Source organism: Salvia miltiorrhiza, chromosome 3 (genome assembly GCF_028751815.1).
Source record: "Salvia miltiorrhiza cultivar Shanhuang (shh) chromosome 3, IMPLAD_Smil_shh, whole genome shotgun sequence".
Classification (NCBI taxonomy): Eukaryota; Viridiplantae; Streptophyta; class Magnoliopsida; order Lamiales; family Lamiaceae; genus Salvia; species Salvia miltiorrhiza.
Genome location: NC_080389.1, coordinates 19,908,133 through 19,980,221, shown reverse-complemented (window position 1 = coordinate 19,980,221; position 72,089 = coordinate 19,908,133). Strand labels below are relative to the sequence as shown.

Here is a 72,089-nt window from a genome sequence, read left to right as displayed (position 1 = left end):
ACTTGCATTTGATCTTAATATGTTCAACGGGCAGCTCTAGAGGAATGTGTGGTGCCCAACATTTCTTCTTGGATAAAGAAGCTCCTTGAGATGAAGTGGAGGGATCAGCTTCAGTGGCTTGGACTGTGGGTCTAGAGGTAGCATCAGTTGGTTTCTTGGAAGATGGATCAGAAGCCATGTTTGCAGAGGCATCCTTGGAGGAGTATGCCTTGGAGGAGTCGGTGGATGCATGATCGGCAGGAATGACCTGCACACCGTCAGTAGAGATGAGAGGAAAGTAAGTGAGTCTATAGATGGGGGTGACTTCCTCTTCTTGATCAGGAGTATCAGAGGATTCTTCAGATGCGTCCTCTACAAATCCTTCAGGAGTGGACAGAACTGTTATATCAACTGTTAGATTTTCCACCTCAGGAGGATTAGTGGAGTTTCCAGTCTGATCAATATCCATCAACTGTGGTTCTTCATCAGTAGGAGAACTGATGGGTTCAGTTATCTGTAAAGCTTGTTGATCTGGAGCTGTAGAAACAGTAGTGTCATCTTCAGTTGGATGACTGATCGATTCAGCCATCTGGTGATCAGGTGCTGTAGACACAGTGGTTTCGTGAAGAGTTGGTTCAGAAACAGGAGTTTCTTGAGGAATGGCTGCAGAACCCAGAGTTTGTTGATCAAGAGCAACAGGATCAAAAGTTTATTGAGGAACAACATCAGTGGGCTCTTTGGCAGCTTTAGAGGTTGAAGTCCCTGCATCTGTGTGAGTGATCAGGGAAACTCTTGTGAAGCCTTGCGACTCAAGATAGTCAAAGGTAAATTGATCAAAGCCATAGATGACATCCCACAACCTGGGGAAGTCAAAAATGCTATACAAGCTGACTTCTTCAAAAGCAAAAGAATCATCAGACTCAACCAGTTGCATTTCATTAACCTGAGAGCAAGATGCAGTTTTGAGGAAGGTGAAGTGAGAAGTCTATGAAGGTTTTTATAGACTTCGAGGGAGGTATTGAAGCCTGCGAGCAAGAGATTCAGGTGGTGAATAGCATCCATTTTGGCTTCTACTCTCAAGGCTGCAACAACCTTCAGTTGTTCTGTAGTGCCAAAACGAGTGGGCACTGGAAAAGAATGTTGTACTTCTTTTCCCTTGAATTTGTGTTTGGGCTGAGGCTTGGAGGTGTGTTTGAAGGTGAGTTTGGAAGTTGACTTTGAGACAGATTTGGAGGAGGTCTTTTTGGGAGTGGATCGAGGGCGGCAAGGTATGTTTGTGATAGTGACAGAGGGAATATTGGAAGGAGTTTGAGTGGGGGTTGAAGAAGATCTGGGACGAAATTCAGTCGGAAACTTATGTAGTTCAGTCTCAACTGATTGAGGTGAAGAGATGACAATGATCTTTATTTTCTTGGAGGTTTTAGATCCTCCCTTTGCCATTTTGAAGAGGCGGATTTGATCAGTTACTGGCAAAGTTTCCGGTCAGTATAATTTGAGATTACTGGTTCCCTCAATGATGTTTTGAGACACTCTATTGCCTTGACGGAGCATATTTGCCGGTTTTGAGTTGTAAGGCTCACTACAAAGCAAATCAAGGTAGGCTTGCTCCCAGTTGAAAGGACCTGGCTTCATCAGAGCAGCCAAAATATTCTTCTGTGACTGTGAAGCTTTGTCTGGAGTGCCTGTAGCGCCGATCCAGCATTTCTGAATAATTTTGGCCAAAATGTGGTGGCCATGATTGAGAAGAGAGATCTTGAGGGTTCCTTCAGTGGAATCACTCGCCTGGATCATTGTTTCCTTTAAGGTTTTGTTTGCCTCCTCATCAGTGATAGACGAGGGTTTTGGGCCATTGTTTGAAAGATTGAACAGTTTACAAACAGCTTTGGTGACATTGATTGGGACTTCTTCTTGTACTTCGAAGTCCGAGGAGGTGTAGAACGAAACTTGGGTGAAGAGTTGTAACACCCCGTACTTTTCCCTATGCTGTGAGATAGTGTCTTAACACTATTGAGAGTACTGAGATGTCGAGATGCGAGACTACTTTTTTTTTATGACCAGATAAGACAGATTGTCTTTTAAATAGAGATACGAGTGACTAAATCGATGATAGAGTTAGAGTGATGAGATACGAGAAATGAGTTGAGCTAGAGATGCTGATTGAATTGAGTTGAGATTTTATTTTATTTTCGACTACCGGGAATAGATTTACCAGATACCGAGTTATCAGAGATTGACTGACCTATTAAGAAAAATAGGAATAATGAGTTGACATAGAGTCGAGGAAGAAAGAGTGAGAACCTTGATGAAAAGAGTCGGACAGAGAGACGTCTAGTTTGTTTATTTTTGCCGACTGCTTTGATGTGACTTTATGTGAATCTACGTGACTAATTGATTATGTGATTTCTGTGACGTGTGTCATTATGACCAAGTTATTATGATTTTTATTTGAGACTTTAGCATTTGGAATTTTGATTAAGTTTCCAAAGCAAGTGTGGTTTATTTTTATCGAGAAATCGAATGATGCCGGTTTATGAAAATTTTTCCAAGCATAATATTTTTTTTAAATTATTTTTCCTACGAAGGGGAAATATTATAATTGAGTGAGTGCACTAATATTAGTGCTATAATTATTATTTTGGTCACATGAATAATTATACTATGGTATTTTATTAATGAGTGACATTTCCATAGTTATTGTGATTTTTATTTAATCACCCTTCTCACACTTTATTTTAATTTCTCTACCATTTGATTAAATGCCTCAAATTGCCAAGTGTAGAGATTGAGAGTGTATTATTGAGAGAGTAGAGATTGAGAGTGTAGAGATTAGAGAGAGAAGTGTAGAGATTAGAGTGAGAGAGATCATGCTTTAATTGCCAAATATTCCCTAAGATATCAAAATCTTCTTTAAGATTCACAAGATCAATTACAATCTTGCAAAGCAAATTCTCTCTCCCTCACTTACGATTTTCGGCCACTCCACCTCTCTCCCTCACTCATCATTTTCGCCCAACACACACTCATCTCCTTCATCTCTCATTTCCACCATTTTCCTCCATTGATGAAAACCTTCGGAGCTTCCAAAAATATTACCAAACACCTCGATCCACTCTAAAATCTTCCATAAACACATTCTAGCCACTTATAATCAAGAGAATCCTTGAAGAAGAACTCCAAAGTTAGAGTGAGAAAGTGTGAACTTTGGTAAGAAACTTGGGTAAGTGACCATGTTTTTCCATAAATCTTGCTTGAAGGATGTTGTGTGTGTATTCTTGAAAGATTGAAGCAAGAAAATCACCCCCTCCCTATTTCTTAAATTTTCGAAAAAGTGGGTCTTCACCCCTTCAAAAAAAATTTCTTTTTCTTTTCTTGATTTGGGGTGAAAAATGAGATTTACATGAGGTATGTTGATGTTTGATGTGTGTTGTGAAGTATGTGACTTGAGATGTGAAAATCCGATGGAATTTAGTTTACCCAAAAATGGGAACTTTTGAGTCAATGAGTTAAATGATGAATTGATGATGTAGATGAGTCCATGAGATGTATATGATGATGATTGATGGAGTAATTTGGGTATATGATGTCAATTGATGATTTGGATGTGAGTTAGTTTAATAAAATTAGGGATATGTGTATACATGCCCTTATTTGTGAATTGATGATTTATATGTGAGATTAATTGGTTAATAATGATAGATCTATGAATGGATCAAAGATTCATAGGTGTTTGTAAAATTTTCAAAGAGTTTAGTTTAATAAAAATTAGGACTTTTTGGTCTATGTGTTATTAAGTGATTTTGGCTTAAGTTATATGTTTTTAAGCATGATAGTAGTGTCTTGGTATCTTTGATTAAGTCTATTGTAGGCTAAATAAAATTTTGACTTAGTTTAGTTTGTATGAGTTTTGAGTTCTTGTATGATGTGAGTTTGATGCTTGATAAAATGAGGTCTAATTGCTCTATGACCATTTTGTGAACATTTGTCATGTTTTATTAAGAGATTTATGTTGATACATGAGTTTTCATTAAAATCTAGTTTACGTGATAAAAAGAGAATAAATATGTGTATAATGAGTTATATGATGTAAAAGATCATGTTTGAGTATTTGAGTAATTTCGAGCATGAAAATGAAAAGAGAATTTGATTGATGCGTTCGTTGAAACGTTTTTCATGAGATTTGAGTTTATGATGAAAGAAAAGAGTCAAGATTGAGTATTATGAGTATTATGTTGTACTTGAATGTTTTTGAGTGCTATAAGTGCTTAAAATGAGCTTTGATGAGTTTGCCTTGATGAAATGTTGAGTTGAGCATGTTTGCTTGTGTGTATGATTTGGAGTCGTTTTTCATGACGCACTGACCTACTGTTTTCGAGGGGTTTTTGATACCCAAACACCATGAAAATTTTATGGTAAGTATATTTGAGAGTCTTGAGCATACCGGTAAAATTTCAAGTCATTTGGATTTCGTTTACTATTTTTATAAAATGTAAAACTAAAACTGCTACGTTCTGCCGAATTGTTCGGTGAGTAGCCAGTAGAGTCATCTTTTCCAGTAGCTTTCCTTAGCATTCTGGAACCCAAATTTTTATAGTTAACGAAAGGTTGAAGGTTGATACTGAAAAACACTTCAGTAAAGATATCAGTTAAAGTCAAGACTTTAACTGATACACTCGTAGAGCTTCAGTCTTGGATAGAACAGAGAAGTGTTATGAATCTTCCGAAGAATTATCAGTGAGACAAATAACACACGCAGCGGAAAACCTTGTCTTTTGAAAAAACCTTTTAGAAACAGGTTGTTAGGTTAATGTTTCACTTTGCGATTAGTCAGTTTCAGTTAAGAACGTTTGTGCACAGATAAGAAAGTAAAACTGAAAGCGATAAATGACAAAGGGATTTTTACGTGGTTTGGAATCCAATTCCTACGTCCACGGTCAGTAGATCACACTAACAAACACTCTGGGCTTATGCTTACGGGTGCACAACAAACCTTGAACTGAAAACACACGTTTCAGCACCAACACACTGGGTTGGATTTCTCATACACACTTAGCGCGCACTGGGCACTAAGATCTCTTGGAGTCAGAACACTGATCTGAACTCCACACAACTACCAACTAGATCACAGAGAACAGGCTCTCTGTAATCAGTAACTTAGGCTTTGGATAAATAATATTTGCCTAAGGTTCTAAGTGAATATATGTAATAAGCAATGGACTAATTTTGGCTTTGAGATTCTCTTCTTCGATTCAAACTTTGGAAGACTTTGATTGGCTGAGTTGCAATTTTGGCAACGTTTCAGCTTGTATATTTGAATCGGTGAAGATTGAAGTGATCCTCGAGCTCTATTCATAGGAGAGGTCTTGAATAGATCCATTGGCGGAGATGGTCTTCAAGAATTCATCCATTGGAGAGAAATTCGAATTTTGCTGATGCTTCAATCTTCGAGGTTTCTTGTTTGGTGAGAAACGACTACTCAGGTATAGGAGGTAAGGCGCCTCTGAAAAGGTAATCACAAAAAAGGAATGCTCTGCAAAGAAAGGACGATCCTCTGTATCTCTGCATTTAATGCGGCTATACTTTGATTTCGTGGCTTCCTTTCAACGTTGGAGTTTCAGTCCGAGGAAGAATGTCAACTGATACTTGACTTTAGTATCAGTCTGCTGATTCCACGTAGCCAATATTAGATGAATCAGTCATAACTGATTCTTCAGTTGAGAAACTCGTTCTAGTCAAATATCAGTATTTGACTCTGCTTTTAATCGCGAGAGTTAGTCGAGTTCTTCAGTCTTCAGTCTTCAGTCATTCCTTCTTCATTCTTCATTCCTTTTGTCTTCAGTCTTCAGAACACTAGCTAAACTAGAAAAAGAACTCCAACACTTGAGTTCAAAAAGTTTTAGTCTATTACAAAGAAAACTTAAGGATTTTGGTATCATCAAAACTAGGGTTAGGATATTTCATTAAGTTCCCAACATATTGAGCTATGCCTTCTTTGTAAATGTTGACGAGAATCCCTATACTTTGACTTTTATAAAGATGTTGACGTTTATATCTTGAGAGTCCGTTTGATTTGCAGTTTAGGATTGATTAGGATTAAAATTATCTTGAAAAATTAGTGTGGATTAGTGTGGATTTATACTATTTCATGGGTGTTTGATATCATGGCTACTTAATCCTATATTGTGTTTGATATCCATAGGATTATGTTGGATTATATTATCTAATACCAAAACTATCCTCATATAATTTTAAAAATACCATGTGTGTCCACCATTACTTGGGTATTTGCATCGATATGCATGAGAAAGGGTAGCAGAATTTTTATCCAACTTCGCAGTATTAAAGTTATCCAAGGGGGGAGGGGCGGATTATTAGTATGGGTTATTCCCACAAAATAGCATGGAGAAGTGGGATTAAGTAGGAGTTGACCATATTAACTGCACATGATATCAAACATCACACTAATCTGTATTAAATTAATTTATCCTACCTATAAACCCATATCAAACAGGCCCTGAAAGGTTATTATGTCGCTCGAGTTAGCATGATTTGTTATTTGCTTCCGCTTGATGTTGTGTTTAGTTTTTCCCCATCTTTATTTCTTCATTTTATTTAGTCGTATCGATACCCGATCTACGCTATCACTGGCTTGACGGCGGGCTGCGACAGAGTGGTATCAGAGCAGGTCGTTTGCTCTGAGTCTATTTCTTGATTGAGTTGAACTTTTGCTTTCACCTATCTTTAAATAGAGTACTAGTCTAAACTTAAATTCTTAGGCTAGTTTGAGAGTCAATTTGAAACAAAACTCCAGCATCTCATCTCCTCCTGCTTATCGAGGTAAGAGTTTATTGATATTTCCTTATTTATGTGGTTCGATCGTAGCCTACTTCTTGGAAGGGTTAGTAGTATTGATTGGAGAAGAAAATTACAAAGTACAAAATCAAACGAGAAAGAAAAAATCTCAAGCTAAATCACATAGCTCAAGCACACCTCTTTTTGTTCTTTATTTTGTCTCTAGTGATAACCCCTCTGCAACAACAAGCATTGATGTATGATAAAATGCTCTACTTATATATTTAGGGGACGTTTACTTTGAAGAATTAGCCTTGATAGATAAACAGAGTAAGATTAATCCGGTCCTTGTTTACTTTGATGGATTGCAATTTTGGTATATCTCAAGACCTTGATTATTTCTATAATTCAAGCTAGTTTTACTTGATTCTTATCCCATGAAAAGGGTGGGATTAAAGATATCCTACTCTTGAGGATAAAATTAGCCAATAATCACATATATATAATCAATTATGCAAAGTAAACGCCCATTTATATGATAAAAAGATCAACAAACTTCAACCTCAATGACTCTGATCTACAGCTAACTGAAACAACATTATTATTAAATTGAGGTTTTATATAAAAAGAAAAAGAGAAAAAACACGTGAAAGAATAAGAACGCAGACAAGGGATCCGAGACTCCAAAAGAAGCTCGTCAAAGAAAGAAAAACGAAAAGGAGCAGGAAGCCTAAAGCTTCAGCTCGCTAAAACTCTAACGCAAAAAACCTAACAATAAGGATAATCTATATTATCGTGGAAATCGTCCATCTCCATTGCATCCGACCAACGTCCTTTGGCGATATTATTCATAACATGCAAGCTAGCACTTCTGCTATTGTCGATAACAAAGTCCCTCGGCTTATAACCCATTTCCTCCGCATTTCGGAGTCGACTTTTTATGCTATCTTCTAGAGGTTGTGGGATGCGCGGACGCTCCATACTTTTTGGAGGACGGCCGCGTCGTTTAGGCGGCGCCTGATGAGCAAGCAATTGCATTCCCTGGTTAACCTGCTCCTCCAATCGACTGATACGACTATCAAAATCTTTTGGCACCCCTTGCGGGCTCACCGCAGTAGCAGTCTCAGCTGCCTTTTCAGCCGACGTCTCCATCACAATTTCCTCGTCCACCTCCTCGTCACTATTAGCCAGCTGATCTGACCCTGACATCTTCTTCTGCCCAACACCGTGATCATCTGACTTCAGGAAGCCCAAATTCACGCTGTTCTCCACTCCCTCTTCCTGAAGGTCCTGCTGCTCCTCTGCAACCAGAGGAGCAAACGAGTTCCTAGAGTGGGAATCTCCTTGCACCACCTCAATTTGCGCCGTTTCGACCGCAGTCGCCTTACCTCTCTCAACCACGTGCCATTCTTTTTCATTCAACACCTTAGGCTGTGATTTAGGTTCTGTTGGCAAAATCTGCAAACCCCCGTCTGCTGGTTTGTCCAGATGAGTTTTCGACGCCTCATGACGATTCTTTCGGCATTTATCTTGAGAATGCCCAGTAATCTTGCAACGACCACAATAAAAAGGAAGATTTTCAAAGACAAATTCCACGTGAAACGAGCTATCTTCACCATCAATTAACAATGTAGAAGGAAGAGTTTGAGACAAATCTATTTCCACAAGAATTCGAGCGAATTGCCCAAAGTCGCGATCAGCCGACGTTCCATCAATCTTTAACGGATGACCCAAAAACCTGCCAATACCATAGATAACCTGAGGATTCCAATATTCGATCGGCAAGTAGTGTATGCGGACCCAAACATTCGCCAGAGGAGAGTTTTCCTTGAAAGGATCGAAATTACGAGTCCACTCCCGCAGCCGGAGAAGTCCCTTAGAAAGCTCCCAGCCAGCCTTCCCCTTCGCTATAGCCTTATCCTCGGCTGAAGTGAAACGGAGCGTGAAGTATCCTTTACCCAAAGGAATTAATTGCCAGACCGAGGCCAAACCCCATAAACTCTGAAGCTCCGTCTTCAGTTCCAACGTAGATCTTGGCTTGTCCCCCTTCCGTAGCATCAAACGGCCTGTCAAAGCATGTTCGAAGGCCTTAACCTCTTTAAGATAAAGTTCTTTTGGGACTTTGAGGGAGAACTTATCGCCCTCCTTAGTAGGCCGCAGATCATGGAAGATATGCGCAGCCAAATCCGGCTTCTTGACTGGCCTCTTTACGGTAGCAGCCGCATAGCAAACCTTAGCTTCATGCTTATATGGCTCGCCGAATTAGTGACGTTATCAGGTGTGGATGAGATCTGTTGAAGATTATTGGTGTGAACACCGGACGGATCTGGTGAAGTACCAGTCGAGCGCGGCCCAACGGCAACCGCGCCGGTAGAGGATCTAGGACCCATGGAAAGCAAGGCCTGAGAAGGGCGAAGGGAATTATCATGAATCGGAGTTCTAACAACTTCAAAATTAGCCGAGACCGAGGGTAGATGTAGTCCCCCCTTGTCTCGAACGGCGACCGGCGGACTCAGAGCCATCGGCCGGGAACTCATGGCAAGAAAGTTGTGACGGCTAGGGTTCGTGGGTTGAGAGGGAAAATCTGCATCGCTCAATCTCGTTAGCTCAAAAAACAACTAACTGAAACAACATAACAAACTTGCATGCATAATAAATTAGGGATTCCTTTCATCATGAACATACGTCCCCACTCCTATATTAATGAAATCATAAAAATGGGAAATGACTTTTATAACGCTATTGAACGAAACTCATAAGTTATAGTGATCGTAAGAAGGAGACATAATCAGGGGTAGATCCAGGATTTGTCGATAGGGGGCTGAACTTGAAGGTATGCACGGGGGTTTGGGGGCGGTAGCCCCCGAACCAAAATTTTCCGATAGTTCGTATAGTTTAATTTTATATTCAAGTAGAATCTTAATGGACTTTAAATTAGAATTTAATCACCGATTATAATAAATAATTGTTCTTTTTTTATTGATTTAATAACAAATATATTGAAAGCATATAAAAAAATTATCTCTTTGTAGGTTTTAAAAAATTAAGAGTGAATTTTGAAAATAGCCACTTTGAAAAAGTAAATTTAAAAAATACCCACTAAGATAAAAAAATTTAAAAAATACCCATAATTACCATTTTACCCTTGCATATAAAAATTAAAAAATTGACAGCGAATTCACAACCAATCGAATTCACAGCTGTCATTAATTTTGGTTGTGAATTCAAGCTTTGAAACTCGAATTAACAATTGAATAGCTAGTATTAATTGATTGTGAATTCAAGTTTAAAATTTGAATTCACAACTAAAAATAGTGTTAGTCGTGAATTCACAACTAACATTATTTATAGTTGTGAATTCGCGTGAATTCACAACTAGAAATAGTGTTGGTTGTGAATTCAAGTTATATTGGTTGTGAATTCACAACTAGAACTAGTGTTGGTTGTGAAATCAATCTTTATTGGTTGTGAATTCACAACGAACGCTGGTAATTCAATTGTGAATTCATAATTCAGTTGTGAATTCATCGAGTTAGTTGTGAATTCAAGAACATTAAATTGTGAATTCTGATTTGGTGACAAATTTTTTTAATTTCCCCACATTTAAAACTAAAAAAAATGGCATCCAAATTTTCTCCAAAAATTACCAACTATCAGAATCTGTGTGTGTGTGTGTGAGAGAGAGAGAGAGAGAGAGAGATTTTCAACGAATTCAGTTTCGTTTCGTGTGAATCTCGAAGTGTGCTTGCAATTTTTCAGAATTTCTTTTCTTCTTATTCTGTTCATTCCGCCGGCGACAATGGCGGAAATCCGGTGAATTATGAGACTTACGGGAGGAGATTTGCAGTGATGGAGAGGAACATAGATTTACAAAGAGACAGAGAGAGAGAGCAGCTGCCAAATCGTCACGCACAGTGGCACAGTCCTACACCTAAAATCTCAAAATTTGACCTAAATTTCACAAAATGTGGAATTCAACCATCATCACAGGCCAAAAATCGTCATCCAAATCTTGATATGAAAACCCTAACATTTCAATTATTCCTTTCCACCGCTGATTTCGTTACCAATCGATCTATAAATCTGGAAAGGAAAACGGATAGATATATACAACTAAAGCAGAGAGTGTCGCAGAGATCTCGTAGGTGGTGGCGCGGAGATTAGCATCGGAGAATGTGGGGGTTAGGTCCCCGAATGAGAAGTGGAGAGGGGCTAGAGTGGTCGAATTGGCGGCGGGGTGAAGCAAGAGGTGGAAGAGGAAGGAGAGGCGGTGGTGGTGACGGTGGTGATGGAGAAAGAGAAGGAGAAGGAGTGGCCGAGGGTTCCGTCTCTGAAGAGAGACGACGCCATTGTCGCTCTGGAGAGAGAAATGAGAGAAACTGAAAAGAGAGAGAGAGAGGATTAAGAGTGGGTATTTTTTAAATTTTAATCTTAAGGGTAATTTAGTCATTTAATACAAAAAGTGAGTAATTTTTTAAGTTTTTATTTGAGTGGATAAATTTCAAGTTTACTAAAAGAAAATGGCTACTTTCATGTATTGACTCAAAAATTAATCTATCTTCTATAAAAATAAATTAATATCTCTATATTATTTTAAAAGAATTTTTTATCTTTATCTGAAAATTAGACTGAGCTATTTAATATATAGGACAAAATTTTGGGGTTGCACTGAACTAGAGCTCAATACAGCCCCAATGAAGATCCACCACTGGATATAATAGAGCCCAGTGCAACCGCAATGAAGATCCCGGCCCCACTGGACATAATGGACCAGTTGTATGGAGTTGGACCTTGTGCATATCTATTTTCCGACCCCATCCAATTAAATATAAATTTCTTCGAAATATTTATCAACTATCTGCCGCCTTTGAAGCTTTCTCATTAATATTGCTCAACCCGTCCACTTCAATTCATCTCCAAATCAACATCTCTCTCTCTTGTGCGTAATGCAAATGTTGATGATTCAATAAAGTAATCACAACTTGCATTTACAAAAATTCTCTGATTTCTTTGAAATACACTTACAAAAAGCTTGTAATAACAAAATCCTACTATTATATTTATACATCCAAGAAAAAAAAAAGGTATGGAGGAAGAAAACCATCTAAATCCACCACCAAAAAATCATCAAAAAATCCATGAATTTGCGAGGAATAAACAAGAAGGCGGAAGCAAAACCTTAGTTTATATTCTAGTCGCCGTGGTTCTACTAAGCATCGCCTTCCTAATATTCGGCCTCGTCGTGCTCCGAATCAAGGCTCCCACTCTCCGCCTATCAAACGTCGTCGTAAGGGACCTGCGCCACACATCTTCGTCGCTGAACATGACCATGATCGCCGATATCACCCTCCACAACATGAATTTCGGCCGCTTCCAGTTCCGCGGCGGAAGCGCTGCTTTGTTGTACGGCAACGCCACGTTTGGGGCGGCGAGCATCTCCGCCGGCGGAGTTGGCGGCAGAGGGCGGAGACGGATCAGCGCGACGGTGGAGATGATCATCGGCGGGCCGCCACCGGAGAATTATATGAATATTAGCAGAGATATTGAATCGAATTTGGTGAGGCTGATGAGTGTGGCGGAATTGCGAGGTGAAATACGTGTGATGAAGATCGTGAATAGGATTAGAACTGCTTCGATGAATTGTAGCATGGATTTGAATCTCTCGGGCCAACAAGTCCAGGGGTTATCATGTCAGTGAAGAACAATTAATTTCTCAATCGATAAATATATATCTCATAGTTTTTATTTTATTTATTTATTTATTTCATTAATTACAAATAATTATGTTCAATTAGATCTTGCTAGCTTTTGTTATTTGATGATCTAGCATTTGTGTTAATTGTGTCTAAGTGCTTTCAGTCAATTCTAATTTTGTACACCAATTAAACATTCTACCACCAAATATAAAACTTTTAATTTTTCTTATTTTTCAATTGTTTTTATCTTCCACACAATTATCAATTGCCCTAAATTAATATTGAGATAGACACTTGAAATATCTATGTGTTATGCAGCTCAAATGACTTAATTATGTATTAAACAACATATATAATTGGATGTCTATGCAACTTTTAACTAGTACCAATTTGGCATTTCACCATGGTATTAATTTAAGTGTCAATATATGAATCTAGCCTATTTCATATAGTAAACTTAAAAATTGGCCAGTCAAATAAAAACTTTAAAATTTGGCCAGATTTTATGTAAAAGTATAATTTTACCCTTAACATAAAAACTAAAAAAATGGCCACTCACCCCCCCTGCCTCTCTCTCTCTCTCACGCTCATTCTCTCCATCATCTCTCTCTCTCACGCATCCTCTCCTCTCCTCTCTCTCTCTCCACCGATCGCCATCGAGAAACGCCGCCGTCTATCTCTACCGATTTCCATCGACGTCGCCATCTATCTCCACTGCCTTCATCTCCATCGATGCCGCCGCCTTCATCTCCATCGATGTCGCCGTCTATCTTCACCGCCTTCATCTCCATCGCCGCCGCCGTCAATCTCCACCGCCTTCATCTCCGCCGCCGCCTTAATCCTTAGGTTGCTGGTTCAAATCCGGCAGTGGTTGTGGGTGGATGTTGCAGATCTAGGGTTCCAGACATCCAGGCGTGCTAGATCTAGGGTTCCAGGCGGCTTGGGGCTTGAAATCCGAAGCGCCGCCGCCTCGGCCTCGTCGCCTCCGCCATCTCCTGCTTCGTCCCCTGCCGCGAAGCGCCGCCGCCACCGGCCTCGTCGCCGCTTGCAAACAGTTTATTAGAAATTATTTCTTATGTTATTTTGTACTTGTTCTTAAGTAACACTCAAGATTTTTGTTGATAATATATTGTTGTATTTTGATTGTTGATTTAGAGGAATTGATGTATTTTGATGGTAGATTGAATTGTTGTATTTTGGTGTTGTACAACAATTTTTTTAATGTTCTTAAATTCACAACCAAATTTATGAATTCACAATTTAATGTTCTTGAATTCACGACCACATTTATGAATTCACAACCAGGTCGATGAATTCACAACTTAATGTTCGATGAATTCACAACTTAATGTTCTTGAATTCACAAACTAGCTCGATGAATTCACAACTTAATATTCTTGAATTTACAACCAAATCTATAAATTTACAATCAAAATAAATTACAGTTTTAATTGTGAATTCAAACTTTAAAAACTCAAATTCACAACTACTTGAATTCACAACTAAAATAAATTCTAGTTGTGAATTAAATTCAGGTTGTGAATTCGACTGATTGTGAATTCACAACCAACATAAATCTGGTTGTGAATTAAATTTTAGTTGTAAATTCGTTTGGTTGTGAATTCACAACCAAAAAATTCTAGTTGTGAATTCGACTGGTTGTGAATTAAATTTTGGCTGTGAATTCGACTAGTTGTGAATTCACAAACAAAAAATTATGGTTGTGAATTCACACTGGTTGTGAATTGCGGGATTTTTTAAAGGGGTGATGTAAAGTGGACATTTTTTAAATTTTTAATGTGGAAGGGTATTTTGGTAACAGTGGCCATTTTTTTATGTTTTTATCTTAGTGGACAATTTTTAAGTTTACTATTTCAAAGTGGCTATTTTCAAAATCCACTCTTAATTTAATCGGGTGAAAAATCAAAACAATTGAAAGTTTGTGTACTTGGAGGCATAATTTTTAGTTTATGTGCAAATCATCAATAAGTGGAAGCTTGTATATTTAAACGCAATTACACACTAAATTTTTTAAATTAATATTTTTTTTTTTGCTTTTTTTCTTTTATTTTAAAACAGATGAGCAAATTCAGTATAATTATTGAGCTCCTTGTATTCTCAAAAACAGTACAATTATTGAGCTCCTTGTATTCTCAAAACAGATGAGCAATGTAGAAGTTTTCTCTCCTTCGTTGATAGCCATATATAGTTTACTTGAGTGTAAATCCATAAGAAGGATAACATTCACTTGTCTGACAATGAAGATTCACTACAAAAAAACACGCGATTAACGATCGAAATAATTTTGCGGCCTTAACGACCGATTTACGATCGTTTAACGACCGATTTTATTTTTTATTTTTTATTTTTTTTTAATTTTTTAACGACCGAAAATTCGGTCTCTAATTATTTTTTTAATATTTTAATATTTTATTTTTCTTAACGACCGAATTTTCGGTCGAAAAAATTATTTTTAGATATTTTAATTATTTTTTTAATTTTAACGACCGAAATTTCGGTCGTTAATATTTTTTTTTATTATTTTTTTTAAAATAATTTTTTTTAAAAAATTATGTTTTTTTAAAAAAAATTAATTTTGTTTAAAAAAATTAATATGTTTTAAGAAAATTAATTTTTTTAACGACCGAATTATTCGGTCTTTAAAATTATTTTTTTACTTTTTAAATTTTTTTTTTATTTTTTTAAATATTCTTTAAATAAAAAAATATTTTTTTAATTATTTTTTTTAAACACCAAATTTTTCGGTCGTTAAAATTATTTTTATTTATTTATTATTTATTTATTTATTTTTTATTTATTTTAATTTTTTTATTTATATATTTTATTTATTAATGACCGATTATTCGGTCGTTAATATTATTTTTTCAATTTTTAAAATTTTTAAATTTCGTTTTTATTTATATTATTTTTATTTTAATTTTTTGATTATATATATATATATTTAATTATTTTTTATAAATTTTGTATTTAATTATTATTTTCCAATTATAGAGAATATTTTTAAAATGATTGTTATTTTCATAATATTATTCTAAAATAATAGATAATATTAATTATTAATAAAAATGTGATATTATTTGCAAATAATAATAAATTATTAGATTTATTGTAATAAATTATTAGACTTATTAGATTTTCTAAATTATTAGATTCATTATTTTCAAACTATTAATAATTTTATTATTTTAAAATAATAAAATTATTTTTCAAATATTAATTTTATTAATAATGATTATTTGATTTAATACTGATTTTGTTGTATATTTGAGTGTTATTTTTCATCCTCATATTTTCTTTTCTTTTTTTAATTACGATAATATTAATTTTTTATTATTTTAAATTCGATCGTATATTTACCGTCAATGTTTCGCCGGCACCATAAATCTTAGTTATTATCTCGACATATTATAAGGTTATGAATGATTAATGATATTTTATATTGAATTAGGGTTTAAATGAATTAATAGGTATTATATATATATCAATAATACGATTGTTCTGTACTGGTGACTATTCAAAAGGAACTTCAAGGTTAAGCGCTCTTGACTTAGGGCACAAGTAAGATGGGTGACCTACTGGGAAGTTCGTCAAATGGTATGCAATTAAGGTCAAAATACATTAGAAATACACTAAATATACTTGTGGGATACAAAGATATAAAAAAAAATCGAAAAAAAAATTATTTTTTTAATTAACGACCGAATTTTCGGTCGTTAAAAATAAAATTTCGGTCGTTATTTAAAAAAAATTAATTTTTTTATTTTTTTTATTTCTTTTTCTCTTTTTCGGTCGTTAAAAATAAAAAATCGGTTGTTAAATTATCGTTAAATTTAACGACCGAAAAAACGGTCGTTAAAACTCGGGCGACGATGCAAACAACGGCCGAAAAAACGGTCGTTAAATCGGTCGTTAAAAATATTAACGACCGATTTTTGGGTTTTGACGACCGAAATTTCGGTCGTTAGAGCCGCATTTTCTTGTAGTGATTCTGAAATCGTCCTAAACGAGTTTTCTTTTTTGTAAGTGTTTTTGTAGTTCAAGAATTATTCAAATCGAAACTTTAATGTATTTTTCTGAGGCCTAAAAAAGGAAAAAGTCACGGAATGTATCTGAAAAGTTGAGTTGAGTGACTAGAGTGTGTTTGGCTAAGCTTATTTTAAAGAGCTTATAAGCTCTTGGAGCTTATAAGATGTTTGAAAAGCTTATAAGATATATAGTCTTTTAAGAGCTTATAAGTTGTTAAAGTGTTTGGGTAATTGAGCATATAAACTAGAGAGAGAACTGTTTTGTTAGTGAGAGAAATTTTTTATTAGAGAGAGAAAATAGAAAAAAAAAACAAAATTAGAATGATATATGATGAAAATAAAAAGTCATAGTTAATTAAGTTATTTTTGTAAAATGAGTGTTGCTTATAAAATAATGAAAAGTTAAGTTGGAGTTGAGAATTTTATTTTTTTGGGAGCTTATAAGTTCCTAAAACTTGTTTTTACAACTTAGGGTGCGTTCTCTTTGGTTGTAAATTTATCATGGAAAAATGAAGAATAAACAAAATTTCAGCCTTTAAATCCTTCCTTTCTTTTCCCACATTTCCTACTTGACCATTACTCATTCCTCATTTACACTACAAAGGAGGGATAATATTATCCCTCCAAAAATGGTGTGATAATATTATCTCTCATTTATAGTGTAAATGAGGAATGAGTAATGGTCAAGTAGGAAATGTGAGAAAAGAAATGAATGATTTAAAGGGTGAAATTTTGTTTATTCCTTTTTTTCCCATGATAAATTTACAACCAAAGATAACGCATCCTTATAAGTTAGCTTATTTTGCTAAACACTTTACAAGAATTTATAAGCTCTTAAACAACTTATAAACTTGTTTCAAAAAGCTCATAAGCTTATACTTATGTAATCGCTAAAGCAATTTCAATGAAATAATAAGTGCGTGGAGCAAAGTATTCAAGCATCCGTGTTTAGGTTTAATGGTAATAAAAGTGGTGGTTGATGCTAAGATCAAAGATCTTGTGAACTTAAAAAATTATTTATTAAAAAAAATAAAGTACGCGTACATAAATTGTAGAAATTGTCCATTTTATATTAATTACATAAAAAAAAAAAAAAAAAAAAAGCCAAAGAGTGATCGATTGTATTCTTGAAATGTTCCACGTACTATTCTACATATATATAATCAGTATGCGATTCTAATTTTTAAATTTGCATTCTAAGTTGTGAAATATATTCATATATAGGGCATTGTTATAATAAAATTTTCTTTCCATAGAAACTATAAACCATGTCATAATATCAATGTATTTTTTATACATACAACAGTTGATGCATCTTTTCATATGTGAATAGGGCTGTAAACGAGTCAAGCTACTCGTGAGCTATTTGATGTTCGACTCGATAAAAGCTCGATCGGTAATTTAATGGAACAGCTCGTTTAGCTAAACAAGCCAAGCTTGAGCATGATGATACTCAGCTCGTTAGTTCGTGAACAAGCTCGATCGTGAAGAGATTTATCTTAAAAACATAAGATTATTCATTAAATATCTTACTATATTTTATACTATATGTAGTAATATTTGGATTGAGTATCTAATAAACATCATTTATTCACAAGAAAATAATAAATATACTATTTTTGTGAATCAAAATAACTTATATATTTGAAAATTAACTTATGTATTAGGAAAATAACTAAAAATTTAAATTTAAAAAGTTCGATTAGGCTCAACATTGTATTCGACTCGATTAAAGCTCGATCGATAATTAATCAAACAACTCGATTAGCTAAACGAGCCAAGCTTGAACAAAATACTATTCGGCTTGGCTCGGCTCGATTACACCCCTATATGTGAATACGTCTATTACACCTACAATACTTCCTTTGATGACAATCAAACATTATATAAAGGATTAATGGTCTAAATTCATTTTTTTTAGAACATATAATAATAAAAAAGATATTTGACCATTACCCTATATATATATACATGCATGTTTGCCACAACTTCATTTAATTTTCAATTTCTCCACGAAAAACTAACCACGTCCATTTATAATAACAGAATTTACACAATTCACCATCTTATTAATCTTCAATTCACCATCTTATTAATCTTCAATTCTCCATTATATTTATAGTGGGTCTCTTATTCTATTTACAATACCAACAATCATTTTATTAAAACTCGTGTCTTATAATAAAATATTGCAAATTGTTCTTGAACGGAAGGAAACACTATTTAATTTGCACTAACAAAACAAACAAAATGCATCACCCATTTTTTTTTTATAAAGTACTCTTAATCCTAAGCATTGAAACATTCAACAAGTTTTCAATTTGTACACTATTTTGCGCGATCAGATGAAATTTTTTATTGATAAACCCTAAAATTTCATTGATATAAAAAGATCAAAAATAGATTATCGATAGAAAAACACCACTGCCGATACATGCGTCGTTAAAATAATCGACAAAATTTTAGCATGTTGCAAATAGTGACGGAATCAGCGACGCAACTATTAAAAATAGTACTGTGATCGACGTCGCATTCATCGCTTGCCTTCAGTGACAGATGGCCCATTCCAACGATAGGGACAACGGATTTAATCCCTTGGTCACATGTATATAAATATGGATATATATTTTTTTAAATATTTTTTTTCCAATATTTTATATCCAATTTTCGACTACAATCTATACTTTGAATATTCAACATAAAGCAATAACAAAAATAAATACAATATTTAAAATAAACTTATACTTTCTCTGTCCCATTGGTAATGACTCATTCGGTCTGAGCATGAGAATTAAAGATAAGGCTGCGTTTATGATATAAAATAAGTGGAGATCACTTGTAAAGAGAAGGTGTAAAGTAAATTTATGGGGTAAAGTAGTGAGGACCACTTATTTAGGGTGTAAAGTAAATTGAGCACATTAAGGAGAATAATTATGGGCCTTAATTATTTTTATTTTTGAACTAGACCATTATTAGTAGAATCTACGAAAATGAAAAGTAGACCATTATCAATGTGATCGAGAAGTAACAAAAATCTAAAGGCTTACATACAACTAATGGATTACTACATTACCGCTTTTTTGTTTAATGTATATCATCGTAATCGTAATATAATAAAAAATGAGTATATATCATCATCTATTTTTCCTCAATCGACTACTGTTAAATTTTTTGAAGGATCTCCTCCTTCATTTTTCTATCGAGATATATTTTTTATATCAATAGCCACTCAATAAAAATGACTAAAAATAAATAAAATACATATAATCAACAGCCATCTATAAATTGGAAGATAGTAACTAACTCAGTCAAGCTAGAACAATCATGCCGAAGTATTTTGTATGTCGCGATGCCATTACAGACAACTTATGAGTACTCCAAACCAAAGTAATACGGCAAACGCGTTTAAATAAAATTAAATTAACACCCAAAACACGACCAGGTGACATTACATTGCAAAGAAAAAACAAAACAAAACTCCAATAATATAAATTAAGAATCTACATAAAAAAGCAAACTTGGCAACCAAATTTAATTACTTGATCAGCCATGGCCGAGAGAAGAGAACAAGAGAAGCCCCTCGCCCCGGCCACCCCCGCAATCGTCTTCGTCGAAAAGCTCACCCCCTTCCCGGCGGCAGAGTTCATATCGCGCCGCCGCAAGCGATGCCTCAAGTGCTGCGGCTGCTCCGCCGCGCTGCTCCTAATCATCGCCGTCACAACACTCGCGCTCATGCTCACAGTCTTCCACGTGAAGGATCCAGCGATCAAGCTGAACTCGGTGAACATCCACGGCTTCGATAAACTATCCAACAACACCAACGCCCTCGCCGGCTTCAACCTCACGTTGGTGGCCGGCATCTCCATCAAGAATCCTAATGCGGCGTCGTTCAAGTTCGACGAGGCGACGGCGGGCGTGCACTACGGCGGCGCGCTCGTCGGAGAAGCTAGGGCGCCGGCGGGGGAGGCGGGGCCGCGGCGGAAGCGTAGGATGGATGTTGTGGTGGATATTATGGTGGATCGATTGGTAGGAGTGTCGAGATTTGAGAGTGATTATGCAGCTGGAATTTTGCCGCTTAGTGCGTGATGCAGCCCAAGGTTCGTTGGTGCAAGACCCGGTGCATGTTCCTGTTGGTCCGGTTACAAGAGCACGAGCCAAGAAGTTTAAGGAGAGCTTGATGAGCTTAGTTCAAGAAGTGTGGGCTCAAGAGTTGATGAAGAAACCCATTGGAGATGGTGGAGTCGGCCCAAGTCTAATTAATATCATTACATGCGAGTGGGCCGAAGCTTGAAGATGTGATTTATTTTGAAGACTTCTTTTATTTAGTTTAACTTTGTTATTTTCGCAGCCCATGAGTTATAGGGCCTTGTTATTTTCGGATTTATTTAGTAAGGGCCTTGTTTGGCTTATTAGGGCTTGTTTTTAAGTTGTTTCCTTATTAGATTAGGTTTAGCCTTTGCCTATATAAGGCTCCCTTGTGTTGGACGAAAATCAGCCTACCTTTAATCAAATTGTGAGTTTTTATTCTCTCTTGAGAGTTTCGAATTCTTCTTGATTTTTCCAAGACGAATTCAATTTATCGACGTAACGGCGAGATCAACCAACCCTCGTCGGGTGTCATTCAGCGTCCCCGAGTTGCTGCGTCAACTGCACGTTGGGGTTTAGGGATCCGTTCGCCTAAATCATTCCGTGGGTTAGATTCAGAGGTTTTGGGATTTCCATCCTTTCCGTTCCAGTTCAGTCTTCCGCGTGTGCTGTGTTCGATCGATCGGCAAGGATCGTATCATTTGGCACCAGAGCCGCGTTTCGTATCCAGGTTTCGTTTGTTTGTTTTCGTTTCTGTGTCAAGGGTAGAATTTTAGGGTTTCCGTTTTCTGTCCGAGTTTTCTTGTTCCGCTATTGATTATAATTCCTAGGGTTTTGATTTCTTCCTTCTGCTGTGTTCAATACCATATATCTTGGGTGGTCTGATTTACTCATAAACTTTCACTCTTATACACATCTATCATCATACGACTTACACACATCCATATAATTCCATACGTCATAAATTCGTTTGTTTCTTGAATTTTTACAGAACCTATACTTCGTTAGGGTCAAAAAAAAAAAAAAAAAAAAAAAAAAAAAAAAAAAAAAAAAAAAAAGAGTATAGAATTTCCGAAAATTTACTTACAGCATCTTGTTCCTATAGTTCACTGGCATCATAGTAGAGCCTTTTGGGGCAGTTTCTGCGTACATTTTTTCCGATTTTTTGCTTATTTCTCGTTGTGTTTTCTGGAGTCCTTGGGTAGTATAGAGCCTTTTGGGACAGTTTCGGCGTACACTTTTTCCGGTTTTCAATTATTTCTCTTTGTGTTTTCTGGAATCCTTGGGTAGTATAGAGCGTTTTGAGCCTATTTCTGCGCAGTACGTTTTGGGTTGTTCAGTCTGCGTTTCTGGTTGTTTTCGTCTTCGTTTGGGTGTTTCCCACCTTTTTGTGTCCGTTTAGTGTTGTTGGTGTGGTCTCTTGTGGGACGTTTCATTGAGTGCTCTCGTTGAGACAGTTTGGGCAATCTCGTTGGTACAGTTGGTCTTTGAGTTCCGTTGGTAGATTGAGGGAATTTGATTCTTTGAGAGAGAAATTGAGCGGAAAAAGCCGTTGGGTCTTTGGGCGGTCTTTGGGCGGATGGGTCTCTCAGGTCCCCATGAAAGCCCTGGTGCGCGGGAGCAAGGCGGTCGAAGAGTCGATGCCTTGTCGTTTCCAAAGGCGACCAAAGAGGGCCGTGCGCATGCCCGGCGAAGGAGCTTGTCAGCTCGGCGAAGGAGGAAGAGTCCTCTATACCGGGTCTCCATCGGGTGCACGTCGTGTCCGGGGACGTCCACGAATCAAGTGGGGGAGACTGTCACACGGTGCCCGTTTCACCCTCGCACGCCCGTTGCCATCGTGGGCAAGCCGTGGCGAGGACCAACGTGAACGTGCGCGTGTGGACTCATGGGCGGATGCTTGGCGCGCTCTGAAGGAATGGCACAACTTGGGTTTCGCCTTTCTCGTAAGGAAGGGAACGGCGTTCAGTGAACGAGGAACGCCTGTCCGTTGGGACACGCTGGTTGGGAGCTGATGCCGTTCCCCTGATGAGCCGTGGCACGGCGAAACCAGTTGTTGCCTATGAATGACCCTAAGGTTGGGAAAGCCCCAACGAGGATGGGAAAGATGCAAGCATCGTCCGTGACAGTTGGTGAAGATCACAGAGGTTATCAAGAGGAGTTTTGCGAGAGTTAAAGGGGTGGTGAAGATCACAGAGGTTATCAAGAGGAGTTTTGTGGTGAAGATCAATTGCAGTTTTAGTGTCGATTTCAGAAGCCAGGTTATTCGAGATAGGAGTTGCATGAGAGATCTTTCTTTGTGATTTGTATTTTTTTTTTTTTTATATTAACAATATTAAATAAAAAAATTTAAAGGTCGCACCACCACAAATGATTCGAACCGAACACCTTAGCTTTGGACATTAACTCCTTTACCGTTTGACCATTGCACACAATTTTAATTTTTGTGATTTGTACTTTTTTTTGTGAGAATGGAAGTGTGATAGGGACATATTATTGAATGATTACAGTCTGCTGACAGCATCACTAGTGCAGGTGCTCAGAAGCCATCATAATATTTAGGCAGGAGCAGGAGGAAACAGTTTATTCAAGAAGAACAAATGCAAGTATCGAGTTAAAAAGATGTTCAAAGAGATGAAAACCACATTTAGTAATACCAAGCTATATTTCAGAAAACAAACAAGTTCATATCTTTGCTTTTTAGAAAACCTCTCATGAAAAGAATACACAACCAAGATCATGACAGACACGACCTATTAATTACATCATACAACCATTGCCTTTTCTATTTCAGCTTTGCCCTTATTAAAGTCTCATCACAATTCCTTCACAAGGAACAACATCCTTAGGGTGAGGTTTCAGGATTCTTCAGATTTATGTTCTAATTTAGATGTCTAATTTGTTTTAGGATAGAGTGGATTCTTTAAATTGCTTTACAGACATTTTTCTTTTACATGGCTTTGTATGAAGAGGAGAAAAAAGTTAGTTCTTGACATTCTTAGTTTCAACTCGAAAGAATGCATAGTTATTAGAGTTGAAATAATTCTTGATTATCTCAATGAATCTTGAAAAGAAGGTGCAATGACATGCTATAGTAGCAGATTTAACTAGAAATATAACACCAAATTTCCACACTGAGCAATGGGCTTCATCATAGGCATGCTGCCATGTTGAGGTGACAGGGATTCTTTGCTGCCAAAGCCATATCACGGAACAACTGGAACATCAACTCATCTCCCAGATATGAGGATGAAGCAATACTTGATTAATCAACAAAAGAGAATAATTACTAAACGATATAGTTAGATGTATGCGTGACATGGCATTAATTAGCCCGAAAACAAAAAAACCATAAGAATTAATAAAAGTTGGTATACATAGAATTTTAGATCATGCCCCAAAAACCAAAATTAAGTAAAAGTTGGTGTATTTAGGGGCAGTTACCCCTTTTGTTAAAAGGGATCGGAGAAACTAAACTTTCGACGTAGAGAAAGCAGAGGTCCGTCTTTAGCATGTAACTCTCCCAAGCTTGAATTTTCTTATTCCGCAACTCATCATCGTGTGCTGGATCGTCGAGCTTAAAAGTCAGTCCACGAACTAGCCAAATCTCCGCATCGTGGGCTGCCCCCGATCGAGGAATTTTAGGACGACGAGGAAAAACAACATTTGCCGCTCTCACCAGAGGCTTATAAACAACAATATCCTCCGCTTTCACCCAAGAATCCTCCTTCATTAACCGAACATCAGTATACTTGATTGACCAACCACCTTCATAATCATGACCACACATCGCGCCAAGGCAGCCGTCGTCGACCCTCATCAAGGACACCACCTGCGCATGTGGCCGCTCCATCACTCCAAACTCCTCGCTTTTCATGTCGAAGGTAACAATGTGGTCAGTCCTCAGCCAATGAAGCTTCCCGCTCGATAACACTGGAGTGCGGTACATGGACATGTTTTCGAAGTCAATGACCTCAATTACTGTTTTCCATGAATTCGTTTCTGAGCTATAAAGTTTAGCCATCCGATCCCAATTACCCCAATGCAAAACAACAAACACCTTGTGTGCACCACTGGATTCGTCCCAATCGAACCCACAATCGCCAATGGACCAAACCCTATCCTCTATTTTCAATTCCAGTTCCGGTAAAATTCTGCCAGTAATGGTGGTGGCAGGATTCAACAATTCAAAATACCCTTTCTCCAGATTACCGAAATTACTCCAGTAACAGACCAGCCCATTACAGCATCCCACGATATGAATGGACTCCGACTCCTCATTGTTCGAGTGGGACTCCTCGTCCGAATCGGACTCCTCGTCTCCGTCCGAGACGGCCTTCTTGTCCGAGACGGCCTCCTCGTGCGAGTCAAGAAAATAAAAATGCCTGTGATGGGCCAAAGATGCGTTTTTTGATGAGGTTTGGAAGTGGTTTTTGATGAATCGGTCGCTGTCAATCAAACAACGCCATGATTTCGAAACGCAACGGAATCTCAAGAGAGATCTCACCGGAATTCTTAACAGTATTTCTTCGATGATTGCTTCATGAAGAAAAAGGAGAGATACTTTGCTGCTTTTGCTATCCATAGCTCACACGCACATCACAAACACTCTTCGTACCAAACAAAATATGACGATTCAAATGTATCAAACCTAAACGCTAAACTATTCTACACAACTAGGAAACCAAAACTAAATAGGATACCATAAATAAATAAAGAGATATACATCAGATATATTCCAGATCTAAAAGTCGAAACAAACTCTAAACTATTCAAACACAACTAGGAAACCAAAACTAAATAGAATAATAATATATTAAAATTAAGAAAAGGAATATGCATTAGATATAGATACTTGTGCTCCACATCAATAGAACGCGGCCGCGGTTCCGTTTGCAAGGGTTTTTGTTAAGATATGATATCATGTTTTTTTTTTAAAATCAGATTTGATGCTAGTGTTATAATTTGAAAATTTTCTTTTCGTCGTTTTTTAGGGTCTTATTACTTATTAAAAAAGAAAAATCATAAATCAGGCCCATATCAAATCGGACTGAATTATGTTTTTTCATTCTTTTTTTGTTGCTCTCATTGCTTTCATTGCTTATTTTGGGTCATTTTTATGCAATTTACAATTTATATAGGATAATTCTATTCATAGCCCCTTTTTTTCTCAATTTAGTCTCTATTTAAAATAATAATACTAACAAATAATTTGAATATACTAATTTTGTCTTATAGTCCAAGGATTAATGGTTGCTTTTACCCGTTTTAAGAGATGAAAAATAAAAGCTAGACTTCAAAAGAGAACTATAAAAACTACTCATTTTAAGTTTGAAATGACAAAATTACCCTAACTTAATTCATAAAAATTGTTGAAATCGCGAACTTTGCTCCACATGCTCGACTAGTGCATGTCGAGCATTAGTGGTATATACACTAATGCTCGACATACTCGATCACTACGAGTTGAGTATATCGAGCATTTCAGAATGACTATATATCATTTTGTCGATTATTTAAAACTCTAGAAAAAAATCAATAGTTTCAAAAACCATAGCAAAAATATAATCAAGATTCTGGATCCAACAGAGATCATGAACACCCAATTTGGAGGAATTAGGGTTGGCGATGTCGAAGAAGAATGCGGGGGATTTGGAGCGAAAATCGAGCAGGTAAATGCAGTTGCGGCGGTCGTTGATGACGAGCTAGAGGTGCGAGAAGGAGGCGTCGGTCTCGAGGAGGTGGTGGGGCAGGGAGAGGGGGGACTACCTGACGACGGTGATGAAGGGGAGGCGGCAGAGGAGGAGGGCGGGGGAACGGGGGTTGAAGACAAACTGCATCGAGTAGGTGTTGAGCACTGCAACGGAGCTACTGGTGGCGTAGGCGACTGATTAGGCGCATTTATATGCATATATTTTGAGTGTTTTAGTGTAAATTATATGCTTGAATGGTGTTATATATCATCTTTTGGGAATGATTTCAGATCTTAAGTACTCTCTCCGTCGCAACGAAAGCGGTGTGTATTCCTTTTTTAGTCATCCCAACGAAAGTGGTGCATTTCTTTTTTTGGTAATAATTGTACACCACAAACAATGGGCCCCACACACTTTTACGCTACAGTCTTATTCTTCTTAAATCTCGTGCCGAAAAGAAGCGCATCACTTTCGTTGGGACGGGGGGAGTATTATTTAATTATTTTTGATAGATTTTGAAGAAGAAGCCCGTTTTTGGAAGATTTTGGAAGTAATCAAGCTGGACAGTATGCCCATACCATCTGCCTGCGATATTCAGACTGACGTGGCGAAAAGTTGATATAACTGCGCTGATATTTTATTTTCAAACTGACAGTATGCCCACCCTTCTCTCTGCCACAGCAGTCTCTCTCTCTCGATCCCTCCGGCGTCTGACGCCTCGCCAACTCTAAATCAGGACCCAAATGCTTCCCTGCTAATTCGAGCAAATTTGTGAGTGTTTCTTTACGTTCATTGCTTACAAACTGCTGTGACTTTCTTGTTCGTTTTTTGTGGTATTGTAATGCAAAAAATTTCATCTGAGTTTGCTATTTTTGTTTTTAAGTAGTTACTTGAATGGATGAAATTCCTGATCTTAGTATCTGTATTTTCATCTTTTAGTTATGTAATGTTACTGGTTAAAAAATGATAAAGAAAAAGCATTTTTGGAAACTTGCCATATTTTGGCGATTTGACCCGAAATAGAACCGAAACCAAAGCTCGATTTCGATCAATTTCGGTGCGGTTCTCATATTATTATCGGTCTGGGTCAATTCTGTAATTATATGATTTTCAATTTTCAGTTTCCACGCCTCAATCTACGTCAGTTCAGTCCAAACCAATTGCACAGCTATATTTAAATCTCAAGTTTCGTGGGTTTCTTTGCAATGCGTAATTTGAGAAATTCTTGCTAGTCATTTGGGAGACAAATTTTGCTTACAAATGTCTGCGCAATTTAGACATATCGACAGTAAAACGATGCACCAGCAACAAGGCCGGCGATTCTTCAACAGACTTCGACTGAACTTGGGAGAAGGTAGAAGGGAACAACAGTTTGGAAAAATGATGAATTTTTCAGGCTTTTTTTTTTGTTTATTGTTTTTCATGTGTTATTTTTTCAATCCAAGTGCCATTTCCGACAGCTACAAAGCCATTTCCGGTGGACACAATGTCATTTCCAACGGCCAGATTAGAAAAAATGGATGATTGAACATATATTAGAAAAAAACAAAAGATCATGGATTCTGAGAAAAAATAAATAAGAACAATTTCAGAACTCGTAACAACTTACTGGATTACAGGCAATCTAACCTTAAAATTATAACAAAATTTATCTACTCTTTTACATATATATTCATTATAGAAAATTAATAATTATATGTTCGTCGGAGTTACCCTTAAACTAGTTACAAGAAAAATTGCTTGCTTGCGTGGACAACTGGTCCTTTTGCTCTTTCAAAACAAGGGAGGCCCATATACAACTTCGCCTTATCCATCCCTTACCTTCGAGTTACATAAATAATCCTCCTACTTTAATATTTTCTCAATCGAAACAAAACATGCAAACTCTCGTGTTTCTCATTTGCTTATTCCTCAACAGAAACCATTTCAGGAATATATCTAATGTCATAAACTGCCAAGCTTCATATATCAATGGCGGCCATTTCTAGTCAACAAACACAAGCCAGTTCTAGTCAACAGCTTGTGAATGACAGCCACCATCTCCTGCCAGAGTCGCAATCCCAACAACGAGAACACAGACAGGGGAACTAAGGAAGACAAGGGCATGAAGTTGCATAAACTTTTGTTTAGTGTTCTGACAAAATTGGAAAGGAAAGGGGCTGCAGGATAATCTAAGTCGCAAAAGAAAAGGAGACTGGAAGGATTTAACTCGTATGAGCCGATCATTTTCTGTGTATGTCTATATGTCACAGAAGATTGTATGTGCTATTGTGCTTATTGTGCATGGAAATTTATGGCTGGATAACCTTTGATGATGTATCAACCAATTGATTTAGATTCTATATCAATCAATCATGTATTTTATTTTGTGATATATGTAATGTCATTTATGATTCCTAGATTTTTTGCACCTAGATTACTCGTGACAATATGAAAGAAGAAATTATTGAATTAAAAAGCTCTATAACAGAGGAAAAAAGGCAATATAGAAGTACAATCTGAAACGAGCTGATAAATAACAAACATTTTAAGAGCAGAAATGCTTACAGAGTTGTGCAATCGGCAACAGCGTCTCATTTGTAAGCAATAAACTTGAAATCAGTCATCTTTCTGCCTCTGCTGCTTGAAAAGGCGATAAAATATTGACAGCAACCACTGCCAGGATAAAATCAGCCAATTTTTGGGTTTTGGTTTGGGATCTGGACTTTTTCCAAATAATCCCTTGTAAAGCTCTTTCTGTTTCTGATAAACAGCTTTGTCGTGTTCTGCTAGCAGACGCAGCTCTTTTGCTATGGCTTTGTCTTCTGGGGCATATTTACGGGCCTTGAGGAAATCTTCACGAGCAGCATCCACCTGCCCAAGCTCTGCTCTAGCTTTGCCACGCCGAAACAGTGCTTTCACATTGTTTTCATCCTCGACCAAGACCTGTAAAAGAATTATCCAGTTAGTAGCTTATTCCAAGACTTCTCAGGCATTGACATGTTTTAAATCATTGGGCAGAAAAAGCGCATCAACTTTTCAACATTAGCAGTATGCAAAACCAGTTTACAACAAATAGAGGATCTTGTTTACAACAAATTTCTGCCTGCATAATTCTTATTGGTAACAGAATAACAGTCTTAAACAATCAATAGACTAAAACCATTGCAGGCAATGGTTACAGTCTGCTGACAGCATCACTAGTGCATGTGCGCAGAAGCCATCATAATATTTAGGCAGGAGCAGGAGGAAACAATTTAATCAAGAAGAACAAATGCAGTATCAAGTTAAAAAGAAGTTCAAAGAGTTCTTTAGATGAAAACCACATTTAGTAATTCCAAGCAATATATTTAGAAAACCAACACGTTCATCTTTGCTTTTTAGAAAACCTCTCATGAAAGAATACACAACCAAGATCATGACAGACATGACCTCTTAATGACATCATACAACAATTGCTTTTTCTATTTCAGCTTTGCCCTTATTAAGTCTCATCACAATTCCTTCACAAGGGGCAACATCCTTGGGCAAGCTCCAGCTTTCAGATTTCTTAGGGTGAGGTTTCAGAATTCTTCAGTTTTTATGTTCTATTTAGATGTCTAATTTGTTTTAGGATAGAGTGGATCCTTTAAATTGCTTTACAGACATTTTTCTTTTATATGGCTATGTTTGAAGAGAAGAAAAAACTTATTTCTTGACATTCTTACTTTCATCTCGAAAGAATGTATACTTATTAGAGTTGAAATATTTCTTATCTCAGGGGTTTCCCTGTGAAGCTTGTAAAGAAGGTGCAATGACATTCTATAGTAACAGATTTAACCAGAAATATAACACCAAAAATTCCACGTACAATGCCACATTGAGCGATGGCTTCATCATAGCGCTTGAGTTTTATCAGGCATGCTGCCATGTTAAGGTGACAGGGATTCTTTACTGCCAAAGCCATATCACGGTACTTCCCAAACAATTGGAACATGAAGTCGTCTCCCAGATATGCTATGGCCTAGAGGATGAAGCAATACTTGATTAATGAACAAAAGAGAATAATTACTAAACTAGTTTGCAGAAAAGGATTCGGCTACCATTTCATACTGTTGCATTGCCGCCTCCAGTTTTTCCTCCTTGAATAATGCATTTCCGTCCATCTTTCTTCTATCTGCTGAACCAATTCTCTCCTCTACTGTCATGTCACCGCGGGCTTTCCCCTTCATAAAATTTCAACCACTGAAACTGTTAATGTCTTTCCACGAATATAATGTACTAAAAATCTTATGCATTTATGAGCCCAGGTAAATAGCACTCACTTCTTTGGTTTCATCGAAACCAATCAATTCCACTTCATACACAATATCTGCCATTGGAGCAACATTTGGAAATGAAAAGTTCCCTTCTTTTCCGTACCCTAATTCCCATCCAACATGTAACAACGCACGTTCACCAGATTTCATGCTTGAAATGCCAACAGCCAAGCCAGTCATTTCAGTTTTCTCTGTAATCAAGAGCAATCAAAGCTATATAATACATTTCTAAAAAACAAGATTCAAATATGTACCAGAGCAAATCATGATTGAAAAGCAACAGGAGTTACTTAGATGATATCTAGATATGCCAATGTAAAGAAATATAGAAAAATCCTTGCACCTTTTCCAAGGACAAGCTCAAGGGGTTGTTGTTCATGCCATGTATCTTCAAACTTGTGTAGTGTGCTTTCAGTCCATGCTCTGTAATGCACTGCCAGGAAAGAACAACAAAGAGGATTAACAACCTGAGACACCTCAATGAAATCGAATGTGATAAAACTTACATTCACAAAGTTCTCTTACTAATTCCATTATACAGACTTCATGTTTGATTGTAAAATGAGGAGATGAAGATTTGAAAATGAAGATTTGAAAATGAACATTTACTAAAGCATTGCATCTGCTAAGGTTGAAAGAAGGTAACATTAGCTCCAGCAGAAAGTACATGCATGCAACAAGATCAATCAGAATTCAGATGCATATTAAGATGACAACTCTCAAATAACTGATTTTTCATCGGATCAATGCCCTTATAAACTGGAACTTTCTGTCAAACAATGAAGAGAAGTAAGTTAACTGCAAAATCCACAAACTATACTTCAAAAAATACCTTATACTGGTTAATATTGTCTAGCACCTTAATTTTTGGAATATGTTATTCTATAATCAGCAAACAATTGATAGGCCAAACACAAGTTTCTCAATGGACTCACAGAAGCATGTTGAATATTTTGATGGCTTCTGGCCATGGCCCTTCTTAATAATTTGCTTCCTCACTTTCTCATGAAGAACTTCCACTTCAGAATCTACTTTAGGAGGACCACTTTCATCTTGGGGAGGTTCTCCATTAACAACAGAGGTGCCTTCAACAACTATATCATCTTCTCCATCTTGATCTGCAAAAGAAGCAGGATTTATCACTTTCAAAAGGTTTATCATATTAAAAAATTACATGCAACTTGAATTCTTGTTCCATTATTGAATACATATGCCCCCACGTCATCCCTTATAATCCAACTGAACTGTAAACACAAATACACTGGTTTCCAAAATCACGATATTTCCTACACAATATTCAAATACAGCTCAAATTGAAATAAGATAAATCACCTGAATGTGCTCTCTGGTGCTCCTCCACTTCCACCATTACTCCAATATTCAATGATATCTCAAATATCTGCTAGCAACTGCAGTCTTCAACTAAACCCCAAATTCCACCCAAAAACCGGAAAATAGAGCAATTAGTTAGCATAAACAAGAATGAACACCAGAAAAAATTCCTAGCTCATAACATTACAGAAGAAACTACATCCATCGATTTCAATCAAATGTGTTTTCCCTAAACAGCGGATTGAAAATTGAATGACATGATTAAACGATTGATTAGTGAGGAAATTACTTAGAAATAATCTATTATCGATTATAATGTTTAATCTATATATCTATAATAGCCCGTGAGTGGCCAATTGGCGCCAAACCCATCCACCATCCACAAAATACTTTCTCAACAAGTAACAAATTTTTTATTTATAAGAGCTATTTAATTTGGTGGAAATATGTTGGATATTAGTGTTAAAACACATGAGATAAAGCATTAGAGCTTAAGATTTGGGCTCAAGAAACCATTTTATAATCTAGGATTTTCTCACCCATTTCCATTCATCTCTTTCTTTTATAAACATGTAAAAGTCCCAGTCAAAGTCAGTGCATCACAAAGCTTCCACCAAAATAAACAGCATCAATTAGTTAATGAAATAATCAAACAACTCGACATCGAATTTCAGTATCCACGAATCTTATTACAATTTTTAGATGCATGAATTTCAATTCAGAAAAATGAGCAAACTTAAGAAAAGAAATGGTGAGGAAGAAGAAGCGGCGATGCGCTGAAAAAGAAGATGCAAGATCGGTGAAGAAGAAGTTCACCTGATTAATAAATAGAATTGGGGCTCCTTGATGTTGTTGAGTTGAAACTGAGAAGAGGGCGGCGAGCAGAAGACGGCAGCAGCGGCGGCAGGAGCTGTCGTGCTGGCGCGAGTGAACGGCGGCGACAGCGCTAATTTTGTTGATGATCGGTCAGCCGACAATAAGGGAGAGAGGCACCGGTAGCAGTGCTAGAAATGTGAGTTTCGCTGGAAATTTTGGAAAGGAATTTGAGAGAGTTCGAGAAGATTCTGCACATAGAGAGGGCCAGTGAGGAATTTATTTCTTTATTTACTTTAGGGTGAGTAGTAAATCTATCGGTTAACCGTTAACGCATTCCGATGAACCGATCCGAAACCAGTCCATCATCAACGGTTTGGGGCTTAAACTATTGACCACTAGCCGGAACCAAAATGGTGAAATACCCCGATCCAGTTCTGAGCTCGAATATATGGAATCAAAAAGCGATGATTAATTGTCGGGCCAACCGTCGATAAACCGTTCAAAACTAGCAATTTTTCGAAAAAAAAAATTACCTTCAAATTTGATACTCCATTTGTCCACGATATCATTTTCATATTATGGATGGCACGAATTTTAAGAAAATGATGGATAATAGTGGGTATTGGTGTGAGTTGAGTTTGAGTCTCACTATAAATGTGTGGAAGAAAATAAAGTGTTATGTGAACTCTACTACTATAGATGGAAGTGGAAAGGATATTGTGGACGGACCAAAATGGCAAAAGTGAAAATCATATTGTGAACAGAATGGGCCAATTTTAATGGGACATTCCCAAAATAGAAAGCAAACCAATTTTAGTAGGACAAATGGATTATAATTTTAGATCAAAGTTAATGTGTAAAAATAAATGATATACATGATATTTTATTGTATTTAAAGTAAATAGATTCATGCATGTTTAATTAAATAAATTCTTGCATCTAAAAAATCAATTATATATTCAGGATTTACTATGAAAAGCATGGGAATAAGTTGTGGGATTATCAAGGTATATTTAGAGGTTCAAAGTTTGTCACTAGGTATTTTAGCCAAATAGGATTGTCCAGTTCCTATAGTATATAGAAGTAGTGAAAGCACCCACAAATCGTCGTGTCACTTGAATCGCATAGTTCTATTGCTTTTTCTTCACATTTTTGGAACAAATTTCTCGATTTCTCTGATGCCAAACTGATCTATCAGCACACGAGATGTCTTCCTCTGATGCGAACATAGTTCATGCTCTAATACACAACTCACTGACATGTGAGCTCAACAAGTAAACAGATGTTCAGCCTGAACTAAACTGATAAGCTTTAAATACATGTTATTTTCGGCTTTACTTACTAGCTTATGCTTTCTCTTGTTATTAGCATGATCTTACTCTGTGAATTGTTTTTGCTCTGATATCTTGGAGAGTCAAGCTCTATTTCGTATTGTTCACTATTGCTATGATATTTTATCTGTTGTTTTGTTTTGGGAAGATGATTATGCCTTTTGCACTGATACAATGTTTAGGCTTAGTGGTTTTGGCACCATCTAAAAGGGAAAATTATTGGAAAAATTATAAAGTTTTGATTTAATACCAAAACCCCTAAACTGATGTATATACCATAGGTTGTATCGTGTAGAATGAAGCTCATGTGTTAGAAAGTGTGCACTTTATGTTTACGGATTGCAGCCTGAAGAGCCGAACTAAAGGTTCAAGCTGATGGTTAAGCTGATCAGTTAGTTGTCCAGCCTCCTACATTGAAGATTTCGCTAAAGTACCAGAAGGCCCAGCCTATGCTCTAATAAGCTTGAGTAAACTGACTGAAGGATCCGAATCTGATACGTACCCAGATTCACATATGCCACCTCAGCAATAAAAGTCATAAGACAAAACAGAGTCAACTTTTGTAGCGTATCAGATGAGATCAAACATTTAATGCGGAAGATTTGGCATTTATTGAATATTCCGCCTTTTCAAAAGAAATGACAACATGTAGGCGGAAGCTGTCAACAAAATTGATGATGTAACGATGGAAAGATTTATTTGGAGAAACATATGATGCTGATATGGGGCGCCGAGGATACTGCTTTTAGACAATGGAACGCAATTCACAAGCGCAAGGATACAGGATTTCTGCTATCGCATGGGCATAGAGCAACGTTTCATGTCAGTGGCACACCTACAAACCAATGGACAAGTAGAATTGACGAATCGCACCATATGCGATGGAATAAAAAAAAGGTTGGAAAAATGCAGAGGAATTAGATACAGTCCTATGGGCATACAGAACCAGTCCCAGAACAGCGACAGGGCAAGCGTCATTCACACTGGTCTATGGCTCTAACGCCATCGTCCCTGCCGAGGCGCGACTGAATTCTCACCGGATCCAAACATACACCGGAGATCAAAACGAAGAACAGAGAAGAATGCAACTAGATATGATCGACATAGTACACGAATTGGCACAAATCAAGGCTGCTAAGAATAAAAGCATCATCAAAGCGGGATATGACAAAAAGGTAAACCTAGGAAATTCGAAAAAAGAGACCTAGTCCTAAAAAGGGCAGACGCACTGAAGCCTGTCAGGAAATTTGAACCTAATTGGGAGGACCATACATAGTCACTGAAGTACTCAAAAGAGGAGCCTACAAGCTGGTAGATGAAACAAGCCTGCCACTGCCATGCCCTTGGAATGTTAATGTGCTCAAGAAGTTCTTCATCTGAAGAACTACAAGGTTATGTCCCTGTAGTGGGAAAATTTTGTATAGCCCATTCGAGTAATATTCACGGCCCCAGATGTCAAGCCCAATCCACAAAACTAAATTAATTTCAATTATTCAGCCCGTACTCTAGGTCATCAAGGCCCATCGACCCAAACCCTAGAAAGGGCAGCGACTTGGGGAAGAAGAAAGAAAACGGATCAGGGATATCAAACCCACAAATATCGGAACAACTAGGGTTTAAGGGGACATGTCATTGAAACCCTAGCCGTCAAGCCATCAATATAAATAAAGATAATTAGGTCAACAGACCCACACAATCATTTGCACTCCAACAGATTCTCTCAACCTTCTCCCCCACTCGCACTATTCTACCTCCACGCTCTCAGCCTTAGGTTTTCCGGTGACGAGATCAACCAGGACGACCCGACAGCCTCGCTCATTGCTCAATCGCCCTTCAACTCCGTCGACCAGATCGACCTTATTAACTATTTCCTTTATTTTTAATTACTTTTAATACGATTTTTCTTAATATTATTTGCTGACTTGAGCATCGGAGGCCCAATTCCATCGACACCCCCCGGTGCTCTAAGAAGGGCTCTAACGTTGTTCGTGTTTCAGGTTGTTAGTGCCCATCGTACCGCACGACCCCGACGTCCTTATCCGTAGTTGTTGGATTCATCCCCAACAGTCCCAACCAAGTCTAAGGTAATAAACGCAACAACACTGCTAAGTTTACTTTCCTCGCTTCTCTTCTGTAGCAATGTCCTTCGTACAATCTTCATAAATAAAGCACTAAGGTCCAAAGCAAAATTCAAAGTCGCATGCCGAATCTCTAAATAACATGCTTGTAAGCACGCCTCGCATATTATCAAGGGACGGGGAAGAAGAATACATATACTAAGGCCAACTCTATTAAAAAAAATTAAAGTACAATGTATACAGGATTGACCATAGTCCTGTCAAAGCCTAGACAACGCTGAAAAGGTCAAAATAGCGAAATATACGAAGCATTCAAAGAACAAAGCCGAAACGCACGAAATAATCAAAGCCAGAACGCTCCAGGTATCCCGAAGTAATAAACAAAGCGGAACAAGGTCCCCAAAGTACCAAACATGCAAGATCGATCTTCTTAACTGTCAAAGATACTGGTGGACGTCGTTTTCCACCAAATAATTCATGCAGAATTATCAAGAACTAACTAGTATAATGACAAGCAGGGTCGATCCCACAGAGAGTAGGTAAAATCATTCAATTCCCTAAAATCTATAATTTTGGTGATGCCACCACGCCTTAAATTTTGAGAAAATTAATTATAACTATTACTCAAATAACAATCTAGAAATTAATTAATAAAAGGTAACTCGGCTCGAATAAATCCATATCAATTTAAAGCTCTGATCATCGAAGCAAAGATTAATTAATCCCTATCAATCAACCAGTTATAGGATACCGTGAAACGCAACGCACGTACCCCAATTCCTACTTACTGTATCGATAAACAGTTGGAGACGCCAGACCTGCTTATTTCCCTTATTAAAATATAACCTAGCTGGAGACGCCAAACCTAGATTTAATATTCTAATAGCATTAAGATGAAGGAACCCAGTTTAGATAAATTATCCTAGATACGCTAGTAATAATTAATCTACCAATTTATTCCTACTACGAACACGGTAGTTTTATCACTAATTAGCCATATTCCAACAATTACGGATTGGAGGTGCTGATTGACTGTAATCCAATTAAATCTAAATTGATCAGGCTTAAATAAAATCAGAATTATCTTTAAACACAAGGAATTAATCGGAATCAATAGGAATCAATTATATGCTCAATTAGGTCTCACAGATTATTAAATTAATACTTCATTATTTTCGCCGAATTAAAGATTTAACCACACATAATTAAAACTAGAACAATAAAATAAATTGAAGCAAACATTTAATAAATAAAATATGGAATAAACGAAATAGACAAACTAATTAAAATAAGAAATTAACCACAACCACCACTTGGAATTATGGATGAATCGGATCTACCAACTTGAATAGCTTCAAAAGTCAAACTCTAAATTCTCCCCAAGCCTCTTCTCGAATTTTGCACCTAAAGCAAACTAAAAGCTAAAACTAATTAACTCTAATCTAATGTGATATATTTGATAAGTGGCGGCTGCCCACAAATAAAATACTTAAAGAAATAAAATCCTCTCCAATCTCTACAATGCAGCCGCCCTAACCTCCAAAAAACATGGGCTTATCGGCCTTTTCAAAATATAAGCTTCAAAATATAATTAAAGCACGAGTGTTGGGCCTAATTAAATGTAGAATAATTAATCCAAGGCCAATCTCTAAACTCCTCCAAAATCAACTCTAATCTTCATCAAATCTTTAACTTTTTCCGACTTCCTCCATCCACGAGCCTTCTTCCACACTTCATCTAATTCATGCGCCAAAATATCGCAAACCATGTAAAATCATATAAAACCATGGCAAAACACACACTAAACTAAGTAACTAAAATACACACATCAGATACGAAGGACCAACCCAAAGGAAGCCAAAGACAAAACTTTAAAGACAAGCGTCGTTCAAAGCCATCCATAAAATTAATAAAGATTATTACAAGTAATCAAATAGTATCATAAAAAGGGAAAAACACAAAAATTTACCCGTAAAAGCACCATTGAACAATGTGATCCTAAAAATAGCGTTGCGCTAAAAGAAATCCTCGGAAGATTATGAGAAAACCAGAACCACCACGTCCACCTCCCGAACAACAGGAGTATCAGTCGAAGAAGACGAGGGGCCCACATTAGAGTAAACCCATGATCTCTTTAGGCCAGCCTCCTTCTCAAAAACATCTGCCTCCCGAGCTATGCGGGCTCAATCTATTTCAGACTCATAGGATTGAAAACGGACCTCCAAATCAATGTTTCGGGCCTTCAAAATCTCAAGCTGCATCTGTAGCTCACTCAGTTGTTTCCCGACCGCGAGCAGCTCTTGGTCACGTTGTGCTAGGCTCACTTTGGCTGTGGCCAAAGCCTCTTGCAATCTTTGCTCTTCCTCGCTCAGCGAGAACGAGCTCGATGGTGCATACTGTCGAGGCCTCTTGAGGGAAAGAGCCTCGAAAAATGCAATGCCAAAAATAACAGGGCTGAAAGAGTGACCCGCCATTTCCTTAGGAGGGTCATCGACATCAAGAACCGCCAACCCGGCTCTTATCGGCTAGCCATCATCTGACAAGGAAAAGCAACCAAGCGCATGAATGTTAGAAAATAACACAAACATAATGGAAAGAAAGCTTCAACAAAGGATTACCAATCAAACGAACATAGAAGTAGTCAAACAGCCCCGAGGCAGCTAGAGCCTAATCATCAAGAGCGATCCGCTCCAAAGGGAAAGGACTCATTTCCGAGTAAATGGAAAGTCGGTGGAAGAGCTGCTTCACATGATCGCAGGGCTTAGTTCCAAGAACAACGGGATCCTCCTTCACACTCTGCCAGCAAGTGGCCGGATACCAAAGTTCATGCTCCAATCCCCTTCATGCACTTCAACAAAAAAGAAATGAGACTGAAAGTCTCGGTCACGACCTTTGAAACGATCCAGAAAATAAAGGTTGTATTCAAGCAAGGAAGAGAAACAATAAAATATGCCAGAATGCTTCAACGACTGAGTTTCATAAAATACACGAGCAGTGTTCTCGACCCCGTAAAAATGAAGGATAGTGTGAAAAGTCAAAGCGCGGCGAGAAGATCAACCGTCCCCACGCGCGAGGATGTGACTCAGCTTACGTCACAATTTCAGACGTGATTTAACTCTGATTAAAAAAGTAATCATCAATTATCAAAACCAATACTGCATACTTGGGAAAAGGGAGAATTAGCGCTGTTAGTGGAAAAGTAACCCTGCATTTGTCAAAGTATCCCCTCCTATATCAACGGATCCTCCCCGAGAAGGTAAAAACATGGAAAATAAGTTCAAAGATCCGACTATGGTCATCTTTACTAAGACTCGCTAGTCTAGCTAAAACACCCACCGGACGTGTTTCGACTAGACTAGGGGGAGGGGCTGATGAGGACAAAAATATGCATTCCTATAATATCGGAGGAGAGCAACCGAACGTAGAAGAGATCTCCTGAAGACAGCGCCAAGGCTCAAAACAGTTAAACCCAATTTGTTGGAGATGATCTTATCCCAAGAGAGTCTAATAATCACAACTAACCAAGACCGAAGTCGGGATCAACGCAAAGACATAGGATAAATATGAAGAATTATAGTCCTACTCTAAGTCTAAATAGAGTCCTTTTTCTACTAAGATTCATAGTTATTTGCCTATAAATATATGTAAAACCCTAGTGTAAGATCATCTCCAATCATTATTTTGCTTGTTCTCATAGTCTTACGCACAAATTAATACAAAGTTCTACGTTTCGATATTCTTCCTCGTGTTCTTGTTACTTTTCTTACAAGGTGTTATTTTTGGGGACAACAGTTTTCATGAATTAAATTTGACAATAATTAAAAACTAAATGTTGAAACAATTGTCTCTTAGGATATGATCTTATTGTATTTATATAAATAATTTATAGTATTACATATTCTTTTATTTATAAAAAACAATATTTGATATAGATCTTAAATAAAATATTATAATAAAATCTTTAATTTATTATAAAAAAAATTAAAGCTAAATTTAAAATAAATAAATTATTAATATTTTAATTTTTGAAATATATTTTTCCTCTTTCTTATCTTTTCTCTCTCCTCTCCATTGTTTTCTCACGCACTCCTCACTCTCTTTTTTTTTGGATTATCTTTTGTCTTTCGCTTTTTTTTTCTTCTCTCCACTTTCTTTGTAACCGATTGGATAACTTTTTATATATATATATATATATAATTAACGGTATTAAATAAATAAATTTAAAGACCGTGCCACAGGGGACTCAAACTCAAGATCTTTGGCATTGGGCATTAACCCCTTACCACTTGGCCATAATCCCTAATTGTTAATTATAATTACAAGTTTGCCATAAAATTGGCGGTAAAAAGATTGATATAAAAATTTGGTGTTTCATATATATATATATATATATAGGGAGAGGTTCAAGAAAGAACCATAAATAAAAAAAGAACGGAGAATCATTTTCAGCCATTCGATTATCAAGATCTACGGTGAATGTATTATCTTGTTGTATGAATGCAGATCTTGGATTCGAATCCTGAATGGAGCAATTTTTTATTTTTTATTTTTTTAGTACATTAATTTTAACAGCGAATGCATTAATTTTTACAGTGAATGCATTAGATTTGATGGTTCTCACGTTCTCACAAATAATGTAGTTCTCTCTAGAACCACACCCTATATATATATATATATATATATATATATATATATATTTCCTAAAAAAACTTATGAATTACATACATATCATGTCATGTACTAGTATAAAATATGTGACATTTTTTCTACAAAATAGGCATTGAATTAAAGTTGTGGTTATAAACTCAAATCCGGCATTGTAATTTCTTTCACAGCGGTGGCTTCCGCTAACCACCACGGCGACCAACAGCTGCGTTTGGCTCTTCCGAATCCAAATCAGTGGTGAAGTATTCACAAGTCAAACCATATGTGTTGCATGCCTTATTTAATTACTTTATTTTTGTTTTTATCTAGCATGAATAACACGCTGTTCATGTAGTCCAAGTCCAAGAGTAGTAAAGTAGTTTTTGGAGATATTTTGGTTAGCAATACATTTTCTCTCTCTTCTCTCTCGAGAGAAACAATGTCCAAAGCAGACATACTGCTAAAAGCAGAAGAATTGGTGAAATTCAGCATGAAAGGAAACGATGCATCCCACGACGCCGCACACGCGTTTAGAGTGAGAGACCTCGCTCTCTTTCTTGCCCGTGAAGAGGGTTTCTCCGCTTCTCCCCATTCCATGCTTATCGTACGCTACTTTTCCTTTTCAATTGCTGAATTTATTTGCTTCAAATAGCGTATGATTAATTAGATGATTATTAGAAGATGATTGTCATTGTGCTTTCCGCTTTGCTTTCTGTTTTGATTTCGCGGCTGCTATTATTATTTGAAAAAGAAATGCTGCTGTGTTAAGATTATCTTGATTTTGAGGGATTCTACTATGTAGGTTGTAGTTGTAGCTTTTCATAAACTTGACCACCTTTTTCTTCCAATCTTAATTTTTCAAGATTATTTGTACACTGATATACCAACTTTAATTTTGATAACGAAAATACTTCATATTTCTGTATATATATGTACTAGTGTATCACCCGTGCGATGCACGGAAAGTATTATATGTATTATAAATTTTATAATATATTAATAAATATAAGTTTTAAAATTTATTACTTTTATTAAAAAATAATAAAATGTGAAAAACTTTCAAATATTGTTTTGTATATATAAGTTTTTGAAACTTTACGGTATTTGCAAATTTTTCAATTACGAAGAACGGTTGGATCAAATAATATATGCCCGCATTGGGCTCCCCCCACCCCCACCCCAACCAATTTCTTTCCACCCCATCAATCTGATAAAATATTTTTATTATTAAAAGTGTCATTTGTAATGTTTTATTTATTTTTACAAAAAATATCTTTTGCGAATGATTATTATTCACTTTTATAAAAATCACACAAGGATTATCACGACATCTAATATAATATAATATCTTTTGCGAATGATTATTATATTTTAATTGATTGAAATAATTATTGTTTATTTATTCATTTCAAGTTCATTATATATCGAATTAAATAGCTTTCAATGATCTTTAATTTAAGATGCATATATTATCCAAGATGAAACCACACAAAAACAATTAAATTGTGTTATGTGTCAGAAATAAATAAAATAAATATAAAAATATTACACACTCATAAATATCTTTCATTTAAGATGCATATATTATCCAAGATGAAACCACACAAAAACAATTAAATTGTGTTCTGTGTCGGAAATAAATAAAATAAATATAAAATTATTACACACTCGTTTTTAGAAATACGTCCACCCATATTACATAATAATTGACAATATCTTTTTAAAATAATATATATTAGCATATATTTTACTATATCGTCCATATTTTAAAAAAAAAAACCACTTTTCGGTTTTTATGTAGAGTATGATTTAATAATCAGTTACTTAGATAAGAGTATTGAAAAGGTATGTGTACATATATTTTTGTATACATTTTTTAGAAATACTATAATCAATTAATTGGATGAGAATTTTGAAGTATGTGTGCATGGATTGTAATTTATAATTTTTAAAAGAACTTAATTTTCAGTTAGTTGGATAAGAATATTGAGTTAGCGTTTCTATAAATTGTAATAAATTATTTTATAATAATTACATAATATAATTTAATAATTTATTTTTAATGTAAAATAAAATTTGAAAATTTAAAATATTAGAATTAAGAAAAAAAGTTGAAATATGATTCCTCATTTTAAGGAAAAAATCACTTCATAAAATATAGATTTTTAATATGTTAAAATCGAAGATTATCTCAACTTTCTCATTTTAAAGTTTTTTTTTTACATATTATATCGTATCAAATTAAATGTTATTTCATGACCAATAAAAATATGCTTTATCATTAAAATAAGAAAAAAGGGAAAAGAATTAAAAATTGAAATAAAATTCACAACAATACTAAGTTGACAGTTTTTTCCAATTGGCAGTTTTTTTTTTTCTTTTTTGAATTGAAAATTTTCGGCAGTTGTAGTAGCATGAATTATATTTTTTCATCTAATTCTAAAATTACCCTTCAAATTAAATTTATTGACATTTACTTAGCATTTAGTAAAACATGTATGTTGAGAGATGGTGTCTTCTTGTTGTTCAGGTGGAATTAGCTGCACTTCTTCATGATATAGGTAATTGTGCTTTTTCCCTTCAATTTCTTTTGAGAACAGGCTCCAAATTGGCTTCTACGTAATTTTTTTCCTTTCTTGTAGTCTAATTGACTTAAATAGATAAATGGCTCGCATTTCTCTTATTCCTCAGGGAAAATAACTCATCATGAGGATTGAAATACAACATTATATGCTTTTTAAGGGTGTGTTTGGTTTGAGGTAGAAGCAAGGGAGAATTGAAGCTCTCTTTATCATCTTATAACTCATTTGTTTTGACGCAATAAAAAAACCTGGCAAATGATATAAATTTTCGAGTAGCACCTTTTCTTCTTGAAAAATGTATAATTTTATATTTAAGAGATGATGAAATAATTTTATATCACCTTATGAGGATTAGATAAATATACTATCATCAAACCAAACAAGAAATAAAAAATGTAATCCCCACTTTAAGTGATAATTTATACATCATTATATTATCTCTTTGTATAGCAGGATAAAAAGCAAACACACCCTAATTAGTCAATTTTGTTATATTAAAAGGTACTAGTATTTGCACCCAATACCCATGTAATGCACGGAAAAAGTTTTTATATTTTTATATTTATATAAAATTGATACCAACTGATTAATTATCATGTCTATAAATATAATTAAAAATTTAATTTTAACTTAATATATTTGAGTTGAATATTAAAAAAAATAAAAGAAAATTCACAATAATAAAAATTGATATTATGAAAAGGTAAATAATAATAATAATAATAATAATAATAATAATAATAATAATAATAATAATAATAATAATAATAATAATAATAATAATAAAAGAAATATTCAAAAAGAGATGAGAGAAGGGAGAATTTTTTTTTTAAATTTTAATCTTTATATAAATATAATTTTTCATTTTAAATCAAATATTTACATAATATACTTCAAATTAAAGCCCTTATCGTGATCTTTAATTTGATATGCATATTAAATATTTTATAATAGGTCGAATTCCACAATTTTAGCAATAAATAAAATAAAATATAAAAAGAAAAATATTATTCATAAATAAACCTTCAATTTTATTATAACTACAAAATTATCACTCAATTTTAAAATTAATTTCAAATTGAAAACTTGAATTGTTAAAATATGAATATTGATTGGCGTATTGCTCATCGAACATTTATGGTAAGATCTAAGAGCTTATGAAAATGTTTTGGTAACACCCACATATATTATTGCAATTATAGCATAAATTGAGGATAATTATGTACAATTTTTTTATTTTTTATTTTTTATGCAAAAAGAATTAATAATGATTCTTCATTTCTCCAATAAATTACTTTGAAGTTAAGGAGATAAAATAGATGAGAGAGAATAGAATCAACCATTAAGCATCATACGAAATAAGAGAGGAAAGAGAAAAGAAAAAAATGATACTATATTTTTTTAAAATTTAAATAATTCTATCTTATTTGTATAAATCTAAGTTTGATTATTTTTTACTCTAAATTAAAGATTTTATCATAATTTTAAACTTAAGATACATATTAAATAGAAACAATAGGGCCGGATGACCCTATTGGTGATTGAAACTTAAATTTTGTCCACAAAATTTAAAATATCAATATTTGGCCATCTTTTATGTGCTCTACCTAATTTACCCTTTAACCCAATAGATCCAACAACTTCATTTGACCCGGATCCAGATTTAGGGATTAACCCATGCCTTGTCTACCCCCAGACCCCCGACCCCACCCACCCCCCACCCACCCACCCCAAGCCAAAAAAAAATTTTTTTTTTTTACTTCCCCTGCTTGTCTACCCCCCACACCCCCGACCCCACCCACCCCCCCCACCACCCACCCCCAAGCCAAAAAAATTTTTTTTTTTACTTCCCCTGCCTTGTCTACCCCCCAGACCCCCGACCCCACCCACCCCCCACCTACCCACCCCCCCCACACCACCCACCCCCAAGCCAAAATTTTTTTTTTTTTTTTTACTTCCCCTGCCTTGTCTACCCCCCAGACCCCCGACCCCACCCACCCACCCCCACCACCCACCCCAAGCCAAAAAAAAAATTTTTTTTTTTACTTCCCCTGCCTTGTCTACCCCCCAGACCCCCGACCCCACCCACCCACCCACCCACCCCCCGACCCCACCACCCACCCCCAAGCCAAATTTTTTTTTTTACTTCCTCTGCCTTGTCTACCCCCCGACTCCCGACCCCATCCACCCCCCCCCCCACCACCCACCCCCATAAGTGCTAAAAAGACCATTTTACTTTATTTTATTTTGGATTTTCGTTGGCACTTATGGCACTATTAGTGCCATAAGTGCCATAAAATAAAATAATAAAGTAAAATTTTTTGGCTTGGGGGTGGGTGGGGTCGGGGGTCTGGGGGGTAGACACTATTATATTATGTAAATGACACTGCCTGTGATTGACACTATTATATTATGTAAATGACACTGCATATAAATGACATTATAACATTGTAAATGACACTGTGTATAATTGACATTATTTAAAAATATAGATGACACTTCTTGTACTCCCTCCGTCCCATTGATCTTGTCCCGTATTCCTTTTTTGTTTGTCCCACTGATCTTGTCACATTTCTATAAATAGTACTCCTACTTTATCACTTTATCACTTTCTCTCTCCTACTTTATCATCTTCTCTCTCCTTCTATCTCATATTTTATCACTTTATTACACTATCTTTCCTACTTTATCTACACACTTAAAACACTACTAATACTCTCCTTAATAATCGTGCCGAAATCAAATGGGACAAGCTCAATGGGACGGAGGGAGTAATTGACAGTATAAGATTGTAAATGACACTATAAGATTGAAAATGACATTATAACACTTTAAAATGTTACAGTGTCATTTGTATAACCGAATAGTGTCAATTATAAGCAATGTCATTTGTATAACCGAATAGTGTAATTTACACGATTTGGGTTAGGATGCGGATTTGAATCAGGATGCAAGTTAGGGTTTGGATGCGGGTCAATCTGGTTGTACGGTACACCCGATTGTACCCAAGTTTTTGTGAATATCTTATACTCTCTATTTCCTAAATCTTTACATCTTGTCATTTTAGTTTGTCCCTTAAATCCTTATCCCTTCGATTTTAAGTACGTTACTCCACACAATCTCATAATAGTGCAATCCTTATTTCACTCACGACACATTCAATTAATTTATTAAAATTTGTGTCAGTCCCCATAAAATTAGACTATCTCCCAAAAGAATGTCTTTTTACTATTTATTTTTAAAATTTGTCAAATTTGATTGTTGAAGATATATTTAATATACTTCTTAAATGAAAGATCATAACAAATCTTTAATTCGGTGTAAAAATAATTAAAAATAAATTTAAAACAAAGAAGTTCTTATTATGTAAAGTTTGAAGGTAAACTTTTCTTCTCTCTCTTCTCTCATTTTTTCTTTGATTTTTATATTAATTTTATTCACTCACGACACATTCAATTAATTTATTAAAATTTGTGTCAGTCCCCATAAAATTAGACTATCTCCCAAAAGAATGTCTTTTTACTATTTATTTTTAAAATTTGTCAAATTTGATTGTTGAAGATATATTTAATATACTTCTTAAATGAAAGATCATAACAAATCTTTAATTCGGTGTAAAAATAATTAAAAATAAATTTAAAACAAAGAAGTTCTTATTATGTAAAGTTTGAAGGTAAACTTTTCTTCTCTCTCTTCTCTCATTTTTTCTTTGATTTTTATATTAATTTTATTTTGTACTCCCTCCGTCCGCCAAGATTATGTTACAATTACTATATCGGGCGTCCGCCAAAATTATGTCACTTTCCTTTTATGGCAATGGTCTCATCATCCTCTTTAATATTTTATCCTTATTAACACTCTTTATTTACAAAAAAACCACTCAAAATTCAATCTCAACCATGCATCTCATAAAGTGGTGGGACCCTTTCTCCACTACATCAAAATCATCACCAATTTTATTAAATCTCGTGCCCAAGCAAATTGCCATAATCTTGGCGGACGGAGGGAGTATTTTATAATTTTGTTAAAAAAATTAATAAAACATGTGCTATTTATGTTCATCTTAAATATAACCAATATACATGTGTTTATAGATACATAATAATAAATTTTCTTTTCGTATAAAAATAAAGAATTTATGCATCATAATTATGTGTTGGCATATTTTATCAAACAACACAAAAAATGTCTAAATTAAAATTTCAATAAAATATTGGGGCGTGTTATTGTCAACAAATGTCTAGGAAATATTACATGCATATTTTTCAATTTTATTTGTTGAAAATAATGATTAGATAAAAATGAGTTATCATAAATTTGTTATAAAATAAATAACATATTTGCACATTACGAATTTCAAACTTTGAAGAATTTCACTAAAATCTGATAAATTTGTATTATGTATAATTTATAAATATTATAGTGAAGAAAATAAAATAATATAATTGTAATATTTTTCACTAAGATTTGACATAAAATTATATTCTCTCCGTCCCGTAAGAGAGAATCACATATGAGATGACATAGGTTTTAAGAAAAGGTAATGTGTTGAGCGGTTGTGATTGAACTGATTGTGGGATTATGTAGAAATAAGTGGTTGTAGTTAGAAAAAGAAAGTGAGGTCACGTTCCAAAATAGACGTGATATTTTCTTATAGGTCGGAAGAAAATGAAAATATGATACTTTCTTATGGAATTGAGAGAGTATATATTATAGGAATTATATTTAATATTTATATTTTTGTACTGAAAATGTCACTTAATTTTTATAATTGTCGTGCATTGCACGGAGGGTGTATTAGTTGGTAGTATCGCTTAATTGAGTGAGTCTTGTGGGTAGTTGCTTATATAATTTGTTTCTCTCTTTTGGTTATACTTTCCATGTCCATTTGGACTTTGGAGTACATAGTTGTATATTTTGGTAGCTATAGTATGTGCTCTTTGCTATATCTCTATGTTTTTCTTTGCAAAGTAACTGAAATTTTCTCTTTCTTCCTTTTTTTTTTTCCCTGATAATTGCAGCGGACTATAAGTATATAAGGTTGGTGTTGTTCTTATTAACTCTGTTTTCATTACTCTGCCTGCTTAGTTATACACTACCATGACATATATCCCATCCTTTCTAGATCACTTTTTAATAAAAGGCCCCTAAATAATTGGAAAAAAATTATTTTCCCTTACTTTTAAGCTTGAAACTATCTTTACCCAGATTATGCAGTTCTTGAAATCAGACGCATTTTCACATGGTAAACTTATGATTTCAATTAAAATCTCCATGCATAGTGTGCGTGTGTTGGCCTAGTGGTAGGAGGTTGTTCGAATCCTTCGTTGTGTGGTCTTTAAATTTTTTTTATTTAATTATGTAATTTATTAAAAAAATAATAACTAAATAAAATCTCCATGCATATGTTTCTCCCTATATATAATGACTTTCTGTGAAGCTCTGTATAGCCAAAGGTTGATAGTGCTTTATCCCTTGCCTTTTTTCGTTATTCGTTCAACTCCAAATTGTCTCTCTTAATCTTTTAGTGTTATCAATGCTGTGATTCTTTCTAGGGATCCATCGGAAGAAAAAACTGTTGAGAAGTTTCTTGTAGATGAAGGAGTAGATGAAAATACGAAGACAAGTGTATTGAGCATAATAAAGGGAATGGGTAAGTAATTGTTCATTTTTGCGAATGCATGAATTGAAGTTGTGTGTTCTTGTACATTATGCATGCTTCTGGCATTTGGTGATTTTGAATTAGCATTGTTATGCTACATCAATATTTTCACGTTCCAAATGTAATCAGGCTTCAAGGAGGAGATTGGTGGGCTTAGAGAGAGTAGCCAATGCCCAGAATTTGGAGTGGTACAAGATGCTGATCGACTCGATGCAATTGGTGCAATAGGTATATATATTTGATTATTTACATTCCACTCAATTTCTGTTTCATGTATATATATATATATATATGCATGGGAGATTTCTTTCGATCTAGAATGTAGAAGTATGATTCATTTTCAATTTGTCATTGCTGGTTTAGGTATTGCTCGTTGCTTTACGTTTGGGGGAAGCAGGAACATTGCGCTCCATGATCCCCAAATAAAGCCTCGATCTGATCTGTCCAAGGAAAAGTACATGAACAAAGATGAGCAGACATCAGTGAACCATTTTCATGAGAAGCTTCTCAAATTGAAGAAGCTGATGAAAACTAAGGTTTGTTTGTTTGTTTGTTTTTGAATTGGATAGCAATATTCAGGCTGTGATATTGGGGCATAAAAAATAGGATGATAAATTGCAGGCTGGTGAGAGAAGGGCAGAAAGAAGGCACAAGTTCATGGAGGAGTTTGTGGAAGAGTTTTACCAAGAATGGGATGGGAGAGCTTAACCACCATGCATGCATGGGGTAGGTACACTTCCTTTCTCTCCATATTTTGCTCTCCAATTTCAAAATACACCAAACTCACTACATGTTAATGTTATGCAACAAAAGTTATTATGTTGGTTTTATCAATACGTGCACGGGACGAGCAGGGTTTTCTCTAGCTAGTGTTTTTTCTTCTGAATTTTCGCCTTGGGAGATTTTAATAAGGCTTGGCCCGTGAGTGATCGAGTTGTGATCTCCTAGATTTCTATAAGGATTTTATTGCTATTTTTATTCTCTTTTATTATATGAGACCATGTTCCTGAAGTGAAGGCTCGGCCCGTGAATGATCGAGTTGGATATATAGTAAAATTGTGAAGGAAAGTGGGAGTTGAAAATGAAGTTAGCACATAGAGAGATAGAGAGCTAGAACTTTAACTTATTCAGTTGCATTATTCAAGCAAGGACATTATTAATTAACCCATTGCTTTCTTCAATTACACACACAACCAGCTATGCTGGTATTGATAGTTTCACTTTCACAGCCACAATAAAAGAGTTGTTGTGATGAAAAAATTCAAATGATACGTTACATTGCAGACTGCCACAGACTGGTGCATCACATGACTTGTTGTCGCAATATAATTATTTATGCGTACACGTACGCACATAGACAAATATATGCAATGATATTTTTTCTTTTTCCCGAATTTACCCCTCCTATTCCTTTTTGGAGGAGACACCAACTGCAGAGCTTTTACTCTTACTGGAGTACTATTTAGTGTACAATTGTTTGGTGTGGGGATGGAAATTCCAATTGTTAATTCTAGATTTATGTAACAAAAATTACTATACTTCTCTTCCTAAACCATTTTGCATTTCACGATCAAGAAAATCTATTTTGTCAGCGGCACGAAGATTTCTCTCTTTTTTTTTTTTTTTTTTTTTGTCTTTATATATATGTGTATACTTTCTCCAAAATGGCTATATGGGTTGCAAAATTTGCATAGTAATTGGGCTGTTATGAAAGATTTCACTTTCGTTTGATGGACTTTCTGAATGTTTCTAGGTCTTTTTTGGTCCCCTTTTACACACTGATTTTCCTTCTAATATCTTCGAGGATCTTCCGAGTGTAAATTGTTGTTTTTTTAGAGGAAACTAAAATTATATTAAATCACGACGAACAATATCTGATTTAAATCTCATTATTGAGTGTAAATTGTTATTATTACAATGCTTTTCCATGTTATGTGATAATCCACTTTAAGTATAAATATATAAATTACCGTGACCACTACGTTGCCACATACTTAGGAGTGAGACGGTACGGTATGGTATATCTTATCAAATTCTCCATACCTTATACCTTATGTCTTTACCTTCAGTGTGGAGAAATCGCATACCTTTAATATATGTTAGATTTAATTTATTTTAGAACAATAATCTTAGTTGTATATATACTATAAAATATAACTACATGACTCATATAAGATGATTATTACATTATAACTATGCAACTCATATAAGTTGATTATTATATTATAACTATGTTATAATATTAACATAGACAATACTATAATTCAATTATATTAAATTGTATAATTTATACATTTTGTTCGTTTTTATATAGTTTGGTGGTATTTATATTCATACTTGTGTATTATATATTTATATAATAAATTTATAATAAATATATGGTATATACCAGTATACACCGGTATACGCCGGTGATACGGTATCATACCTTGTACCGGTATATACTTTTAATACGACATTTATTGATTTTTTGGATATATACCACGATATCGGTATACATTAGTATACCCCGGTATCTTGAAAATATATACCTTTACCTTATCGTAAATCTTCGTTACGGTATCATACCTTACAGAAAAATTCGATAAATCTTAAGTTCGGTATTTTATGATATTTTTCAATACGATATAGCCGGTATTTCGAGTTTTCTGTATATTTTCTCAGCCCTACACATACTATTTAAATGAACAAGTGATGAGAATTTTGCTTAAGTCATACTCCCTCCCTCTATCTCACTAGGTATGGTTCTTTATTTTTTGGCAAAATTATTGAAAAGAAGAGTGATTAAAAGAAAAAAATAATAAAAAGTGGTGAAACTCACATGTTTTTGTGAAATAAAGGGATTTTCTTGTTTGGAATGAGCCATTTGCAATGGAATATTTTTATCTTATTCTATTGAGATTAATTCGTAATTTAGTACTCTATGGTAACATCTCTCATTTATCCCAAAAGGTGTAGGAATTTTAATAACTAGTTGCATTTATGTATAGAAACCTACAATCATCAAACATATTAACATGGGCGAAGAATCCTATAATAAAAGTGGAGCTTTTTATTATGATCGGACCATTCATATCGGTGGTGGCTCATCGCCGGCTCGAGCCGACTTTGGCGATGAGCTATCCGATGCAGTGGGGGGAGCTCGAGTCGCGGTCAGATGGGATGAGCTCAGCTTATCGCCTTATAAAGGCAGGCACATGCCTATACACGTTGAATTAAAATATATATTTATTTATTTTGAATTCCCAATAACTATTCGTCGATTTTATTTTATTTTTCTTTCTCAACAATTAGTTAGCTTTTAATTTATTTTTTCTCAGCTGTAGAATTGCCATTTTTTCTTTACTTTTCTTCTCCTATAAATACCTACTCCTACATCAAATATTTTTTATTCTTCCACACTATTCTTCCTATCTACTATCTCTCTCAATTCCCCTGTTAATTTCAATGGATCCCAACGACCATACTACCCCCAATTATTTTTCTCCTAATTGGTTCTGTGATCTTTCCGGTCCATACTACCATCCCGACCTTTCGACGGTTAATTTAGGCGACGAGACTCAAGACGCGGGCGAAGGCGCGGTGGAGCCACAACCACGAAAACGGAGAAAGGCTCGGACGTCCAATTAAGGAGAAGGTGTCAGCGGAGCCACAAGAGAAGAGGAAGAGTCGCCACACTTACACTCTCGATGAGACCGATCTCATCGCTCGTGTGTAGATTGAGGAGACCAACGATGTCATCCGTGGTGTCGACCAGAAAGGGAACACTATTGGGGCGAGTCGTGGAATGCGTAAACAAACGAGTTGTTTACCCTCCGCCAAATCAAATCTCATTGGGCCCGTGTTAGTTCTGAGGTGAAACTTTGGGAGACTACATGGGTCGAAGCCAACACCAAGTGGCCATCCGGGCACTCCAACGACATGATCCAAGAGAAGGCGCAAACGCTATACATATCGTGCAGCAAGGGCGTTCCATTCAAGTGGTGGAACGCGTGGAGGATTCTCCGGATGAACCAAAAGTTCAAGTCGTTGTACCTCGAAGGAGACGTGCATTCCTCCAAGAAGACAAAGACGTCGGAGAGAGGAGATTTCACTACCTCGGTCTCGGGCGAAGAAATTTCGTCTTCCCGGCCAATAGGTAACAAGGCGGCGAAGGACAAGGCGTCGGAAGGCTCGGCGATCTTCCGCGTGTGTGGAATTCATGGGCGAGACACGCTCCACCCTCGAATGTGAATCAAACTTTTCATAAAATTAAATATAACTTTTCTTAAGAGTAAATATTTATTTTAAGAGTACATAAAACTTTTTTTTAATACGAATAACAAATAAGATTTTATTTGAAAGAAAAAAAATCAATAATCAAATAAGACTTTATAAATAAAATTTATAATGAAAATTAAAAAGTCTTTATGATATAATGGATAAGACATTCAATCCTCAACTTAAGCATTAAATAAATTTATTTTTTATAAAAGTCTTGTCCACCAACGCAGCCTGTGCCCGCGCCATGCGGAATGACCCAGCCTACGCCCTGCCCAATCTCATATAAGGGTGAGCATTCAGTTCTTCGGTCACCGAATCAAACCGAACAGTAAAAATCAAATTAAAATCGAATTATATATTTAAGGGTTAAGTATCAAATAAGCACCTATCATAGTGGCCCTTATCACGTTTAGCTCCGTATAGTCGAAGTTGGGCCAACTAAACCCTCATACTACCTAAAATCGAACAATCGGGCCCTCTGTCCTAACGGGGAGTTAACACCGTTAACTATTTTATAATTATTTTTTTTTATTTTGCAGGTGATGGTGGGACCCACGCCTTCTTCTTCGGCAAGGTCGCCGAAAATTTTGGCGACACGGGAGTGATATAGCTGACATGGAAGATAATGGTGGTCGCAATAGTCCTCATCTTCTTCGGCGTCGTGTTCGTCTTCTGCCTCCACCTCTACGCCAAATGGTTTTGGTATCGCCGCCAAGACACCACTGCCACAACCGCCACGAGGTGCTGCCGCCGCCTGCCCCCGCCCTGCGCTGCGGGCTGGAGATATCACTCCTCAAAACCATACTTGTGATAATGTTTGATTGGGATTGGAATGCTGTGTGTCTGTGTGAAATTTGCCCTCTCTGCAGAAACCCTGTGTCGAATTCGACTAATTCCACCTCTGATCCCTCGTTAGAGGCTGCAATCGAAGCTCCAATTGGGGAGGGAAATGTGAATGCGGTTGCAATTGAGATACCTAATTTCCCAACCAATGTGTTGATTTGGGGGAATGAGAGTCAAGTTAGCACCTTTGGCCCTTGTGGTGAAGAGGACCATCACCAAGGCAATGAGACACCATATTCGTCTTCGTCTTCAATGGCCTCCTTGAGTGGTAGGCGGGAGGGGGTGGAGAAAGACAAGCAGAAATCCGCAGTGCCGACGAGGCTGAGGACTGAAGAGGTTGCTGAGTGGGAATAGAAGGGTTTTCAGCGAGTTTCTGGCGACCTTGCCGAAGAAGAAGGCGTGGGTCCCACCACCACCTGCAAAAAAAAACAGTTAACGGTGTTAACTCCCCGTTAGGGCAGAGGGCTCAATTGTTCGATTTTAGGTAGTATGAGGGTTTAGTTGACCCAACTTCGATTATAGGGAGCTAAACGTGATAAGGGCCACTATGATAGGGGCTTATTTGATACTTAACCCTATATTTAATGTCCAAATTCGAACCGAACATGCCTAAAATCGAAGCGAAATATTTCGGTTAGGTTTGGTTAAAACCAAATAATCGAAATAAATACACAATATATTTTCTAAAGTTTAAATAACTAATTAACATTTAATATACAAGTTCGACATCCGTAAAAAAAATAATAATCCAAAATTTCAAAACATCTTAACCAAAGATTAAGAGTATAAATTAAGAGCAATTATTGACTATTTTATTGAATAGTAATAATAATCATTTTAATTTTTAAATAGTATATATAAATTATTAAATAATTAAATTAATTATTATTTCGATTCAGTTTTCGGTTAACCAAATATTTTTTCTTAAAAATTATAACCGAATCGAAATATTGAAAATTTCAAAATTCAAAATCAAAATCGAACCGAAAACCAAATTAACCGAACTGAATTAGTATTTCGGTTAAGTTTGATTCGACTTTCAAATTTAACCGAATTTTGCTCATTCCTAATCTCATATATGAGATCAATCTCATGCAAGTGTGCTTATGTTCCTAATCTCATATATGAGATCAATCTCATGCAAGTGTGCTTATGTTCATATTCTTTGTATGTAGAGGCTTTCCATATCGTTATACTTGTAGAGAGACCATCCACCATCAATTTTTATTTTATTTTATCCTAAACATACACACTACGCTTTATGACCTTAAATACACGCACACACTAAAAGTCGAGACTAGCTTGAAAAAAAAAATCTAAATTCAATATCTATACTTTGTAGAGTGTGTTCTCTTTGGTTGATAGCAAAAAAATTATCCCTTTAAATGACTCATTTCTTTTCCCTTATTTTCTATTAAAGAGAATTTCACCATTTCTCAGTCATTCTTTCCACTCCATGAAGGGATAATATTATCCCTCTATTTTTGATGTGATAATATTATCACTCCTTAAAATGAAAAGAAGAAATGAAAAATGATAAAATTTTCTTTTGTAGAGAATGAGGCAAAAAAAGTAATATTTAAAAAGAGAATTTTCTATTATACTTCATTTTTCTCATAATAATTTATCAATCAAAAGAGAACAAATGCGGAGAGTCTCAACCCAAGAGCCTAAGTCAAAAATAGTCCAAGCCGAAAAGAATGACTTAAAAATTGAGTGGGCCTACTTGGTTACTAAACTTCGTTACTTTAATTTTAAATTTGATTATAAAGTTTTTATGTTTTGAGGGATGTGTTTTGGTTTTCCCCATATTTAGACATGAAAATCGAAGAGAGATGATTATTTAGGTTAAGCCCATATTTGGTTGGATGTTTTTAAAGGTTGGAAATGGATCCAATTAATTGAATCCATCACTTGTTGTTTGGTTTGAGTAATGTGTTAACAATTACCTTTACTTGAAGGTAACCCAATCACCCAATTTATTACCCCTCAAAATAGAGGGAAAACAAAAGAAAGAGAATCTCTTGCTAATGATTCATTTTCATTGTTCAACCAGGCACTCAATAAAAATAATGGTTATTGTTACCATTCCACTCCTTTATTTGATTTTATTCTTTTTCCATTCCTCTACTTGAACCAAACGAGCACTAAATGTGTATTCAATCAATACCACTTACGAAGTTACTTAGTGGAAAGCTTCTATTAACTAATACTCTTGGGACCATAGATTTTTTTTATTATTATATAGAGGTATTAATTGATCGACAAATTAATAATTTATTAATTAAAATAAATACTTTATATTCAGCGAATTTAAATTTAACTATATGAAATTCGGAAAACTTAATTAAATTCAAGAACATATTAAATCAACAAATCTGAATTTAATTACATAGAAAAATATTCAGCAATCTTGCAGACTCACTTGATGCTTTTCAAATCCAAAAAATTCGAAATTCAAATAATAATAATAATAATAATAATAATAATAATAATTCAGAAAAATTATTATTATCCTTATTATTATTCCTTTTGTCCATGATAAAACTTTTTAGGAGAGAATGGCACAACATGTTTTAAGATGGGGTTGTTGAGTGTATTAGGAGTGGTGAAAACGTGAAAAAGTAAAGGTAAATGAGGTATTATAAGTGATTGAGTATAGTTCAAAAATATAATAATATTAATAATAATAATAATAATAATAATAATATTATTATTATTATTAGTATTATTATTATTATTATTATTATTATTATTATTATTATTATTATTATTATTATTATTATTATTATTATTATTATTATTATTCCTTCTTGTGGGCGACTCTCTTGTGGTAACCCTAGCTTTTCCCCGCTGCCGCCATGGATTTCCCGGCGCCGGTGAACAGAAACCATCGTCACTCCAATAGCCTTCCGAACATACATATCGACACGAATGCTTGCGGTTCAATCTCGTCAGAAAAAGATTTCCCTTCTCTACCCACCGCGAAACAATCTTCTCCCTCTGCGATGGAGAAACATGCAGAAACTCTGGTAGTTCAGGGAAGGGACGCTGGAAATAATAGTAGGGTTTCTGAAAACCCTAATTCTGAAAATACGGAATTCCTACAATTGGCTTCTTCTCCCAAGGCGTCTGATACGACGAAATCCTATGCTATGGCCATTGCTCCTAGAACTGCTCGCAAGCCTGATGTTTTGATTCATCGATACTCTTTGCTCCAGCCAAAGAAGTGTGGCGAAGAAATCGTTATCACGCTGCCTAAGGAAGTTTATCAGAAAAAAGTTAAAGACTTTGAATTTGCTATCATCGGCAGATTGCTCCTTCGCAAAGGCGACACTCCTCGTACTTTGAATGATTTGCAGGAGGACCTGAAGCAACTTTGGAAACCTACGGGTGAGTGGAAGATTATACCGCACGCTAAAGGTTTTTACACTATCCAATTTAGTTCTCTCGACGATAAAAAAAGAGCCAAAGCTAAACTGGTTTGGGATTTGCCGATTGGATCTTTCCGAGTTCGGGATTGGGTACGCAATTTTGATCCGTATAAGGAGATTTCTTCTGTCTGCCAATGGGTGCGGATTTTTTGCCTTCCAAGCGAATACTGGCTTCCTGAGGTGTTTGCTATGATCGGGCGTGCTCTAGGTACTCCCATAAAAGTCGACTATGCTTCGGCGTCTGGAGATGTTGGACATTTTGCCAGAATGTTAGTGGAAATTGATCTTGCTTTACCTTTGCTGGACTCTGTCAAGATTGATTGTGAAGATGGATATTTCTACGTTGAATTTGGATTTGAGAAGCTGCCGTTATTTTGCAATAAATGCAAGATTACGGGACATTCTATTGATAAATGTAAAAAGATTATCACCTCTTCGGATAATGCGAAGGAAATTTTGGTTGAAGGGAAAGCTAAGGAGGATAAAGGCAGGAAGCCGGATAACAAAAATGGATTTCAAGAGGTCAGAAATGGTAGGCGTCAACCTCATTGGCAACAAAAACAGATGGACACATCTGGTAAGGACGTGGTGAAAGAACCTAACTCAGGAAACAGATTTTCTGTTCTTCAAAATTCGGCAGAACAGTTGGAGAAATCACAGAGATCGGGTGACAGAAGTCTGGTCTTAAGTCCTACTGAAAATTCGGGCAACGTGATGAGCAATGAGAAAGAGGGTGAGGATCAGGAGATGACGAGGAATCGTGATAAATCCCCTGTCATGTATGGGCCGAACTTATTGGATTCGCTGCTGGTCTCCAGTCATATAGGCGAGGGCTCTGTTACTAAATACCATGATTTAGATGAACAGATTGAGGCCTCCGATTCTGAAGAGTATGATGAGGAAATTGACACGGAACAAAGGTCGGGAGAAACTCACAGAAATCTATCCCAAGAACAAATTGTTGAACTTCAGATAAAAACACAACGTGTGGCTCATCTGGCGCAAGGAAAAATGGCAGAACAAATTGAGCAACCGGCTATGGAACACAATTCTATTCCTAAAAAGAGGGGGCGGCCACCAAAAACTGAGCAAAAACCTGAGGGGATGAGAAAGCTTCCGACAGCGCAGGATAGTATCAAGGGAAGGCTTCGAAAATTGGAATACATGCGTACCGCTCCTACGGCTGAGGCAGATAAGATTATAAGTGCAAAGTTAAATAAAGCAAGATTATCTGGGCAGACCCCTAGAGATTTCGTGGTCACGAAACATCCAACCAGCAGCGCACGTGCCATGTCGAATGTTGCAACTCAAAGTTGGGCAGCAGAAGTGGAAGCCGGCGATGTCCGGGATTCTCACAAAAGTTGATTGATGAATGCTATCGTTTGGAACATCCGTGGTATTTCGGATGAATCTAAACGTGTTCTTAGAGAGCATTGTAGCTCTTTTTCTCCTATATTTTTGGGTCTTATTGAACCAAAGTCTGATTTCTCCAGAACCAATGCCGGTTTTTGGAAATCTATTAATATGGTGCCTCGGTTTCAAAATAACAGAGTGAATATGAGCTCTAATATTTAGATTTTCTCGCATCCTGATCTTAATACTTCGGTTGTTTATTCTTCGGATCAGGTTGTTATTGTTAACTGTTGTTGGGCTAATCACCAGTTCAGAATTGCGGTGGTTCATGGTTCTAATGACTATTTGCTTAGACGTCATCTTTGGACTGATTTATTAAGCTTTATTTCTAGACATATGGTCATTATTGGAGATTTTAATGCTGTCAAAGGCTCTCACGAACGTTCCAGTCGTTGCAGACCTAACTCGGTTGCTTGCCAGGATTTTTGCGAGTTCATCGACGCTTCCGAGCTCATCGAGTCTCCTACGATGGGACTCAAATATACTTGGTCTGGCCGCAGATTCATGCCGTCTCATGTGGAATCAACGCTGGATAGAGCGTTATTTTCTATGGATTTCTCCGAGCTGTGGCAGCAGGTCTATACGCAGGCCTTGCCGCGTTTAACGTCTGATCACTCACCCTTGGTGTTTCATTGCACTTCTTCTTATAGTGGTCGGCGTTTCTTCCGCTTCTTTGATATGTGGACTTTACATCCTGATTTTCTGACCGTTGTTGAAAATTCGTGGAAAGATAATGTTGATTGTCGCTGCCCTATCTATACGGCTATGGCAAAAATCAAACGTCTCAGAAGCGTTCTTAAGTTTTGGAATAAGAATACTTTTGGGAATGTGGATAAAAAAATTATGGAGACACAACAGGATCTTATGGATATTCAGGCTCAAATCGCTATTGATGGTTATACTGAGGAGTTATTTGAGAAGGAGGTTCAGGCGCAAGCGACCATCAATACCGCCCTCTCGGTGAAGAACTCTTTAATGCAGCAAAACAGTAGAGTTAATTGGCTTAAGGATGGTGATAGGAATACAACTTTTTTCCACACAATGCTTAAGTATAAGCGAAAGCCGAAGGTTATTTCTCACTTATCGATCAATGGTGATTTAGTTTATGATCAGGAAGAGATTGGAAACCACATTGTCGATTATTTTACCAACCTTTTCGATGATAGCGGGGATATTACTGATGACATCACTGCGGTGGAGGCAGTGATCGACAGGATGGTGACGGACCAGCATAATGCTCTTCTTTCGAAAATTCCTGAAGATGATGAGATCGCAGCTGCGGTTTTTAATATGGACGCACAAAGCTCGCCAGGACCGGACGGTTTTTCTGGTCGCTTCTATCAGAGTTGTTGGAATATTATCAAGGAAGATATTTATCGTGCTGTTCGTACTTTCTTTACTTGCTCTTATTTGCCGACGGGTTGCAACTCTAGCACTATGGTTCTCATTCCTAAAAAGGATACGGTGGTTTCTGTGATGGATCTTCGCCCGATTGTTATGTCGAATTTCTTATTCAAAATTGTCTCGAAAGTGTTGGCCACTCGTCTCAGCTCTTTTGCCCATCTCTATGTGACGCCTAATCAATTTGGGTTTATTAGCGGACGTTCGATACACGATTGTATCATGCTGGGGTCGGAGGGAGTGAACTGCATGCACAGAACTGGTAGTGGCATTAATATGGCTTGCAAAATCGACATTAGGAAAGCCTTTGATACTATCAACTGGACCTTTCTTCTAAATGTTCTTCGTGTGGCAGGCTACGATCAAAGGTTCATTAAATGGATTGATGTCATCCTTAAGTCTGCAAAAGTTTCCATCCTTTATAATGGTAAGCTTTGTGGTTATTTTAGTTGTTCTCGGGTGTTCGACAAGGAGATCCGCTTTCTCCGATTTTATTCGGGATTGCAGAAGACGTTCTGAGCACTCTTTTTATTAATTGTGTCAACTCGGGTCATCTTTCTACGATGAAGTTGAGCAGGGGTTCCTCCTTCCCCACTCATCTTTTATACGCCGATGACAACTTGGTCTTCTGCCCGGCTAATGACAGAAATGCTCAGACCATTCTCAATATCTTGGATTATTATGGGAAGATTTTGGGTCAAAGCTTCAATCCTGATAAGTCTCAGATTTTCTTTTCCAACAAAGTTCCGACCTTCTTGCATCGCTCGATCACTAGAATTCTTCCGTTCTCTGTTGGAAATCTTCATTTTATTTATCTTGGGGTGCCGATTTTTAAAGGGAAAGTTCGTGCTGCTCATCTTCGTTCTATTCATGATAAGATTTTGAATAAGTTTTCTAGATGGAAGGGACTTAAACTTTCTATGGCTGGACATCTGTGTTTGGTTAACTCTGTGATTCAAAGCTCTTTAACGCATTTTATGATGGTTTACCGTTGGCCACGACAGCTTCTCCATGAGTTGGATTCGAAATGTCGTAACTTCATCTGGACTGGTGACACTTGCAAAAAACCCTCCTGCCCGGTCGCTTGGAATCGTGTCTGCTCGATTAAAGAAGAAGGAGGGTTGGGGGTTCGTTCTTTCTCAATCATGAATAAATGTTTCCTCATGAAAATTGCTTGGAAAATCATCTGCGGGAAAGATTTTGGTTTTGACTTGATCAATGATCGCTATCTTAATCGTTTCTGCAGGACGAAAAATCTTACGACTCCGTCCACATTATGGATGGGTATTAGAGAGGAAGTCGGAGATCTGGTTGAAAACTCCTATTCCTTCATTGAAGACGGCAGTTCCACGAATTTTTGGACTGACGACTGGCTTGGATATCGTTTAATTGATAAATGTCATGTCCCTCATTTCATGTGGAACTATCTGCATTATCCAGTTTCCGACTACTTTTACGATGGAGTTTGGCATTTCACTCAAGATTTCATAAATTTGTATCCTCATGTCGTTTGTGACATTCTTCTTATTCCTATTGGGGAGGATACGAATATGAGATACTGGAAACATTCTATGACTGGTAATGTTTCCTCGGCTATTGCGTTTGCTAATGAATGTCATAAATTCACGCGTGTTGTCTGGGGAAAATGGTTGTGGGAATCGTTTATTCCTGTTCGAAGGTCGCTTATTTCTTGGAGAATCATTCATAATAGACTGCCTACTCTTGATCGTTTGATTCGACAAGGTATTCAAATGCCGAACCATTGTCCGTTTTGCTTTAAAGCGGCTGAAAGTATTCCTCATGTCTTCTGGTCATGTTCGGCAGTTCACCCTCTCTGGCAAGAGTTGCTTAGCTGGTTTAATTTTGAGCAAGCTTTACAGGATATTGATATTCATAACTTTTTAGTGGCAGCTTGGAATCTCAAACTTAGCTCACAACTAAATTGTCTCTGGAAAGCTGGAGTCATCACGGATCTTTGGGCTATTTGGGGACAACGTAACAACTGTGTTTTTTAGGACAAAATTTTGGATTATAGGCGGGTTCTTCAGATGGTTAAAGTTTGTTTCAAGGAGATGGACATGAACTGCCAGAATATTGGCCATATGTACAACTCGTGGTCGGATTACACCATGCTAAGGAAAATTGGCGTTGCTCCTAGGGCTGTTCCTCCCCCGGAATTTATTGTCGTGCATTGGTGGCCGCCGGCGTCCCCTTGGATGAAAGTTAATACCGACGGTTCGGCAATGGGAGCTCCGGGTCGCATTGCTGCAGGTGGAGTTTTCAGAGATAATTGGAGTTGGGTTAGAGGATGTTTTCATGTTAAAGGAGGCGTTGGATTCGCTTATGAGGCGGAACTCATGGCTGTCATTACCGCCATTCATATTGCTAATTTGCGTCGATGGCACCACCTGTGGATTGAGTCGGACTCGAGCTATGTTGTCCATCTTCTTAACACGCGCTCTAAAGATGTTCCTTGGAGATTTGCTACTTCTTGGCATTCTATCCTTAACACCCTCAATACCTTCAGATTACAAATCTCTCACATTTATCGGGAAGGTAACGCGGCGGCGGATATTATGGCAAACCATCAACGTGAGGAGGGATGGTGGCCACATGAAATTACTGAAATTCAAAAAGTTGTTCGTCTCGACATGCACACGCATAGTCACTTGCGTATTAAGAATTAATGCGTGTTTGGTTTATTTTTGGGTGGATTTTGGAGGATGTTTGGGTTTTTTTACAATCTTCCGGTGTGCTGGAAATTGGAACTCACGGATCTCTCCGGTGGTTGCCCCGAACGTTAATTTTCATACTCTGCGGGAGGATTTTTTAGCTCCAGATGCGGCTCTCAAGAATGATCTGGAATGGCCTTGATGTTAGTGATCGATGGCATCAAGAAAGGCTACGCTTTGGCGTTTCTCATTTAGCTGGGGAGTTTTGTCGAACTGTTGGTGAGCGGGCTTATACAAGAAGTGTGATCATCGGAGAGATAACTAGGAAGGTGGATAGGCGAGGATGGCTGTGCTGTAGGAAGCTTGTGGAGAGTTTTTATTGCGACATTTTGTCAAACAGTTGGAGGACGTTGATAGGGCTGCTGTTCGTGGATTATTGGATGAAGCAGAGCAACTGGATTTTGATTCCTGATGGGTTGGATGGACGTGTTTCTAAAAGCTTCAGAGAGATATTAAGATATGTGGGTAAGGATGGTCGTGGGTTGATGTGCATGTTTGGTTATTACAGCGGCTTTTCTTCAAACAGTTGGGAGGCACTTTTGGGGATGTGTTTCGTGGACTTTTGGATGGAGCTTGGCTCCTGTTTTTCGCGTATGTTTGTTGGGTTGCGTTGGGATGGACGAGGCTGCGGCGACGGCATCTCACCGGCCGTTCTGCCTATCTTTCCCGATCTCTGGTATGCTTGGTGTGATGGGGTAAGAGAGTTCGGCGACGGCGCCTTACCGGCTGAGTCTCTCATGACTCGCACCACCTGGATTTTGTGGCTGCTGCAGAGAAGGAGCCTTCATGATGGTTTTTTCAGTTGGCTGGAGGAGGGCCTCGGTGACGGCGTATCACCGGCCGGGGTTTTTTCCATGACAGTTCGTGCCTTTTGTTTGATTGGCGCCTTTTCTTTGGTTGTTCGATGGCTGGAGGAGGGCCTCGGCGACGGCGTATTACCGGCCGGGGATCCTTCTATGACAGACGTCGGTGTTGTTGGTTCGGTTCTTTTTTCCCTTGTGGTTTCTTTGTCTCTTTTTGTTCTCTTTTGTGTTGTGAAGCCGGGATTTTCTAGGGGCGATGGTACGGCCGGAGCTTCTGAGATTCTCCCATTTCAGCTTCTAAACACAATGGGATGGTTTTGAAGGTGGAAGAAGGGGGTATTTATAGATAAAATTGGGAGGGGAAAATTAGAATTAGATAAAATTGGGTGGGGGAAAATTAAAATTATGATTTTGAATTTGAAAAAAAAATTGAATTTGAGAGAGAGGAGCACCCAGCCGGTCAAGCCCTAGGCGCGCCTAGGCCTGCCGCGCCTGCGCCCCTGCCCCCTGCCTCCCTGACGGACCAGCTGAGCCTCGCCTGCCACGCCGGGCCCGGCGGGCCGTGAGCCTCGCCTCCCATGAACCTTAACCGGACCGTGCGTCCAGCGGGCCGGTCCCAGACCCGGCCCGTGGTCAACGGTTCGGGCCCGAACCGTTAACTTTCAAGCTGGTTCAGGGTCGGCCCACCGATTCCGGTTTAACCGTGGCAAGCCTACTGGAGCGCGGGACGATGTCGAGGCCATTTTGTGTGAGCACATGCGAACTGGATGTCTAAGCCCGATGGGGTCGGTACAAGGATCAGCAGGCGCGTGGGAGGGTATCAGTCCACTCGTATCCTGCAGCAGAGTTTGGTTAGTAATTATCAAATAAGTTCATAAGTAATATATATATATATATATATATATATAATATCGCAAATAATATAACTTATTTATCTTATGTACATGCATGAACAGAGCTTGGAGACTAATCTCCCCCATGATGCATAGAACTATAGCACTTTCCTCCGTCTTCACATGCACTCAGATGAAACATTTCTGTCATCGAGGGATAAGAGAATGGATGTAAGTGTTTAAGTTTAATCAAATATTAATACATAGTGAAATGTATTTATTTTCTAACAATTATGCATTGTTATGGATGAATTAGGCGGAGATTCATCGCATTGCTGTTGAGACTGGACGAGAGGACTGGCTGGATGAGATCTACTTGGAGGTCGTACAGTCAAAAAGGTCACGGTTGTACTGCACTGGAAGTGTCGATCGGAGCCAGGTTAGTAGGGGGTCTACTCGCAGCACTGGCACTTCTGGGATGTCTCAGCAACTGTATGGGACACAGATCTCTACCCTGAAGGAGTGGCTGCAGAAGGCGGAAAAGGACAGGGCTGCAGAACGAGCGGAATTCCTGGAGCGGATGGCTATGATGGAGCATTATATGAGGCAGACGGGTCAGCTATCTCCATCCCGTACTCATCATGATGATGATTAGGTCTCTGATCCCCGGTCCATCGTCTTGACTTTTATATATTTATATTTTATTGAACTATTTATTTACTAATATTTTGGAACAACATTACACTTAATTGGAACTTTGTTTTTACATTTATGTTTTATTGAACTATTTATTTCATGTTTTGAAACAACATTGCATTTAACGTATGCAAATGAATTCAAAATACATTCCAATTACCAAATTAAAATACTTATGGTGTATAAAGTAGATTGATAAAAAAAATAATTAAAAATTAATAAATAAATATTTTTTCGTCATAAAAATAAGGACGTAACCAAATTAAAATACTTATGGTGTATAAACTTGATTGATTTAAAAAAAGTTAAAAATTAAAAATATTAATAATAAATTAATAAATAAATATTTTGAGTTAATATATAGATATGGCCACATTCATATAGTAAAATTAAAATTTGGCCTATGAAATAAAAACATTTAAAATTGGCCAGTTTTTGTGCAAAAAGTCAAAAATACCGCTCCCAAAAACAAAAAATTCGCACCCTCTCTCTGTTGTACTCTCTTTCTCTCTGTTTCACACTCTCGCCCCCCGCTCTCTCTGTTAGGTCCGGAGGGTCTCGAATAGGTGTATGGAGGGGGGGGGAGAATACACCTATAGACTATTTTTCGATTTCAGCACAGAAATCAAAACGAAACTTCAAACACAAACTCAGACACCTGTTTACTGAAAAGAGTTTTGACCAAAACAGGGTTTACGACTAATATTGAAAGCTCTTCAGTAAGGAGTTATCAGTTAAGTCACAAGAACTTAACTGATGCACGTAAGGCTTCAGTTGAGTTTGATAAACAGAGATGTTATAAATCTTACTGACTATAAGAAGATAGATTAGCCAGACTGATAACACACGCAGCGGAAAACTTTTATTTCGCAATAGCCTTTGAGTTGAACACGTTGTTAGTCTTAACTTTCTCTTTGCTATTAATCAGTTTTCAGTTGAAGAAAGGAAGAGCACAAGTGAGAAAGTAAATACTGAAAGCTGTAAATAACACAAAGATTTTTACGTGGTTCGGAAAACACTTCCTACATCCACGGTCGGTTGATCAGACCAACAACTTCACTCTGCAAGTGCTTGCGGGTGCACTGCAAACCGATGCTCGTGCTTACGGGTGCACAGCAAACCGAAACATGTAATCACTAGTAACTGATTTTTGGCTTTAGGTATTCTCTTCTTCGATTCAAACTTTGGAGAGTCTGGGCTTTAGCTGAGAAACAATTTTGGCAGAGTTTCAGCTTATGTCGTTAAATCGGTGAAGATTGAAGTGATCCTCGAGCGCTATTTATAGGAGAAGCCTTGAATAGATCCGTTGGCGGAGAAGGTCTTCAAGATTTCTTCCGTTAGAGAGTAATTTGAACTTGGGCTAAGGCTTCAATCTTCGAGGTTCCTTGTTTGGTGAGAACGACTATGTTGAAGAGCAGGAGATGCGACATCTCTGTAAAAGTAATCACCAAAGAGGAATGGCCTCTGCAGAGAAAGGACGATCCTGAAATCTCTGCATTTTATGCGGCTGTACTTCTGGAGTGCGTGGCTTCCTTTGAACGTTGGAGGTTCAGTCCGAGGAAGAATATTTAACTGATACTTGACTTTAGTATCAGTTCTCTGATTCCACGTGGGACGCATTAAGTAACCAGTCAAAACTGATTCTTCGACTGATGCTTCAGTCGGCAACTTCAGTCTTTAGTCTTCTGTCATTTGTTCTTCAGTCTTCAGTTTTCAGAACAGCAAGCTAAACTAGAAAAAGAACTCTAACACTTGAGTTCAAGCAATTCTAGTCTATTACAAAAGAAACCTATTGATTTTGGTATCATCAAAATAAGGATTAGGATATTTCATTAAGTTCCCAACAATTTCCCCCTTTTTGCTGATGCCAAAACCACATAACAGTTCTAGGCAATAATGAGACTGAACTCAGAGCACAAGTTCTGAAATAGGGTGAATACTATTCCCCCTTAACAATAGAACCTAAAACTTGTACTTAGAGAGAAGAATGCAACAGTTCAAAAAGAACAAGGACAAGACAGAAAAATATTAATCAGAGCCTGGACAAAAAGTCATTGTCTTCAGGTTGAGATCAAAAGAAGTTCCTTTTTCATTTAAAGAAAAACTGATGAGACATCAGTCGAGGTACAGGGCAAGACATACAAGGGAGCAAAAACAACAAAAAGAAAACACATGGGAAACCCATGGACTCCAGCAGTCTGCTTGTCTGCGCCTTGAACTTCTTGATCTTCATTTTTAGTCTTCATGTTCCTAAGCTTGTTCCACTCACACTTATTTTCCGTTGACTTGAGGTCTTTACTGAAACGTCATCTTAACAACTTCTGGTGATCCTTTTAGTTTACCATCTTCAGTCTTTCGAGAAAATGCAGGGAACTACCTTCGAGAAGGTTTTTCTCTGACTTCCTACTTTCCCCCTTTTTGGCAACATCAAAAAGAGAGTTGATGATGGAAGCTATGATCAGACGGTACTTAACTTCGATTCTCAAGAACTCGTGAGAGGACTCGAGAAGAGGATGAGTCCAGAGATGCAGAAGAGGAAAAGGCCAGTGGGGAGGTGAGAGATGAGAAGGGAGACGGAGAAGTGAATGAGACGAAGAGGTGGAGAAGGGCAGTGTGAAGGAAAGGAAAAATCGAATCAGCGATAGTCGTGAGGACTAACACTGTCGATATTGCGCCGATCGACAACGAGTTTCTGCTCATTATTGTTGCACCATATGGAAGCTCCATAAAAAGATGTGAGGCTCGCCTGAGAACTAGGTGAAGTCCGTCTTTTTGAGACAGGTACTTCAAACCGTATGGGTCGGGCATGAGGATGCAAGACACTCGCGTCGCTGGATATAAGTGAGGGTAGACACAAGCTTGACGTCGGAGAGACGTTGAGATCCAGTGGAAGGGTCCGGTGAAGACCAAGTATGTGACCGCCATTCTCCCACTCCATGACTTCGCAGTCATTGATTTCTCCTTTGTCGGAACAAAGTTTTTCTCTGCAACTTTTTGAAAGATTGAAATTTTTCTCACAGTGAAGGATGTGGAGAGTTGTTAGTTGATGCATAAAACAAACGAAGACATCAAGGTATAAACAGACCATTTTACTAAGAAAGAAAATGAAAAAGTTTTTCAAAAAATGTGCTTAAAATATTTTTGAAGGAAAATTTCACATCCGCCGTCACTGCAGAGGACGGAAGCTTCAAAAGGTGAGAAAGATCATTTCATTTTGTCAAATCAATGAAATTCTCAAGATTTTCATTTCAGAGGCAAAAAGGTTGGAAAGATTTTGAGAAATGATCTGGACAAGTTAAATCAAATTCAAATATTCTTAAAAGTATTTGTCCTTCACGTATATTTCATTTTCCAACAATCAGTTAAAGATTTTGAAACAAACTAATCAGTTAGAGATTACTTTTGAAAACAGACAAAAGACTCATAACTGAAATAACTGATTTTCAAAGAGTAAGTTGATCAAGAAGATACTTACTGATCGACTGATCATTGTAGTCAATCGATACCACTAATTCTGGTTGACTTATCAGAATGAGTTCCCTTCAGATGAAGACTTGTCTTCATTTCTTTCCACGTCAGCAGTTGTAGAGCACCAGTTGGTTGACCACCAGTCATCGTGACTATTGAGGAGATCTTCAAACACAACATCACTCTTTTGGGTTGATGAGGCCGATCCTTCCACACAGATCTGGTTGAACCTTTCTTCAGGAAGAGCTTTGGTCAGCAAGTCGGCTCTCTGAACTGCGGTCGAAATCCATTCAACAGAGATATTCTTCTTTTCGACGTGATCACGAATGAAGTGATGTCGAATTGCAATATGCTTGACTCTGGTGTGATGAACTGGATTTTGTGAGATTGCAATAGCACTGGAGCTGTCGCAATAGATTGGGACTTCCTTATCTTCGATCCCATAATCCTTCAATTGTTGGACTAACCATAGGAGTTGTGAACAGCAGCTTCCCGCAGCAACATATTCAGCTTCAGTTGTGGAGGTGGCGACTGAAGTCTGCTTCTTTGAAAACCATGAGATATGCTTGTTGCCTAGGAATTGACAAGTTCCCGAAATTGATTTGCGATCAATTTTGCATCTTGCAGAATCTGAGTCTGAATATCCGGTGAGCTTGAAGTCATCGTCAGCTGGGTACCACAATCCTAAGTTGGGTGTGCCTTTGAGATATCACAAAATTCGTTTTGCAGCATCCATATGAGCTTCCTTTGGATCTGACTGATATCTTGCACAAACCCCGGCTGCATACACGATATATGGTCTGCTAGCAGTCAAATACATCAATGATCCAATGATTTCTCTGTATTTGATTGACGATACAGATTTTCCTTCTGATCCTGGATCTACTTTCCAGTTTGTGTTCATTGGAATCTTGACTGATTTCATGTGCTGAATACCGAACTTGGCGATCAGTTCTTTGGCGTACTTTGATTGATTGATCAGTATTCCTTCGCTGGTCTGCTTGACTTGTAATCCAAGAAAAAAAATTCATTTCTCCCATCATGGACATCTGAAACTTATTAGTCACAATATCAACAAACTTCTTCCACATGCGTTCGGATTTGGATTCAAAGATTATGTCATCGACATAAATCTGAACAAGTAGGAGATCTTCTCCTTCTTTGAGAGTGAACAAGGTTCTGTCCACTGATCCTTTCTTGAACCCTTGTTCTACAAGATACTCAGAGAGAGTATCATACCATGCTCTTGGTGCTTGTTTCAATCCATAGAGCACCTTCTTCAGCTTGTACACCTTTTCAGGTCCTGCAACCTCAAAACCTGGAGGTTGTTCCACGTAGACTTCATCGGTGAGCACTCCATTGAGAAATGCACACTTCACATCCATTTAGTGTACCTTGAATCCTTTGTGAGCGGCAAAGGCTAAGAAGAGCCTGACTGCTTCCAATCTAGCAACTGGGGCAAAAGTTTCATCGTAGTCGATTCCTTCTTCTTGACTGTATCCTTTTGCTACTAGCTTTGCTTTGTTTATCACTACATTTCCTTCTTCGTCTTCCTTATTTTTGAAAATCCATTTCAAACCAATCACCTCTACATCGTCTGGTCGATCCACAAGTTCCCAAACTGAATTCCGATTGAATTCATTGCGTTCTTCTTGCATTGCGATGACCCATTGAGTGGACTTCAGAGCTTCTTCAATGTCCTTGGGCTTTGTAGATGATAAGAAACAACTGAAGTTCTTATCTTCGTTGATGCAGTTCTGGTTGATATCAAAGATGAGATTGCACATTGATCTTCGAGTCTTTACACCGTCTGATGGTTCTCCAATGATGTTCTCCTTTGAATGGAGTTCAAACCATCTTTGATACTTCTTGATCTCTTCTGGAGATGGTGGAGGTTCTTCAGTCAGAATGGTTCTAAAACGTTCAGCATTTTCTTGAGCAGGGTGATCGCTAATTTCTTAACAACAATAACTGCAACTAAACAGTGTAATCGTAGCACAGAAATAGCAAGTCGAGTATCGTATCCATAGGGACTATTATAACGAATCACTCTAAGTAATCCTAAATAAACTCTAGTAATATTCAGGCAAACTCAAATAAGAATGAAGAATAAAACTAAAATCAAAACAAAGCAAATAAAATAGGATAAAAACTCAAATAATTAAATACTCTGACCCTAGGGATGTACTTTTACTAATTAATTACATGCATTTAATCTATTGATTCAATTACCAATTTAATCCAACCCTGATGAGAGATCACAGAACTTTTCACAAGCTTCTCTAACGAACACCTATGAAAGTAGATTAATTTACCCCCCTTCACATTCAAGACTCCAAGGAATAAATTAACTCCCAAGCGTACACAAAGAATAGCTCCCTATAGTTTCACCTATCCCATTCAAGTGTCAAGGCTACTACTATAACATGCATTCCTGAATCGGCTGAACAATTATCGCATTCAAATCGAACAACTAGACATGTAAATTATTGGCCAAATAATTCACAAGAAATTAAGCACCAGGAATCATGAATCACAAGTTGGAAGGCAAATTGATATCAATAAATCATACACACATAATTAATCAGCTATGTACAAACCCTAGGTTCAGATTAAAGAACTAGCCAGACATCGCAAAAGAAAACATAAACATAATAAATAAGAAAGCAATTGTAAAAACTAAGTTATATAAAACCGAAAGTAGAACGATTGTAGCAGCTTGAATTTTCAATCTTGTGGAAATCCAATCCAAGCAGTAAATACTGGAAAGAAATAAATTCTAAAGCTATGAAATTGAAAAATAAAGTTGGGAACTGAAAAGGAACCCAAAATAGGTCAAAAGAAGACCTATTTATAGTGTCAGAGTAAAATACAGTGTTTGGAACCCAGAAGAACTCTAAAAATCGGAAAATCTCTCAAACCCACCAAATTCGGCGGTCAAACTCAGCGGTCACCGAGTTGACCGCCGTCTTTGTGCTGAAAAATGACCAAATTCGGCGAGCGCCGAATTTAAAACTCGCAGTGCAAAACTGAAACAGAGATTTCGGCGACCAACTCGGCGGTCGCCGTTTAGGTCGCCGAATTTATTCTTCAAAATGCCCATTTTCGGCGGTCAAAGTCGTTGAACGCCGTTTTTGACTGCTGCGCGCGATGTTTTTGTTTCAGCCATAACGTTCTCGTTCGAACTCCGATTTA

General features: G+C 36.8%; 6 protein-coding genes across 7 annotated transcripts; 4 read left to right on the top strand and 2 right to left on the bottom strand.

The window, feature by feature from the left end:
• Positions 1-11,620: 11,620 nt before the first annotated feature.
• Positions 11,621-12,518, top strand: LOC131018038 (late embryogenesis abundant protein At1g64065-like). The gene has a single exon (XM_057946780.1). It carries the CDS (start codon positions 11,855-11,857, stop codon positions 12,464-12,466), a length of 612 nt encoding a protein of 203 aa, XP_057802763.1. The 5' UTR covers positions 11,621-11,854; the 3' UTR covers positions 12,467-12,518.
• Positions 12,519-19,919: 7,401 nt separating this feature from the next.
• LOC131018037 (late embryogenesis abundant protein At1g64065-like) lies at positions 19,920-22,954 on the top strand. Its single transcript, XM_057946779.1, has 2 exons — positions 19,920-20,592; positions 22,755-22,954. Exons 1-2 carry the CDS (start codon positions 20,060-20,062, stop codon positions 22,894-22,896), a joined length of 675 nt encoding a protein of 224 aa, XP_057802762.1. The 5' UTR covers positions 19,920-20,059; the 3' UTR covers positions 22,897-22,954.
• A 1,069-nt stretch (positions 22,955-24,023) lies between these two features.
• On the bottom strand, positions 24,024-25,178 carry LOC131018503 (putative F-box protein At2g02030). The gene has a single exon (XM_057947222.1). It carries the CDS (start codon positions 25,176-25,178, stop codon positions 24,024-24,026), a length of 1,155 nt encoding a protein of 384 aa, XP_057803205.1.
• A 3,539-nt stretch (positions 25,179-28,717) lies between these two features.
• Positions 28,718-33,130, bottom strand: LOC131018036 (peptidyl-prolyl cis-trans isomerase FKBP42-like). 2 transcript variants are annotated; one of them, XM_057946777.1, is made up of 8 exons: positions 32,712-33,130; positions 31,896-31,985; positions 31,499-31,681; positions 30,907-30,996; positions 30,570-30,754; positions 30,348-30,470; positions 30,116-30,268; positions 28,718-29,211 (listed from the first exon to the last, which is right to left on the bottom strand). In XM_057946777.1, the coding sequence occupies exons 2-8, from the start codon at positions 31,930-31,932 to the stop codon at positions 28,885-28,887; spliced, it is 1,098 nt and encodes a 365-aa protein (XP_057802760.1). In that variant the 5' UTR covers positions 31,933-31,985; positions 32,712-33,130; the 3' UTR covers positions 28,718-28,884. The 2 variants fall into 2 exon arrangements, with proteins under 2 accessions (XP_057802760.1, XP_057802761.1); XM_057946778.1 differs by lacking the exons at positions 31,896-31,985; positions 32,712-33,130 and having other exon boundaries at positions 31,070-31,672.
• An 8,022-nt stretch (positions 33,131-41,152) lies between these two features.
• LOC131018035 (uncharacterized) lies at positions 41,153-50,019 on the top strand. The gene is made up of 7 exons (XM_057946776.1): positions 41,153-41,368; positions 43,295-43,325; positions 48,368-48,386; positions 48,902-48,999; positions 49,138-49,236; positions 49,372-49,544; positions 49,630-50,019. Exons 1-7 carry the CDS (start codon positions 41,204-41,206, stop codon positions 49,714-49,716), a joined length of 672 nt encoding a protein of 223 aa, XP_057802759.1. The 5' UTR covers positions 41,153-41,203; the 3' UTR covers positions 49,717-50,019.
• Positions 50,020-53,903: 3,884 nt separating this feature from the next.
• Positions 53,904-54,705, top strand: LOC131018033 (RING-H2 finger protein ATL3-like). The gene has a single exon (XM_057946775.1). It carries the CDS (start codon positions 53,965-53,967, stop codon positions 54,466-54,468), a length of 504 nt encoding a protein of 167 aa, XP_057802758.1. The 5' UTR covers positions 53,904-53,964; the 3' UTR covers positions 54,469-54,705.
• The last annotated feature ends 17,384 nt before the right edge of the window (positions 54,706-72,089 follow it).

What these genes read in the sequence shown, in the direction of transcription:
- LOC131018038 (XM_057946780.1), top strand. Translation starts at nt 11,855, where the DNA reads ATGGAGGAAGAAAACCATCTAAATCCACCACCAAAAAATCATCAAAAA.
- LOC131018037 (XM_057946779.1), top strand. Translation starts at nt 20,060, where the DNA reads ATGGCCGAGAGAAGAGAACAAGAGAAGCCCCTCGCCCCGGCCACCCCC. An exon ending in GGAATTTTGCCGCTTAGTGC is followed by an intron (nt 20,593 to 22,754) that starts GTGATGCAGCCC and finishes TATCAAGAGGAG; the next exon opens with TTTTGCGAGAGTTAAAGGGG.
- LOC131018503 (XM_057947222.1), bottom strand. Translation starts at nt 25,178, where the DNA reads ATGGATAGCAAAAGCAGCAAAGTATCTCTCCTTTTTCTTCATGAAGCA.
- LOC131018036 (XM_057946777.1), bottom strand. Translation starts at nt 31,932, where the DNA reads ATGGTGGAAGTGGAGGAGCACCAGAGAGCACATTCAG. An exon ending in GCACCAGAGAGCACATTCAG is followed by an intron (nt 31,682 to 31,895) that starts GTGATTTATCTT and finishes CTTCTTTTGCAG; the next exon opens with ATCAAGATGGAGAAGATGAT. An exon ending in GTTTCGATGAAACCAAAGAA is followed by an intron (nt 30,471 to 30,569) that starts GTGAGTGCTATT and finishes AATTTTATGAAG; the next exon opens with GGGAAAGCCCGCGGTGACAT.
- LOC131018035 (XM_057946776.1), top strand. Translation starts at nt 41,204, where the DNA reads ATGTCCAAAGCAGACATACTGCTAAAAGCAGAAGAATTGGTGAAATTC. An exon ending in CTCCCCATTCCATGCTTATC is followed by an intron (nt 41,369 to 43,294) that starts GTACGCTACTTT and finishes CTTGTTGTTCAG; the next exon opens with GTGGAATTAGCTGCACTTCT. An exon ending in CGATGCAATTGGTGCAATAG is followed by an intron (nt 49,237 to 49,371) that starts GTATATATATTT and finishes TTGCTGGTTTAG; the next exon opens with GTATTGCTCGTTGCTTTACG.
- LOC131018033 (XM_057946775.1), top strand. Translation starts at nt 53,965, where the DNA reads ATGGTTTTGGTATCGCCGCCAAGACACCACTGCCACAACCGCCACGAG.